The sequence below is a fragment of the Ostrinia furnacalis genome, unplaced genomic scaffold (assembly GCF_004193835.3).
Source record: "Ostrinia furnacalis isolate ACB-3 unplaced genomic scaffold, ASM419383v2 OfSCF1921, whole genome shotgun sequence".
In the NCBI taxonomy this organism is placed as follows: Eukaryota; Metazoa; Arthropoda; class Insecta; order Lepidoptera; family Crambidae; genus Ostrinia; species Ostrinia furnacalis.
This window is the reverse complement of record NW_021132160.1, coordinates 170,997-230,680: the sequence shown is the minus strand read 5'-3', so window position 1 is coordinate 230,680 and position 59,684 is coordinate 170,997. Positions and strand designations below refer to the sequence as shown.

At 37.1% G+C, this 59,684-nt stretch overlaps 1 protein-coding gene across 2 annotated transcripts; it reads left to right on the top strand.

The window, feature by feature from the left end:
- Positions 1-31,172: 31,172 nt before the first annotated feature.
- Positions 31,173-58,628, top strand: LOC114354140 (disco-related basonuclin zinc finger protein). Of its 2 annotated transcripts, none has more exons than XM_028306400.1 (2): positions 31,173-31,385; positions 54,741-58,628. In XM_028306400.1, exons 1-2 carry the CDS (start codon positions 31,377-31,379, stop codon positions 57,918-57,920), a joined length of 3,189 nt encoding a protein of 1,062 aa, XP_028162201.1. In that variant the 5' UTR covers positions 31,173-31,376; the 3' UTR covers positions 57,921-58,628. The 2 variants fall into 2 exon arrangements, with proteins under 2 accessions (XP_028162201.1, XP_028162200.1); XM_028306399.1 differs by lacking the exon at positions 31,173-31,385 and adding an exon at positions 49,219-49,512.
- The last annotated feature ends 1,056 nt before the right edge of the window (positions 58,629-59,684 follow it).

The window sequence follows — 59,684 nt, the reverse complement described above, 5'->3', positions numbered from 1 at the left end:
CCATTATTTATAATTATGGAGTCGGTGTTGGAAGATTTGAAGATTTTATAGTTTCCTTCAGCTGTCACTTGACAGCCTGGCACACTTTTACGATGGTGGATCAAAGTATTTTGGTTTGACTATAGAGCGTGAGAACACGCACACAATCATAATTATTTTAGTGTGAATAAAACTAGCATCGAAATTACCTAAACTTGACATGCCACGCTAGACGTAAACGCTCTTAAAATAGTATAGTAAAAAGCTATATGGTCGGAGCAGGTAGATTTTATGACTTTGAATAGAAACCGTTCATAATGATAAATTCACTCATTTTACTGACCCTAGACAATTTATTTGACATCAAATCCGTTGTTTTCATATGGCTATTTTTCTCGTGTTATGGATTTTAATAGAATTTTAACTGCTTGTTGTAATAACACTTCAGCTGGCTCCGGCTCGCGTGGCCGTGGAGCTGACGGCGGAGCAAAGCGTCGTTGGCGTGGCGTGGCAGAGCATCGTGGGCGTGGAGTGGCAGAGCATCGTGGGCGTGGCGTGGCAGAGCTTCGTAGGCGTGGCGTGGCAGAGCATCGTTGGCGTGGCGTGGCAGAGCTTCGTCGGCGTGGCAGTGCATCGTAGGCGTGGCGTGACAGCGTACTAGCATTTGGCATAAGGATAACACTAAAAAGGTATTTATAGCCTGCGTTTAGCTTGGCAGGGTATCTGGTCAGCTCCGCTAGCATGTTACATGCAATACGTTAACATGTCAGTGGGTTTTTAACAATTTATCGCTGTCAGTAATTTCATTCGCGTGTAGTCAAAAACTTAAGTCCGTCCTATAACCCACCCGCATTCCTCCTATTGACTACTCTCTACAGAAGCAACAGTACACTCCTCATATTCTTAGTACATTGCACATACACTCAGTGTTACTGCACGGTCGCCTCCTGCGCGCGGCTGCCATGACTCATGCGGCGCGGGAGCACTGCCCCGCCGCGCCTCGAGCAGGCGCTCTGCTCCACGTGGAGCCCTACGGCCCTAGCGGCCGCAGTCCCATGTCTGTGGCCTCAAAGGCCAGTCCGGGCTCCAGTAGTCTGGACTGTGGGGCTCCCGCCTTAGTGGATCGGGCGCTGTAGACTACACACGAACTCAATACGATCGACATACATGCATACCTTCTACCTATTGATTTATTTTACCCCACCTAGCATCCATCCCTCATTGCAAGACAGCCCTCTGTTGGGTGTTTTTGTGATTACGCTCAAAGAGGACAAGCGTCTTCTTTTTTTGTTCCCTTCCATTCCCTCTAATACTATTTTAGTCAACTTGTAATTTGATTTGCGTCTTCCGTGCTAGATATTTTTCTTTTGAACTGAAGAAATACAAAACTGTGTTTTATAAACCAAGACAAAGTACATTACATATTGTACTATGTCTTGGACTGTAAACTGGAGTTTTCTTACGTATGAGTTAGTCAAAATATATTTTTTTAAAGTAATATGTGACTACATAAATGAGATAGTTTTAGGTTTACGTTATGAAAAAGTTGTTTGCAAAAACAAGTGTCATTTTTACTTTTGAAACGGAATCATTGTGAACATTTGATACCATGATACCTCGCCAGCTATACGTTTCTTTTATTTATTATTTTTCTTAATCTCAAATCACCTAACCTGAGTTACATTTGTGACTCCCCCAACCATATTAACTACTATCTCCTTTAACCACTATATCGGGTCATCACGGACATTATTTGTGGTAACAAGATTTGTCGTGATTTCCAATTACTTATTTCGTTTCAAGACAGTCTCGTTTTGAGAANGAAATCGCTATAGATACCGTTGTATTAGTAAAGGATGATAGACTTCCTCCTGGAAAATGGCTTTTGGGGCGTGTTGTTCGGAAGCACCCAGGTGCAGACGGGGTAACTCGAGTTGTTTCTTTAAGGTATAAAGACGGTATTTTTAAAAGGCCAATTGCCAAATTGTGCCCTCTACCCCTGGATGATTCCAACTAGATTGTTAGATTGGTATCTATTCATTCCTCTATCTTGAAGGACTGTAATCGTCCTTGGGCGGCGGTATGGATGGATTATTCCCTATATGATCGGACCGTAATAAAAAAAAAAAAAAAAAAACTTCTTGTCTGTGGTGAAAAAACATGTCTGTGTAATTGTAAGAGAAAATAAAACAACAGTGAACTAAAAACAGTGTTTATTTAACTAAATAACCACNACTTCCTCCTGGAAAATGGCTTTTGGGGCGTGTTGTTCGGAAGCACCCAGGTGCAGATGGGGTAACTCGAGTTGTTTCTTTAAAGTATAAAGACGGTATTTTTAAAAGGCCAATTGCCAAATTGTGCCCTCTACCCCTGGATGATTCCAACTAGATTATTAGATTGGTGTCTATTCATTCCTCTATCTTGAAGGACTGTAATCGTCCTTGGGCGGCGGTATGGATGAATTATTCCCTATCGGACCGTAATAATAAAAAAAAAAAAAAAAACTTCTTGTCTGTGGTGAAAAACATGTCTGTGTAATTGTAAGAGAAAATAAAACAACAGTGAACTAAAAACAGTGTTTATTTAACTAAATAACCAGCCATCATTATTAGTCACAAAAAAGCTCTATGTGAAACAAAGATAGAAAATAATTGCACGATTTTCATAACCCTCACTTTTAGATTGCGTTCAGAAAACCACGATTCTCAATAAAACCGGCGAATTTCAGTGGAAACGAGTAAAAAACAAAAGCATAATGCAATCCTCGCGAAAATTACGTACAACCAATCACCTTAGGAATGTACGAGTATCACAAAGGATGCGCGAGCGCACAATAACCCCCCCATCTGTGTAGTTGGGCAAATTGACACGGGACCCTGCCTCACGACCGGCCAATTTGACACATGTAACATCCTACTAGATGATGTGCTTCGTCTTTTTCTAACCGTACGTGTCAAAACAGGGACAGACAGACGCGGCGCTGAGACAGAATTGAATTCAATTTCGAAAGCATGATACAATCGTGTACTTACACGCTACCAATATGAGAGGCGAAAATTGGCTGGAGCCATGATAGTACAATCGGAGCTATACTTAGACGCGGGACATACGGACTGCGGTGATGTGACGAGCATTTTTAATCATGGTATATCTGAACTAGCCAACAAAAAATATGTTCCAGTTGGAGTAAATGAGTGTAACACATAACAGGTGATAAGTGCACGCAGAGGATTTTCTTTATTATTTTAAGAAAATTTATCGCTATGCTAAGCGGAGAAAACCGACAAAATCACAATAAATAGTTTAATTTTATTAAATGGTCACACACTCGTTTCGTGAAATCTATAGCTACAGCCTCCGAAAACAAAGCGCAAATCAAAAAAATCATACACAAAAGTTCATCAAACCGCTCGCCATCCTCCTTACCCGTGTGTCCCGCTTGTTAATCCACACCTCGAGCATTACCCGTACCGATATTGCCATATCATCAGCACCCAGTTATTTGCTCTCCAATCGGTGAGAAAAACGCTCGCCGCCATCGAACCGACAATTTGGGGCCGCGGTATGTCAAATGTTGGGAAACACATGTCGGACGCGTGACGTGTTCTGTTTGGTCAAATCGTTAACCACTTTACCCACGATTATAGGTTGAACCTTGGCTGGTTAACGTTTGGTGGAATTGGAATATGGAGAAACTAGTGCATGGAATGTAACTTTATAAGAAACTTTAGATTGATTCTGGATGAGTTCTGCTTCTTAATCTATGAATATTATTGCTCCAACAAAGGGATAAAAGTGTGGATAGTTATAAATTGAAGATTGATAATGTTTATTTTACGTGTTCATTATTTGTTGCATTGTTAATAAATGTTTGTAATTGAAAAAATGATATAATATTTCAAACGAAAATAATACTTACTGATAAGTGTAAATAACAACAAATCTAACAGCAATTGAAGCATTAAATAAAATACTTAACTAGCTGAATGACACAATCCTCTATTCAACCTTATTGTATAGCTTATATTTACTATCACCGATGTGTATATTACAAAAACAAACTTTATAAATCGTATTCTAAACCAACAACACGAAAACGTAAACCTTCAAATTATAAAGCCTAACGCATCGGTAGGCACCTTTGAAACAGAAAAGTATTATCAGCGTGGCATTATCTTGTCATACGTTACAATACGCACTTGCTAACAAGGAGTCTCACACTTGACTGAGCTGACGTATGCTGACGCCTGATGGAACAAGCGCCTGCAGACCACCGCAGGCAGTGCAGGGGTTAACAGCGCCTGTCAAACCAAAATCAAACCTGAACTCTACGAAATAGATCCCACATTCGATGCTAGCGAAGATTGGTGGATTATTGGTGTTGTACGGAGCCGTGACGGATAGCCACTTGACGAATTCCTTTATACTATCTTATGCGTGTCATAAATAACCGAAAATATACCTTAGTTCCATAAATGTAAAGTTGATGTTGGAGTTAAAGAGTTGATGGTGCATATGACGTTTTGCAGCTGTTCTGGGCATCATGAAGACGTCAGATCTTTAGTATCGAGTGACACATGGTTAGAAATTTGAATATATCGTGCTGAGACGAAATTTTACTGCGTGACAGGTTTGACAGGACTCGCGGAGGTACGTCGCGGACAGAGACATGCTTTTTGTTAGTGTAACACTCGAGTCTGTCTGTCGCACGTCGGTTTGGTATTTATCATCTATTTGACGTGGAAGCTAGGGATTGCAATCCGGTATCATTTTCAATCCGGCCGGATTTCACCGGATTGACGCGGATCCGGACGGATCCGGCCGGATTGCAAAGTAACTTGGTCTAGTATTTAGTGATTTTTAGTTTTGATAATAGTACATAAAAAGAAAAAGGAAATACGTATTTATGCAAAATAAAGTCACTTTTATTTATATTTTTCGGTATTAATTGTAATTTTTGGTAAGTACTAATTTGTACTAATAAAATTATGAAAATTCTAAATAATAAAGTTAGTAATCAGTCTGACTCTCACTTATTGCTGTATGTAAGTATCTGAAAGTACTTAAGTAATAATACTATTAAACTCTTATTAATAATCTAGGTACACAGACTTAAATCCACAAAACAGTCTTTTAAATTTGTACTTATAAATTCAACTTCAGTTCTTTTTAAGAAACAATCTGACTCCTAAGAAACAATAAAACAAGAAGCATTTATTTTTTGCAAAGGAAAATACAATGTAGTGTCGCGGCACGTCTAGCGATCTGGCAAATGCGCGCGCGCTCGACTTTCCCAGTTCACGTTCGCGTATTTTTTGCTTTACCGGATCCGCCACCGGATCCGGCGCCGACTCACCGGATCCGGTAGGTCCAAAAACACACCGCCGGATTACCGGATCCGCCGGACCGGATTGCAATCCCTAGTGGAAGCATAGTTTTCAATATCTTGACGCCATTTTTTGTGTTCTGCCAAACAAAATGTTGATAGAAAGGTTTCAATGCAACAACGGCAACAAGCAGTAGTGCCTCAGCGACATTTTCTTTAATAAGTTATGGTAGCAAACCATGTACCTTAATTTTGAGTTTCCAATATTTCGGCACTGTTGCAAGCGCCATGGTCACGGAGTGACTGAAGAAAACTTGCGGGTGAGATTTTATGGGCAGACATATCAGTGTACCCTCTTTCGCAGTCTTTTATTAAGATTGCCTCCCGTAATTTTTTAAATTTAAGTTTGTATTAATATGTTTTTGGTTTATTGTCGACGGTTACAAAATCAAAAAATCTTAATCGCATCTTTTGGATGAAAAAGTAGACCAAAGCTAAAACTGTTAAGTTTCAGAACAACAGAAAGCTTGTAGAGCGCCTTGAAATGGACCAATTAAATGGTACAAATACTCATCAAGTATTTCTTATTCAGCTAGATTTTCAGAGTTCACTAGCGTATCGGTCTCATTGTCTTGTAATGTAGGAGGTCTCGAACAATCTTTTCTCATTCATTTTGATTGTTTACTTTATTTATTTACAATATTTTCTTTTACATCCATGACATGGGTCCAATTTTGTCACGGGTTCGCTTACAGGCCCACCGCGCGATTCACGCACGCACGTAATGCTCAGTTTGTACACGATTACTGGCAAATGTCAGGCGCCCGCGCCGCCCGCTGGAATTTAAATTGTAAATCACTGGACGCTCGTACGCAGGGTACACAAGTAAATAGTGTAGTGAGTGATAGCAATCGTAATGGGAATTGCTGGACAAAGCAATGCCTTAGCAAAGCTGGACCGGTTCTGATGTCCTGATATTTATAATAATAATAAACTTTTATTTCAGAATCTTTCCATAGTGGGTTAGTAGTTACAGAAGTACTTATAAGCTAGCGTTAGTAATTAAAACAAAGAGAATGGAAAACAATGTAACCTACTTCATATGTATAGTAGTTAGGTTTATGATAACCAATTGCCTAAATTGGTATAAAACTACTGCACTCCATTGTTGTGCTATTTAAGATGATCAGAGCTGTCATAAATGAAGATTTTTAACTACCTTCAAGACCCAGTCGAATGTGCCTCACAGCAAAAATACGAGTAACCAATTAACAGTAGGTAGGAACCTAATTATTGAAAGCTTCAAACAAAAGTCATTATCTTGCTAATAACTACTTACAGGCTACTTCTACCATCATTAGAGAAGCTATTGACAGATGACATTGAGTGTCAAAAACAATTGGAGCATGGAACCGTCCGCACCTGACCTCAGGACCTGTTCTGATGATGGATGGATGTCAGTCAGACACGATGTCACGTCACGATCGTGCAAAGGAATCTATTAATGATAATGGATTTTGATCTTAAAATTGATCTTAATTGATCTAGCCAATTCTAAATAGAGCCGAGATAGTGATGAATAACAGTAACTATTTTTCTCTATTACGAGTATTAGCAATCTTTTCCTGTAATTTTCTGAGAAATTTGCCTGTGACACTTACAAAAATTCTAATAGTGTGTTTCGTTATTGAATTTAAACGGAACTCTTAAAAATGTTAGTATTTACTATTTAGGACTAATAAGTTGTAAGTGACAGTGTTTATACATTTTTTATTTAGAATCTTGAAATCCACTTTATTTCTTACAAAATAAATACTACTTTGGTACAACTGGATTGCTTGATGTATCTGTACTTTCAAAACTCATTAAAACTCATTTATTTCTGTAAATAGGCTTAAAAAAAGCACTTTTACACGTCCCAGTATTAACCCTACCACTGCTTCAGGATAATAAATGGGCCAGTGCTGAGAAGAAGCAGCGCAAGAAACTCAGTCACTACACACTACAAAGAGAAAAAAATATGTCTATGACGTCACTATATTAAGTGTTAGATAAGAAACCATGTTCGATTAACACCACACGATCTTAACATAATAAATCGGTTATGTCCTAAATGAAATTTTGCACAACGCCTGAATGATTGACACAGACCGTCTTCTCTATAAGTGTTACCCAACATTTAATTTGAACAATAAAATCGACCATGTGTAAGTTGTTGACACTGTGATAAAGTTCCGTATAAAATTAATACATACTTCTTATGAAGCAGTGAATACGTTAATATATAAAATGCATGTTACATTTCGCCTTAAGATACTCTTGATGGTATAAATTCTACATATAAAAACCAAGCGATAGTAACTGTACATTTATTTATACCTACATAAAACGTCCACTCTTCTGTAACTCTGTAATATAAACTTCATAAAAATTACATGACATTTCCATAGAATTCTGTAACAGATGGCTATTTATTTAGAAATAGATGGCGTCTAAAATAAGGATACGGCCGTTGTGGTGCCATTTTGGTTCACATAACTTTGAATTAATTTGGATTGCCAAATAAACGATAGGTCGACAACCGACGGAATCAACGACGAATGTAGGTATTTCGTTCTGTTGCATTATAAATTGCTAGGTACCCCGTAAAAGTAGGCCTTATAATTAAATTAAATATTTTTTTACCAGCGCTAAGGGTTTGGGTAGACAGAGGCACTCTACCTGCGGAACCCCAAACATTTTCAGTTCCACGCTCGTGATATAAATCAAAACACTAGTAGTGTTACCCGCGAGTCCGTTCGTATTTTAATTAGCTTGTCAAGTTACAATGAGTAAAAGTGAACATGTTTGTTCAAATAATTTATTATAGAGTCGTGGTTTGGTCTCTGTTTGTTTAGATGGTAGATTACGAAACTTGGTATATTTTAACGTCAGTCCCAAGATGGGGTTAATTAGGTAGTCTCTAGCAAATTGCAAATCCTGCCATTTGAGTGATTGGCTGAGGATTTGAGACTGACAAGTGGAATTCCTATCGTAGAATCTCTAGTACAGCGAATTAATATTCTCTAGTAGTATTATTGTACATCATAAGATTAAGTAACTCATTATTTTAGTACCTACAATTTTATCTTATTTGTAAAGTATTAGAAGATACAGTGTATTTTAAAAATATACTAAATACTATAAGAAACGTTTATGTTATCCAAATAAAAGAACACAAGATTTCAAAGGCTTTACAGCTGTATTCTTGATGTAGCAGAGTAGAATAATGTAAATAGCAGCAGAAGTAGATTGTGAAAGAACGGTAGCAAAAACATGAAGAAATTACGTCCATTACAGGAATACACAACCTACTTCAAGGCTTGAAGTGATCAGACATCTACAAAGAAGAAGACCAGAAATATGAATAATTTTAAAAACCATTTCGTGTCTTACGAAGTGGTCATACACTATTAACTGGATGTAAAAATCTCTACATGTAAAGCTTACCTCAATAGTTTCTGATTAACTACAATATAAAACCCCCTACAGCCTATGATACTTCAAAAAAGCAATTCTGAAACTTACCCTCCCATAAAAAGGGATATCATAATATCGGCAAAAATTTATAGGCCTTTACGACCGACATAAAACAAGGACGCTGTCGGTCTTTCGTCGGGCGTTTGTCGGTCGGTACATAGTAATTACAAAGTTCAATATTGTGATAAACCGGGCCGCGTCACGGGCCGAACTGATGACATTTTGATGGGGTCCACGCATTCGCTATACATTTATTACGAACAACGCAGCGGGTATTACAAACTTGTTTGGTGCACAGATGAGAGAGGCTGGATGTGACATGTTTTGGTGAAAAACTACTAGGCTCTACGGTTCTTCTTTCAATGAAGGAAAACTTTTACTTTTGAAGTACGAATTTATGAATTATAAGCCCCAGATTTAAGTGATATATCATTGCGTTACTAGTACTTAAAGTTTCATGAGCCTGAAATCAATAGAATCGATGGCTCTACATGCTCACCGCGACGCATCATTTTTTATAAAAAAAATCAGATGAATTAAAACTCCGAGACCTTATTTTTAATGATGATCTTATGAGAAATCGAACCCAAGCCTTACCTATCTCTTTGTTTATTGCGATAAACTTGTTGAATCCATTTCATACAGAAGAAGAAGAATAAGAAGTGAAAAAAGTATGTAGAAGAAGCTTTAAAAAATCAACTTCAAACGAGCACAATATTGAAAGAACACGCAACAGCCTTTAAGGAGAAAACCCCCTTATGCTTTTTTCATATATTTCGTTCTTTAGAGCACTTCCAGTAATATTACATCTGTAGTTTCAAACTCAATATAAACAGGCAAAAAAGTCACGCGCCCATTGCGCCTCCGATCGCGCCGATAATTTTTCAACACACCATCTACTTATTACGATCATAGGCAGAGCATTAACTAACGCGAAGTCTTTTCAATCTTGTCCCTCCACTGCCAATCAAAAACCAACTTTAACGTGTTACAATTCAGTAGACTTTCAATTGGCGCTTTCGGAATAGCATCAGCAGTAAAGACACATGAAAGTATGCTCTATTACGAATAATGATAAAGTGAGTTTTTGTATGTGTCTTTAAAGAAACAGTATAAGCATTTCAGCTAGACATCGGTCAAAGAATCGTGACCGTCCCGTCCCCGGCACCTGACTTCCACCGTACTAATGTACCTACGGAGAGAAATAGTTTCGACATTTGAGACTGTTTTAAATAGGTTTTTTACTAGTCGTTCGCTTGAGGAAGCGACGGTAGGTATTTGTCTAACCTCTAAGGGTCAAGTTTGAGGTAACGTCGGTTTTACTTTATAATAAGCACCTTTGGTGTTAATCAATTGAAAATCAACAAGGTTGAAATTAGAATATTAATTTATTGGATAATTTAATAAGGAAAGTGTTAGTTCAATGGCAATTTAATTGGTAGTGTTACTAAATTTGGTAATATATTAAATTTTAATTAATATTTTAGAGTGTAAGAACTAAAATAGACTACAAACCTATTCAAAAGTTATGAATTAATTCTTTTCTTTGATATTATGAACAGCTAGCAATTCTCTATAATAGGCTGGCCACTCACTTTGTCGGGCAGTGAGCTTTTTGCTAAAGAAAGCTAAAGGCTGCCACGTACCGTGAACCTGCTGTTGGAGACAAGCTCCCACCTGTACAGATGACGCATCAGTAAACAGGCCTAAACGAGCATTGCAAACCGGATACACAAGCAATGTTGCGTTCTGCAAATGTTCTTTGCATTTCTCAAAGGCTAGTTTGAGTTCCAGTGTCCAAGGAACGGGGTTAGCGCCCTTAAGTTTGGTATTAGCTAGAACATTAATCAGAGGAGCNAAAAACACTCAAAAACTTGCAATCTGTCGCGTTGTCCAGCAAACAGGTAGGTGCTCAGCATTCACAAGGCAGGTGAACGCCTCTTCCCTCTGTGGTGAACGCGGCGTGATGTGTCAACCCGGAACACGGAGCACGGAGCAGGCAACACGGAACAAATTGTGTGTCAACTTCTAGGTGTGAGTTCGGGCACGGGGTGATGCGGTTCCAAAATGAAGTTGGAACTCGTTACTCGACCCTTGGTCGGGAGTTCAGGTCTGAGGTGTAGATAAAAGTAGTCCTTGTCCGTTGCAGCAATTAAACAGTACAGTTGTAGACAAATTGGACGAAAATCGGGGTCACCAATAAAGGGTACGTGGCTTATGGAAACTCACGTAGTCACTTTTGAATAAAATATAATATATTGTAAAATCTCCTATTTTACTACCTGACGTTCTCCTCACATCCACAACACGGTTACCATCGCAACCGCCGTAGCCTATACCCGGCGCAAAGAGTTTTGCTTACCGCTACAGATACTATTGCGTATTTTCTTTTAAAAATTAGGGTTGATGGAAAAAAATAGCAACAGCGTTCGTACATTTCGAACCTACGTAGGGGGATGTTCTAAGAATAATCTCTCGAGGACAAAAACTGTTACGACTCCATAATATATGAAAATTCAGTTATGTAACCATCGAGACCTATATCACCCATATTAAAATCTGTCCGCCCATCTCGCAATTTACGTAAGTAGCCGTGTTATTCCTGAAGAGTTTGTAAGTACAAGAAAATAAATTGTGTATCAAAAGCCGACTCGAGATTAATCCGGGGCTTGTGTCCTCCAGAACACGTATCAATTATATGTAATGTAGCTTTGTGTATCATTACTTGTAGCATGTAAGGTCTTTTAGGGGTCAACGGGCGATTTATTGTGATGGGAAAACGCTATAATATTTTTGCTTAATTTTCGTGTATGATCAGACACGGAATGTTATGTTTTTTTAAGACGGTCTGAGAATTGCGTGAAGAACATAGAACAGGAATGTTAAAAAGCTTTCAAATTTTGGTTGCGCTAAGTATGCATATCTCTTTCTCGTAATTTTGACCTAGCAAACTATAAACTATCTAAAAAAACCAGAAGTAGAAAACTTCGAAATTGTATTGTGGAACCTACAACACCAGAGGAAATCATAATGGGTATAAGTCGTTTCTGTTGAAGAAATATTTTCAATCCTGACCGGTACTGACGCGCCAAGAATTTATAGCTTGCGACATAACTAAAAAACTTTAACAAAATATAAGGAAGCATTTTGTAAAACAAACATTTTTGTTTTCCAAAAAAGTGTAGGTAACCTTTTTTAACCCAACTCCATAAACTAATTAAAAATTTTTTTTAATGCATAACAAGGCAGGTATTTGACTACAATCGCATCTGATGTTACTTAAGTGGGATGCAGTCTAGAAAGGCACATATCTGCCCTGAAGTGCCTATTCACTATCGCCTTGAAAAGGCCCGGATTATACTCGTAGTCTTCGGGTAAGACAGCAGCAGGCAATGAATTCCAGTCCCTAGCTGTACGCATATTTCATTATGTTTTGTTAAGTTAATCAAAGCAAGCCAAATTTATATTCTTAACATTAAGATTTACAAATAATAGGATAGTTTTAAAATATACGGAACCACAACCTCAAACCCAGCTCGCCCCCAACCAGTTTTTTCATAGCGCACCGGCCGCTCGTGACTGTCCTGACAGCTACTTTTTATCCGCGCCTTGCTCCTTTTGGTGCTCTTTGTCTACCCTTATTTACGTGCCGACTGGCTCCATATTCGCGAGAGACGTAATAGCTGGTGATTATGTAGGTACAGACAGGAAAAGAGGTTTGAAGTGGAAAATGAGTTTCAGTTATTCTGCCTATGATGAGGAAAAGGTTTTGTAAACTACTTATAATGATCATCAGGATCAGGTTCTTTAATCTTCACTACAAGAGGAAGATTCTATCTAACTAACTTTCTTTGAGGGTTTTAAGAGAGGGTTTGATCAACACAGGCTAGACGGGCTGAAGAGACCTTTTTATTCCAAACACCTTGTATTAAATATTTATTTTCAAAAAGAAAATAATCAATCACATTTAGCTTCGTCCGAATTGGTTACACGATAACAGCAATAATTTCTGAATTTCTGAAATGTCATTAAAATCCACACGTTTGAGGTTATATTTTTCAATAGCATAAGTCTAGTAACTTGCCTGGTGGAAAAACAATGTCAACAAATGTACGAAAAAAAGTACTGAAACACAATTACTTTTTATACAACGTTTTAACAAAAAAGTACTCTAAAATATGTACTGGAATAAAATTGCATAGGTATTACATAACTCATACTTGAATTCCAGCGTTTCTCGCTGGTTACTCTTTGCCAATAATAACGCCCTGTCCCCGGTCTCCCCGCGGAATGCATGGGAACGGGTGCTGTGCTCCTATTACCCCATTACACCGCTGTGTTTAGTGCTGGAATGCTAAACGCACGCATTATGTCGTGGAAAGAAAGCTGCCAACTCTATTTTCTAGTCACTGACTGAATGCTAACTTAAAGTCTGAGATAGGTTTGGAACAATCTACTTACTTGTACCTACTTCAAACGAATCAACTAGCCCCGAATGATACTAAAATATGGAGTAAGCAGTTCATTGAAGAAAATCAAGGACAAATTATTTGAAATAATAATTTTATTCGTTTAAAAAATCACATTTTAGGTCTTTATAAAATAAAAATATCAATCCAATTCCCATCAATTCAGGAGCTCTTGACGATCGAAATAATCGAGTAGAATTAAACTTGAAATCAATAAATATCAGAAAACAAGACATAGTTACCAGATAGAGATATTTTAGCTATGGTAATGCCATAGCTTGGCTTAAATGTGGAATACTTGTCACAAGATAGTGGTGACTGAGTTTGTTGCGGCGCTTCTTCTCAGCACTTGCCAAATGTTGGTCTCGAAGCGCTGGTTGCTCCTTAAGAGCAAAATGACGATTTGTAAGAACTATTTATTAGTCTAAACAAATAAAGAAATTTTGACTTTGACTTTAAGAACTCCTAAATCTGAAATTTAAGAATGTCAACGAATAACTTGGAAAGTTGAAAAAATCTTGAAACTTAGTCACAAAATAAACATAACTGTGCACAAGTTCGTCGGTCCCTCAAAATCCGTTACCATCTGAGGATGCATTTCACAGAAGCATGTGGAGTGAGGAAGTGCAGGCGCGGGACAGCGGCACGTGAAAGTGATTAGTGCACAGAGCGCCTTGTCGCGGACAACGGGCCTTGTGAGGAGGGGAGGCTGGGGTGATGAGGATATATGATAGGAACACATGGGATTTTGACTCTTATAATTCAATTTGTTTAGTCAAAAGTGGATATAAAATATAAATTCTGCTGAACTCGCCCTGCTAAATAACTGTTAATAGCCATTGTTCTTTTTAAATAAAAATAGTAAAAACATAAAGATACTTGTCGCGGCGTCCAGCCTGCATGGTCAATGACATAGACTAGGACTGGCTGACGACAAACGAGCCGACGAGTGATTTTCTTTGACTTGACATTTGACAAACGAGGAACAATGGACGGTAATTTTATCATGAAATTGTGAATTAATATTAATATTGGTTTTCGACAATAAACCAGTCCGACGAAGCCCTGACTTTTTCTTAAACCGTCACGACGACGACGGTTCAATACTACTTATTAGTATTTCAAATTTCTCAGCGTGGAATAATAAAATTCTATGTGCATGGCATTTTTAATTGCATTTGAATTTGAAAAAAAACGCAATCTTAAAAAAAAGGAGTTTCGAAATAAACAATGGACATCCTTAATATGCCGCTAAGGATTCTTTTTTAGATGCTTTTTAGATTGTAAATCGCTTTATTCTAGTGTTACAAGCAACCCCTCTCTCCCCCAGCGGCGATGTCGCGTGCGATTAAATTTCAACACTCACAAGGCTCCTCTGTCCCGCTGCAGCGAACAAAAAACAGCGTGTTAGCGGCACTTCGCGGCGATCTCTAATGTCAGAACGTTCTTGCTAATGTTACTTGCTAATTACGCCGCTGGTCGCTGGTGTAGCTTGGCCTGCCGAAAATTGGAGTTTTCCAGCGACTTGGCCCACTTTTAGCTTGGGCCACGGGCCAAGTCACTGGATTGAATTTTTAAATATATTTTCTTACAGCAACTGGGCCCACTCTAAGATTCTAGAGTAGATTTTTGTTGATTTGGTGTTTAAATTATTAATATGCATTTATGCATGTTTTATTGATTAATGATGGGCCCAGTTGCTGGAAGAAAAAATATTAAACGACTTGGCCCGTGGACTAATCATTTCAGCCATAGGACTTCCACTGCTGAACATAGGCCTCCCCAAATTTCCATGTTGAACGGTTGGTAACGGCCTGCTTCCAGCAGTCCAGTTTTAGGTCAAATGTCTAACATTTTTTAATTTATCAAGAATGTTACGTAGTTCAAGTAACACTGGTCGAATGGTAGTGCCAAAATTGGTGTGCCGCTGGTAATTGTACAATGCGATGCGAGTCATAAACCGCGCTGTAAAACAGTGAGGTCATTCATTTTCGGGTTCCTTGCTCTTAAGACATAGGTATTTCGACATTAAAACGGTGCCGTAACTCTACATGAAGCTTTTGTTTCAAAAAGTTTTACCGGTTAGTTTAGTTTTCGTCATCATCATTTCAGTGTTTTTCAGTTGATTGCACTCATATTGGGACTGGCAATTTTTATGGACACTTGTTTTTTTCCCAAAGTCTTCGGACTTCGGACGGCAAACGCCTAAGACTCTCCAAAGTTGTAACTCCAGTTGTTACCCAAACGATAGAAGAAGTTTACTGAGATGAGGAAGGTCAAGGAATTCCCAAAAGTACCGTTTCCCGCTTTTTATTCACGGGCATCATCGTCAGTGCATGTCCTTTAAAACCGGACGTCTACTCACTACAAAATTCACAACCGTATAACGTAATTAAATGACCACCCTTATTACGTTCCACTTAAAGTTACACAAAATTATCAAATTCCCGATAAAAACCACCGAATATTTCGTTATGAAACCCGCAAAATCGTGGCACTCAGCAATAATGGACCAATTTAATAACAAATCTAATTTGCAAAACGAAGCAGGAAGCAGAAACTCTGGGTTGTTTGTAAAAGCCCTCCACACAAGTGCAGATATCGGTAGAGATTTGAGAATTATCGAATGAACCGAAAACGGCAATTACAAACACTCGAAACGAAAAAGTAAAAAGTTTCACAAAACCCGGGGCCACTCAAACTGAGCGTGAAATATGGAAAAAAAATATGCGCAACCGAACAACGGCCTATTCAATGCTTCATAAAAATATGATTGACATGTTTCTTAATATGACATCTTTTGGGCCGGTGATATTTTTTTGTCGCCTGCCTGTACCGGGAAACTGGCCAACAATCTAAAACGTCGTAACTGACTATACACTTTACCAAATTTTACATTTTATGGAACTCAGAATAGGGATAATTTTCCTTTGTTCAAAAACGATATTAAACTCGAAATATGTCGGCAAATGCATTAGAAGAGAGATATTAAGTGCTCAGTAATCCAATTACACGTTCTTTGTTGAGTTTAGGATGTGGATTATGTTTCTGGAGCCACCATGTTTTCCCCCCAAATATGTGATTATGTACAAAGGGATATCTATTGAAGTTTTGTCCCTTTGTCCCTCTGTATGTCGTAATGACACGGTTGAAAGGCACCGATGGGTTTTTGTGCTTTTTGTGCAATATGAAAGCATGTACAATTTTGGATATGACGATAAGTAGACATTTCGTTGTACAAATATTTCTGTACAATGCGTGACAAAACGATAGGCAAGCTGCGCTGTCAGTAGTAATGTTTGCACAATTGTTGCTATTTTAAGTACATAAGCAAAGGTTGTTCGTTATGTAAGGATTTTCAAATTCTTTTTATAATTTACTTTTCCAATTCAAAAAAATTCAGATTAATTCAATTAAATCCAATTCCATGATTTAGAAATAATCGATATTAATTTACGCTAAGTGACTGTGAATTCAGTTCAGATTTAGTTCAACTGGTTCAACTAGGTATTCAGAAATATTCAATTTAGGAACTAAGACTGTAATAAAAATATTGTTATTTCTTTTCTCATTGCCAGTACCTTAAATATTAGCTTAATCTTTCATTAAAGTCTCTACAAGACTATGTTTCCTAGATATTTAGAAAATAGTTAATTTTTTACGACCTTCGCAGTGTGTAAAGTTGTGTGGTCATCATAGATTGGTTCACGACTATTTATAGTATCGGCATATTCCCTAATGAACTAGTGCCCGATAAACCGTGTCAGCACTATCAGTACACATACCTAAAGCAATTACTTTAATGGGCTTATTCTATCATTCCGATGTGCGTGACATTTAATTACTAGCAAGCGAGATAATGAAAAGGTTATGAAAATAATTAATCAACACAACACACTTGAGAACACGGAAAGTTACAAAAAAGTTTACGCGCGGTTACGACAAACAATAGGTACTGGTGAACATAACTCGTTATTTAAAAAAAAGCGTAATGAGGTACTTTCGTTCGCCACAAAATTAACATTTTTGTATCAATAAAAACAAATGCCGATCGTTTTATTCCAAGTTCACGCGTTAAAAACAAAAAACTGTCGCAAAATCAATCGAACAAACATACCGGCTATGTTCGTAGACGTGTCAAATAGTTGATTAGTGGTGTGACTGTCACTCTGCTGTCTAGGATTCGATTCCGCGAACGAGTTTATTGTTGCGATAGCGCGACCGGGATACGTCAGGAGTGACGGCGGCTGCGACTGAGACCCACCGAACGCGGGCAAGGGTTATCTCTTATCAACGTAGAAAGTTTGGTGTAACTATAACGATATTATTATTGACTCATTCAGCTCTATAATTTTCGCGAACTTCATTGCCTTTATTCGGGTTTTAAGTTTGTTCGAACATCAGGCCTCCTCAACCCGTCTGGCTAGCGTAGGGTAGTAGTTAGGCCAAAGCCAAATCATTTGCCTCTAGTTTTTTTTAAGTATAGAGCACGTGCTTCTGCAGTGACCTGATGATGATGATGATGATGAAAGATTTCTTAATACCATGTGATAGGATTGCAATGACTGTGCTAGGGGCCATCATCCTCAAAAGTTTAGTATGGAATGCCAACTTATCAGAATACTAAAGATCTGTTTAGTAATTAGCCAACTGCATGTTATTACAAATTTTAAAGTCATCATCATCTACTTATGAACATGTCGACCGAGATATTTGTTCAAGTGAAACCAAATGTTCGTTGCCCAATTGAAAATTATCTCTCATAATGTTTACTAAGAGTGAAAGAGCATATTAAGAAGAAACATGGCATGGATCTTAATCGGGAGACCCTGAAATCATTCCTCGTGTAAAGTTGAAGCTTCATCTTATAATGTTTAAGGAACTAAATCTAATAATAAAGGTTGCTACAGTCAAAATGTAGTACATAAATAAACTAAACTGACCTCAATCAAATCTTCTAGTCGCCTACCAATTATGGACCATGTTACCAATGACATTAAGTTTTGACATTTGCGTCGCAAGCCGTTGTAGTGTTGTACAGTCGACCGCACAACAAACATTTATTATTGCTGCAAAATATGACCTATTACCACTAAATAAAAGGCCACAGTATAGCTTGAAGTGCTGTACAGCAACATGAACCCTCAGGTCAGTGGAGGGTACGATTAATCCAATAGATGCGACGCCTCGATAAGTGCGCCATACGATGGGTCAGCCATACTTTTCTTGTACCGCCCAGAGCCACGATTGTAATCAAAGGTGAAGGACGGACTGTACAAATAAATAATTATAATGGGTGGAGGGACAGAGATAGACAATCGAATATAAATTACTTTAGGTTTTGTACACAAAAAATTTAAGTAATTTGCATCCATTTAAATTGTGGATGGCCGATTTGATGGCCGGTTTTTTGGCGGTGTTAAGAAAAAAACAAATGTGTGGACACATCCCAGAAGAATTCCATAAATAATTTGTAAATTACAACAAAAAATTGGCTCGAATAACGATAGTACACTGACGAGACATTTAAAAGAATATCTAAAACAGTAATCATGATGACAGAAGTTCAGAATGGATATTTTAGGTGCAAATTAGAAATATCAAAAATGACAAAATAGGTAGATACAACTTTGGTCTAATAATAGCTTATTTGACAGCCTATCCAAGATCCTCATAACTGTCTTCCATACCCGTATTCATAATTAGCCATACTTTAGCCTACGAGGCTACGAGTGCACGGCGGTCGGGCGAAACCGCAATTAACGATAAATCGGCAGCGATTGATTCTCGCCTGCGCACGAGTCGGGAGATGTCGTGTGAGAGGTACAGTCTGCCACAAAAAGAATTATTTTGGTATTTTCTATCTTAAATGATAATAAATCGATAACACTCTTTGAGAGAGTTTAAAATTACATAGAAGAGAGAAGTCGATGAAGCACAAGATGTCGTACTCTGCGTGCCCAAACAGATTGCAGGAAGATTTAATGGATGCTACTGACAACGCCACTCTTGTAGCAGAGTTTCGGGTTTGTTTGTTCCCGACACGACAAGAAGAAAAAGAAGGGATGAGAGCCTAAAATGACATGAGATCATCATCATCATTTCATTTATAGGACTAAATTTAGCTAGCTGTAAGTTAGCTGTAAGTTTTCCAAAAAATTGTAAAATAAAATAAAAATAAAATAAATAAAATGATGATGATCCCAAGTCACCAGTCACACGATATCAGAATCCTCAGTAGTACACTACTGCCAAGTAGTAATTTAGGTAGTTAGGTTTTGGCGCATTCTAGTAAAGGACCGACTATTATCTAGTATTTGGTTCTCGCTTGATATTTTGCTAAAATTCATTAAAATTACTGAAATGCATAGGTACTTGCAGTTTTATTTCATAAGTCAAATTCTTTCGTTCGTTCGTTTCAGCCAAATGACGTTCACTGCTGGACAAAGGCCTCCCCCAATTTAAGGCTACCATCAACTAAACATCAGTCGGAGGTTACGCGAGCTTGTGTGCGGGGCGGCGCGGTATAGGAACAACAGATTTATTGTTAATGGTGTCCCGAACATAATTAAAATGGTTGATGTTCCACCCGCGTGGCCCGCGTCCTTCGGACGGGTACAGAGTAGCCACGGGACAGAGAAAACTTTGGAAACGGATTCATAAAGGAAAGAAAGGGTCTCTTCTTCTATACCTGAAACTACTGAATATATCAAGTTTACTATTGATTTTTGTAAAGGGTAAGGCATCTGAAGGATGACTAGGTCTTATTATGTTACTGCATAAACATATTTTTTTGTTTCTGCAGCAAACGTATGAGTATCATCATTATCATCAGTTCTTTTATTTAGTTTCCACTGCAGGAGCACAATACTCCCGAAATTACTTGAGGCAAATGGAGCACACTTATTTGAATATAGTAAAAGTTTCGTGTGCTCCATTCGCAAATACGAAGAAGCTTTTCGAATAGCGCCATCTGCCAGGCCACTATTATGAACTTTCCTTAAGTCAGAACCTGTCTACTCTATATTGAAGCTACTCTGTGCCGTTTCATAGTTATAGATGATACCACCGATAACCGAGCGACGGCTCTCACCTCGTGCGATATGTGGCGCCATCTGCCGGGCCACTATTCTCCAATATCACCTGCCGCGGTCGTGACTGCGGTCTAATAACTATACTTGCAATGAATAAATTAATGCGTTAGGTAATTTTAAATGAATTTACGTTTAAATTTAATAAGGCACGCGTCTATTTCTTTAGCTTAATTATCCATAAGCTTTAAACTAATGCAAAGTTTTTGAAAAGGAAGATAAATAATTTTGGGAAATTGTATTTTTTTGATGAAAAGCAATAATGATGGCATTGAATCAATAGTTTTCTACATAGCAAAACGCTGCTGAACCAATTTCGTTAAATTCTGGTACAGATTACCTGCCTTGCCTTGCATAAAAAAGATATAATGTAAATTCAAATTAAATTTTATTTCCCAGCTTGGTGTTACATGGGACCCTGAAGAGAGTATAGTTTGTACAATAACCATGTTTCTTTGCATCATCATCATCATCTACCGATACTTATTGGGATCATTTCTTTCTATCCTAGCTCTATTTCACAATAAAAATAAATCTCTACAACTCGATATTTTGGTTCTTTCAAGATATAAGTAAACCAAAGCTGTCGTCTAACCTAATCACCGGGATCCACATTAATCTCAAGCCGACTTAATTATTATGGGCTTAATTTCGTCCCTTGCGTTATGGGACGTCCCGGCCTGAGCGGGACACGCCCTGCCATTACGGAGCTGCCATATATCATACGCGGAATATTACGGGCCGGACTCACCGTTTAAACAAAGGTTAACATTAACCAGAGACAGTATTAAATAACCAATTAAATGTAATGAGTTGGTCTTTTAGAGCAGCGGTTGAGCATTGTAAGGGAATGGCACGGATGGGTTAAAATATTGAAAAATGCAATAAAAGGCATGAAACTTTTGGTACCAAATAAATGTTTTTTCTTTCTTCTTTCTTTCAAATATTTTATTCTTGGTACCAAACAAAAATTTTTTATTTCCTTCATTCAAAGAGCTCTCGTGTTTCGCTTTTTTTTCCATGATGTTTTTCTAATAGGATAAGCACTAAAAAGTAAGTACAAGTTGTTTACATTATTTTGATAAAAGATGGCAGTGTAAGCTTTTGATTCGTGATAGATTTTGATAGTGATTTATAGCATAATTATCTCATTGCTCTGAGGAAAATTTGATAAAAGACTATGTAAGGTAAGTCCACACTACCTACTATACAATATTATACGTATTAACGCATTCATATTAGAGGTGACTTCATTAAGTATAAACCAATCTTGAGTTCACCATTTAAAGAATGTTAGTACTTGAAGCTTACCAAAAAGAAATGTTCTATGCCAATTTATGAGTCAACCAAATGAATAATTTTGGCATAAGCATTATTTAGCATTCTTGTTGAAGACTTTTCATCAAGCATCGTAACCGAAACAAAAGAAGGAGCACCACAAGGCACGTCACTAACACCACAGACTCAAAAATCTTTCACACAGAACTTATTTAATTTATATTCGGTCCCATACGTTATGGGACGTCCCAAATTGCCGGCGACACGCCCAACCATTACGGGACGCTATATATCAAGCTGGATGCAGGACTTATTACACGTTCAAACAAAAACGATGTTAGCGATTTGGACTGGTGGGACTGGATCGGTGGGAGCTTCCTAATTGTATTGTCAGTAATTGTATTGTTAGGTTGGGATATTGATTGGCTATTAACTACTAGAGAAGCTATCTCCAAAAAGTTTAAAGTTTGGGTCTTAGAGGGTGGAAATTCGGAGGATGGTTTTATGGTAGAACCTTAATGGCTTTACTGTCCAAAAAGTAAACAGAATAGAGTCGAATTCGACTCTACGGAGCAAGGAACAATCATGTTAATTTACCTAGATATTTTTCAGTCCTTAAATATTTCATTACATTGTTTATTGGGACCTATCATATTTATTTGAAAAGGTACACTAACTTTGTACTAATACCTCCAGAGTGACTTAAGTTCTCTTACGTTACATTAATAAATAGCTCATTTACTTCTATGGAACCATATTGGTAAGTAGAGTCAGCTAGGGCAAATGACGAACTTTGCTGTCAAAGTTAAAAAATAACATTTAATAAAAAAGACAAGCCTGAGAGTTTGACACAAAGCTTGCTAGAGCTATAAAATAATGCTGTCATGACATGCACGTATCAAAAGATCATTATTGCCAACAAAAGGACTATTTCAAGCTATAGAAATGGGCCGATCGATATTAAATTAACAATATCCCGTTGTATCGGCATAATTAAGGGACAACACATGTCCACCCCATAGAGGACGGTCTAATATTTGATGCGGATGCGCCGGTGGTGGGACCCGCAATTGTTCGATTAGATTGATGAAACTTTTTGTTTATTAAATTTAATTAAATGATAACTTGTACAACATTGATTGATAAACGTTCGTTGATAAACAAGTAACTATCGTTATACGATAGTTACTTGTTTTTTTCTCTATTTAAGTTACTCTTCAGTGGGTTCTTTTTAGTATTTGTGGAATTCATGTACCTACCTATTTTATAAACGGTAGAGTTGTAATGATTACTAAAGTTGCCATGCGCGGTAAATTAAATATGTCTGAGCTGAGGTTCTAGAAAATAAGGATTTCTAGGAAGGCAGGCCCAAAATATTTTGGAATTTATCATTATTTTTGTAACTCAAGAAAAATAAAGTTCAGGAAAAATCATACACGAATAAGACAACTTTCGCTTAGTAAAACATCGAAGTAACTGATATTGACACAATAGTACTTTGCCAACACAAATTTTCTACATCATATCAACGGGTACAACAAAATACATCTGTCAATTAAATATCCCTCCCTTCCAGCACCATCCTCACGTCACCGATCGACATTTTTCAATCGTTTTTTATCGGAGCACAATTAATAATACGTAAAATCATTAACGGTCGAGACAACAAACGTCGCGGCCTTTGTGCAGGATGTAAAGGGATGAAAAAATGAGATCGCCTCAGAACCCCGCGGGGAGGATCGGGTCGCGGTGTCGGTGTTATGAAATACGACGTTCTGTGAACTGCCCGCGTTTTGTTTGAAAGGTGATTGTAGCTTTAATTTTTTGGGGAATCAAGTGATGACATTTTTGCGCTTTGGTACTGAGTTTGCAAAAATATAATGTTCATTACTTTAAGTAAAGTTTTTGGGCAAACGTTCGCTTAGTTCTCATATCTTTTAGTGTCATTTTTGCGGGCATGATATTGTACTTATTAGTATTTTTCACCTAATTTATCCTCATGTTTACGAGTAATAAGTATGCTACTAGTATTAGTTAAGGCATTACGTTACAAATATCTTCGATATCTAGTACATAGTTGAATACTGGCCGTCTTCAATCCACCTGCATTCTGCGACCGCTTTGTAATAAGAGCACTGCGGTGTTTCGTTGCGTGCCCCACGGCTATGGGTCGCGTCGCTTGCACCGATGCGATGGGGGATCCGATTTGGCCATTTTGCATATCTCCGAAATTTACGATCTACATACAACAGCTTCGAAACACTGCGGTGTCTCTCTGCCCGCGGCAACGGTCGTGTCACACCGATGTGATTTGTTACGTGAGAGATTACTCATTATAATATCTGACAGAGATTCAGCTTGAGATTATTATGGAGATGGTTTAGATTTGCAAAGTATCGGTGTTTGGTTTAAGTGCTCATCTTGAGAGCGTATCTTTTGGTAATCTTAAATAATACGTCCTTACACGATGCCAAGTTTTGATCAAGAACCGATCGATGATAAAGTATAAATAAAATCTTCGTTTATTTGTTTAAGAGTTCCAAAAGTTTGCTCTACTACTACAGTATAATTTTGGTTGCAATCGTTGTATAATTTCTCATTTATTTTTCTTGCACCTTACAAGGCATCACAAGATACCTACTTTATAAAATACCTTAAGCTCTTAGTAAGTTATATCGTAAAAAGATAATTAAGATTGGTATTGATAGACTGTTTTTGTTGCTTATAATGTGAACGCGTTATACGCAGGAGATTTCAAAGTCCTTTTCTACGGTACTGACAATCGTAGCGTGCACCAAATTCTGTAAATCATAACAAACTAGGCTATAAGCTAACATCATTAACCGAACAATCGAAAAACAATAACGTTGACAACGCTAATGGCATTCCGCGGCGCGTCAAAGCGCGCGCGCCGCTGGAGGTGGCCCCCGCTGTCCGTGGTGACAGACTAGCGTGTGGCGCAGGCCCAGGACGATTTACACTGACTTGGCTCAAGATGCTACAAATACCGACAAAAACTGCAACAGAATCTTAGACAAGTACCTTCACCCTACAGAATACCGTACCCTACCCATAGATAGATTCTAGGATAGAGCCAAGGCATGTTAAGGGTTACACAAAGACAGACAACATACAAAGAAGAATTTTAGAATCAGTACCTGCACTCCTACAGATACTGATAATGATAGAGCCTTGTTATTTTATTGTGCAGCCCGCCATAAGATGAGATTGCCTAAACTTACTTATTATTTTGTTGAGATATGCTAAAGTTAGTTGCTGGAGTTCTGTTTTGAAAAATTAGTTACTGAAAAAAATGGCATTTAACTAAGCTTCGTATTCCATCTAAAAATAGAACCTCAAAGATTCCTATTGGGAGCAATTTCAAAGCTAACACCAAACAAAGAGAATAATTAAATATATTTTGTGTTTTCACATTAAAATATCCTCAAACTCGCCTGTAGAAAGAGAATTAACATAACATTCTACGTGACTAATAAAAGATTTATCACAATAAGGTAATGCAGCTGATAACATAAACAATTGTGCAGATGTAAAACGTAATTAAGCGGTCCCTACAGGGCGTCAATGGGAGGGAGGGGAAGGACACGACCTTCATAATGGTATAGTGGCACGTTTAATGAGATACTGTAAAATAGACGAAGAGCTCAACCATAGTTTACTAAGCTGTATACTTGATAGCAACATTGTTGTGCAGAATGTAAGTGGCGATTTACATAGGTTCTTAAATCGCTCAAGCATCGTTAGTGACAGAAAAAATCTGAAAAGACTATCATTATATCAATGACGCCTACAAATAGAGTATAGATTTTAGATAATCTTTCGATAAATCAACTCTTCATTGTATAACGTTACTCGCCTCAATACTTACTTAGGTTCATAGTCGTAACTATAATCAGACTTCAAGCATCGTAAATGACAGAAGAAGTCTAAAAATCGTCACTTATTCAATGAATCTTAAAAATACAAAATAGATTTTAGTCCAGCTTTCGATAAATCAATTCTTCACGGTACTTATAGATAGCGATTCGTCGCCTACAGACTTAGTCCTTAATCACGCTTTGCAACTTTATCCGACATAAACATCAATAGTAACCGACACCGTCATCACGAGTCGCGCGGTGTAAACGCACTGCTATATTCGCGGAGTACCACAGGGCTCTATCCTAAGCCCTGCGTGTCGCACCGCTCGTCCATAAAACTGATCCGATATTTATGCCCCGTAGTCACGACACCGGCCAATTGGATGTCTCGATAATTTACTATAACGTGACGACATCCATAAGGGCACTTTGATATAGGGCCTTTTAATAATCCCGGTGCGCACGCTGCGACAATGTCGTCTATAGATGCCCTTTTTTCTCAGCGATTTATGTAGGAGCATTAATTGAATGAATATTATATTGGAAAGCCGTTTGTTTGGAACGCATACATTAACACTCCGAATTAGTTTTACGGATTTGGGCAATTTGTTTTGTTCGATGTTGTTTGTGGTTCGTTTTGGATTTAACTTTAACAATGCGTGTAATGTTTTGAAGTATTAGGTGAATTAGCTACGGATTCGTAGGTTTTGCTTATGTTTGTTATTTCTATTGCTTATACCGATCTATGTACACTCTATCAAATTTTAAATAAGTATAATTAACCAAATGACGGACCTATCTTGCGTTAGTGTCATAATCTCCGTAAATGCAAGGGATATGCAGTTCGATTCCCGGTAGGGTCAATATAGTAAACTTGTTTTGCAAATTGTATCTCCGAGCTCCTTACTCTTTTTTTAACAAGGCAGGTACTTGACCGCAATAACACCTGGTGTTAAGTGGGATGCAGTTTAGGATGGTACATAATTATCTGCCCTGTAAGTACCTATTCACTCTCGCCTTGAAAAGGCCCGGATAGTCTTCGGGAAATTTCTAAGTGTAAGACTTGCACACGAGTAAGTATTTTCCAGAACTTTACATTTCAAACCCACCCTGTATTTTATCCAAACACACATAACAGTTAAGACATTCGACTCAGAGATAACAGTAACTGCACTAAATTGGCGGGTAGATAGCACAACAATGGAATGGTAGCGACGTCAATTGCAGCTACGGGTGTTAATTAATTTAAAAGCTTTTTAATTGCCGATAGCGTTATTGGCTGATGGATATAGTCGACCTTCAGGAGCCAGAATACCTATATATAAAAACTAATACGGTATTCTATACTTTACAGTACTTCATACAAAGCTAGATGCAAAAACGTTTAGATATTTCAAACTTTATTAACCACTTTGCATGTTCTACATATAAAACTACGCCATTTTGGAACTTTTCCCTAAGTATGTATTTTTGCGATATCTAATTTATCAAGTTTACTTATAGGTGCCCAAATACGTTTTATACAACGACAACTTTTTTGGTTTACACAAATTTTAACGATCAGCTTTATTAAGGCTTCAATAATGTGACAACAACCCAAAATTCTTTAACCATAACCACCTTTAAAAATGTCTTAAAACACAGCAATTACTTAGAATAAATAGTTAGGTACCTTAATTCGGAAGGCCTCATCAAAATCACAAAGGGGACACGGCCAGCCCATTATAACTGCACAAAGCGACGGCAAAACACAAAAAACACTAATAAAGTTCGGCCCAGGTTTTATTTCGGCCATAGTAACGTTTCACATCGTAAATTCTCGTCAGTCAAAACGATTAACAAGAAAAAACTGTCCACTAAAAAAATATTAAACATCACGCAGAAAACACCCTTAAGTTTAAGGAAATAGAGTTTCCAAAATAGTTAATGTGGACCCAGAGACAAACTGTCATAAGTTAGATTCGGTCACTTTTCGGCGTTTGTGTTTTTTTTTTTTCTAATTTCGTGTTTTCTTTGGCGGTCCCTTTTATTGGGCCAAATGACACGACAGGTGACGCACTTTTTTCTGGTGAACGAATTAAAAAACTGGCGGGAGAGAATTGTTATACATTTTATTGCGTGCACGGTCGTGCGATCGCGATAGTGAAGCTAATTTGCTGGTTTTTGATCACAGATGTTGGGATATAGACGTATTCTGTTATTGCCCTTTTTATTTAAGGTAATAATTGGCAATTGCCTTGGGAATGAGGTTAATTTAGTATTTTTTGGTTGACGGTTGAAATTGTTGCAATTGAAATGAAGCTTACGATTAACTTTTGATATAACTCTGTAGTAAGTTAATAACAAGAGTTAAAACACAAATAATAATCTAAACTACTATGACCTACCTGTGACCACTACTGTGTAGTAATTGTAGTACACAGGTAATCTATTAGGTATAATGTTACCACAAAATTACTTCTTTACAATATATTCCAAGAGGTTAAAGTTCATTATCCAGCACTAATCGAGCCCAATCCATAAGCCCGTCCCACAATTTATTTCATTCCGTTAACCTCATGTTACGCTTAAGTCAAAACAAACAACAAACGGCCGATAATCTGTAGACATTAGGGGCATCAGTCAAACTATGAAACAATAGTAATCGTCTAATAAATAACGTCCTAAACATTTTGTAAGCACTTGTCCATTCGGTGCCGGCTATTAAAAATACATTAAAGAAAACATTGTACAGTCGGATACAATAAACGCTGTAAAAGAAAAGTCGAGTAATAAGCTCGGAACTTAAACAAAAAATGCATTCGAGTCACTAGATACTTTGACTCTGAAATGCAGCAAATAGAAATCTCTATCATAGAAATACAAATTACAATATTTAAAGACCGTTTAGAAATATAAATTGAATTCACTCACCATCTAAAGCTTCATCATCAATGAAACCTATCAGTAAATGTTGAGTAGTCTGTAAATCTTAGAACTAGCATCGAATTAGATAAAACATTTTCAAAACACCAAAAATATTATGAAAGGGACCTAAGACAACACGAGCTCTACCAATAACCAGTATACAAAATCTTACGAGCACACGTAAACAAGAAATTTAACTTGTCACAAGATTGATGCAGTAACATAATGTATTATATTTGCTTGTATGGAATTATACTCGATACTTAGGACCTCCTCCTCCACGAGTGCACAAGAATGGCTGCAGTGCGGGAGAAATGGCGACGTATTGTAAGGCTTACCATCGGGCCGGGTGTGACGACCACGACCACTCTGGCAAGGGTGTAGCAACGAAGAAGAAGAAGGACCTCCTTTTCTTGCTTTCAAGCAATTTTTTGCAAGCTTTTATATTTAATTATTTTAATGACTTAATGTAATTTAAAACATAAACTATTTATACTGCAGACTGTACCACTTTACAACAGGAAACGCAGGTACTGAGGCACTACGCTTGTGTGTCCGAGGCATAATGTATGGAAATGGTACACATATTATTGCGTATCGCAATTTAATACCCCTTAAAGTGTTGCCAGAGGTTTTATTTGCGAGCGCGATTATTACGGCGTTCATTTATTGTGATAGTTTCACGCTTGTGCTTTGTTTTTCAATAATAATATTTTAATATTATAATAGTACAGCGATATTCAGAGTCAGACATGTTCAGAGAGAAACAGACTATCGTCTATCGTCAACTGTGCAACTACCAATACTGAAGTTCTTTGGTACCGTCTCTAGAAATGAGAACTCGATGGAGAGACTGGTAGTTCAGGGTCAGGTGGAAGGCAAGAGAGCACGCGGTCGATCGCTAACCCGCTGGACAGACGCCATCGCAAAGGGCACTGAGTCCACCATGGTCCAGTGTACTCGCGACGCCTCTAACCGTCAGAAATGGAAGCACATCGCCAGGACAGCTACCCTCGGAGATAACATCACCCCACCATGTACCTCGTATGCGCAACCACTACCATTCTGACAAGAGTGCCCGACTAAGAAGAAGATTTCAGAGTCAAGAATAATAATTGTTTTTCTTTCTTTTCAAAGTGCATATTGAGGTTTAAAACATTGTATCCATTTAATACTCTACTAGTCAAAAACAAACATTCAACAGTATGAAGACTGAAGGAAGACACTTTAAATATAAGTTAGTTGTTGTTTAAAAATTTCTTAGGCAGTTTAATTAACACCCAAAGTCTTACAAGAAAATTTGCTAAAGCCGAAAATTTGACTCTACATTTCTAATGGCAAACAAATATTGATAAAACGCAGGGTCTGTAAAGCTGCATTTCAGGAAACTTCGAAGTCAATTACTTAACTTTTTATCACTACTATTTTCCAGAATAAAAGTGGGTATCTAAAAATAACAAATAAGTTTTTGCACACAACATCACAGCACTCTACAACGTAGACGGAATTTAATTTTCATTTCAAACTTCGGCAATTTCGTACCAACTCCTTTATCCCAAATGTAGAGCTCACCTGTTTGCAGCTTATTTTTGCATCAGCGCTAAGACACAATACCGTATAATTGTTAAGCGGGTACCAAAATAATCCCTTTGCTGTGTGGGTGGCCAGTGACATTACTATTGCTATGTCTACACCGAAAAAAAAAACAAAAGAGATTTCCAATTTGGCCATTGTCCAAAATCGCGGTGCCCCTGTGGGCCGGACTTTGACAAACCGAATCTGTCACAATCCCATAGTCGCAGCTCACAGTCCCATTGTGACAGCTCGCAATCCCATTGTCCCTTTGTGGCGGTGGCGCTACCGCATTGTCACAAATCGCGTGCACTTGTAGCCGAAAGTCAATTTTTTGAGTACGTGCTGACAGGTGACAAAGGTAGGTGATTTACGGAATGGCCTCCATAACGAGATTAATTTTTTGGTTGGACCGAGTTTTTTGCTGGTTTTTGACAATAGTGGATTTAAATTTAAATTATACGTTTTAAAATTTGAGTTTGGTGTTAGCAAGCTAAATATTTATTTGTAGCTCAGGTTTCGTTATTGAAATATTAATGCACCTACTTAACTTAGTTTCAAGACTTTAAAATAAAATTTTATGAAGGGTAGAGTCTCAAAAAGTCAAAGATCTCTCATTATGAACCCATTTACAGTACACTTGTTTAGTAACGCAGTAAGTACGCAATGCCAACTATGAAATAAACCATACTTACGCGCATCCCAGCACATGTTGACCAAAAAGGCCACATTGCGCAAACATCCTCGCAAATCCGCGCTGATCCGGCTTAGGACCTAAAAAGCGCCACCGGTGACACCTCCCGGGCCGTCGCAGTGCCACCCGTCCTGCTCGCACGCCCGCGCCCCACGACACCGCGACAAACGACCCGCCACGCCAAAATCGCCTCTACCGCACTAGTTTTAAAACCTGCACGACTAACGCGACACATTAGACGACAATCCTACCCGCATATAACGACACAACCGACACATTCGCCACGCGATCGTCGACTCTATTGCGTTGAACCGAAAGCTAGGAATCGCGTTGTACAGCCAAAGGTGGCGTAGAGACACAGTTTTCAAATGTCACGCAGTGTAGTCGTCTCTTTTCTCCGGAGTCCTGTCGCATCTGCCCGCTCCTTTGGCATCCTTCAGCGTGCATGTGTCCCCCCGCGTATCTTTTATCCCGCTCTACGACTGAAGCGAGGCCCAGTGTCCGGCCTCGCCGACTGTTAGACGGTTGTGTTGTGACGCGCAAGAATATCTCTCGTGCGTACTATTCTACATATAGGATAAAGGATTAGGTGTGATATGTACTGTGAAGTGGACCGGTGTACTTGATGTTTGTTTGTGTGGAAGATTCTGAGAAGCATCCATGATTCAGGTCAGTGTAACTTTCATTTATTGTTTTTGAAAAAGGTCAGAAATTGTAACGATGATTTTCTTTGGGATTCGGAAGCTTTTGTTTTGAAAGGTCAACGTTATCTGGAACTTCAACTTTGGCTTTTGCACTGATAATGCTCCTTTGTACTCGAGTTATTATTTATCTAATCTTAGGATTCCTTTGAAATGTAGCGACTTTTGATGAAAACTTAACTCTACCAATAAGATTAATACACAATTTTAAAATAAAAGAAAAGCCAAATGATGTAAAACTAAAGGCTTTGACCAACTACATTGTGTCTATGCAATTTACGTATTTGTAAGCTGTTTGTTTTCTGAATAAAACAAAATAAAATAAAAAGGTTTGAGTCTCTACCTGAATAGACAGAAGAGTTCTTCAAACTGCACAACAGAAAAAACAAATAAACATCAGCAATTTAATTAAATCTTCTTAATTACCCTCACTTCATATTGGAAAACAAATCCAATACGTCATTGCCGAAAGCAGTAGGTGTGCGTGTTGAAATCTTCCAGTTCAATTGAATGGGTGTCCAGCGAGTGGGTGTCAAAGTGGTCAATTGAAAATAAATTTAATTATCAAATGTGTTCATTAACGTTGCAAAGCCTCGGCGAACGATTAAATTAATTATTGACCGTTGCACAATTAATATATAGCGTAGGTATCGCCCGAACATAGTATTATATTATCATCATCACTCACACGATGCCGTTACTAAATCCGCAATTAAAAAATATGATGTGTATTGACTGATTGATGTTAAAGCTGATGATTTAAGCTAAATGGTTATTAAATAAATTGCACAGTTGAAATTGGAGTTGCAAAATGAGCTGGACTTAAAAAATAAGCTTGTTCTTTAAAATTATGCTCTGTGGAGTTGTTTAAATGGAGCTTATTTATTACTGTCTTCAGAACTGAAACTAATTGTACATCAATAAAGCTTTTAGCACCACACGTGATTATTAAGTGTTAACAATCAAACCTATTCACTCGTTAGTAAAAGAAGAACTCTACCAAACTTTATAATTAGTCATATAGGATTACAAAAGCTCCTGAAAGTTCGTATTTTTCCGTAAAGTTTTCGTTCCTTGGGTTACTTATAAAATTAGTTATGCCTAACGTTACATTAGGTACTATCAGTTATACAGGCTGTCCTAAAAATAGTTTAATGCACATAAAACTGGACATAACCACACCTCTATGGCTTCCGGAATCTCTTCTATAAGTTCAAGGAAGTTTTTTTTATGTATCATGTTTGGGTGGTTTTGCTAAACTCCGACATTAAATACATTTTCGACTCTACACCTGAAAATTTCGTATTGATTGTAATATAAAACAAAACATGGTGTTCATAAAAGCTCTACAATGTAAACTTCAATTATTTCAAAGCAAACCCACATGTTTTACATAGTAGGTTAAAGATGAACGTAAGTACTGTCGCCTTCGAAATAAAATACGCCTACGACAGTTCAAAAAAACTGAAAATGGGTAGGTATTTCTGCCCATGAAATACACTAAGAATGAATAGATAAAAGTCTACCAGTGCTACCTTTAGTATAGTTATTTATTATATTTATAAGATTCCTTTGGAGACAATCATGAATACATATTGCCTGTCCACTTTGGAGCAGTTTTATCCGGTTACATACATGTTTCAATATGAATGGACGGTTTGTTGACATGCCACGTAAAATTGTATTTATACAATTCCTGTATTAGTAGATTTCTATGAATGTTAATGCAGTTTATATATTTTACAGCTAATGTAATTATTTCAAGCTTCCATACAGAGACATTCAATGAACTGAGAAGTGTCATTTATTAGCACATTTGAAGAAAGCACATGAAAAACTAGTTAAATATTTATGGCACTAGAATGTTATGGTGATAGTTTAATTTCTATTTAATTATTTTATGATAGGTAGTAACTTTTCCCGCGACTTTACGGTACTTGTATAGTTTGTTTTCCAATGTAGAGCCTTAATATACGCAAAAATTGTGCCTTTTCAAGTTATTGGGTTTCTTATGATTAACGCCCGTATTCATAAACATTACTATGAGGTTTCACAGTGCGCGTGGACGCACAGGGTGACACACGAACCAATCCCAGAGCTCTAATCAACGCTATGCGTTGGATATGCTGCTTCACATAAGCAAGCATCGTTTGTAAATACGGGCGTAAGAGTGTTGTGTGGGTTAGAATAATAGCGTGTCTATTCGACGACTTTTCCTAAAATAAAATGTAGAGTTCAGACTGCTTTTGTCTCATTCATTTAACAAAGTTACAATTAATATAAATTCGCGTGTTCATATTTTTTTAGCTATCAAACAAAAGACACCTCTTGTTACTGCTACATTGACAATAAAAACTGCTACGATTGCTACGAGCTCTACCTAAGTAGCTACGAGGCCAAATGTGTCAACATTGTAGTCAAGATTACTTTTATTTGTCTCTTTCTATTTTGTAACATGCCCTTTACTTTTACAATTAAAGGCTTTACTTAAAGTATTGGATTAGATTCTCGCTTAGACTCTATAAATAAATTCTAATCTAGATAACTTGAGAAAACATCAAAGAAAGGATAGGATAGTGAAAACCCAGCCAGATTAGGCCTGCTGTCAGTGAGAAAAATCGTTAAAATTGCGTTTATTGGAGCCAGTTTAAGTTGTGTATTTGAGGCATTGCCAATCTATTTTTGTATCTTCGTAAGATTACAGAGTGGATTCTCTACTAAAAGCGTCAACGTGAGCTTTTCATTGAGCTTCAAAACCAAGTCATATAAACATAGGTACAGTTATACTCTTATATCCCTATCAGGGTATAGAAACAAACATAAATCATAATACCTAAGTTATCCAGCCAGATATCCGTACGCGTGACAGCATTAGTTCGGCGGGCTGCCGCCGATCGCAGCGCCGCCGCGGGCGCAGCGCGTTCAAATTGCACGAGCAACTTATATAGTTATACACTAACTTGTGTTATTAATTGTGAGAGAGGATTGTTTGTTTATACTCCACAATTGCTGATTTAGGAAAATGAAAATTATTTCGCGGTTTAAGGTGTAAGTGATTGGATGGTCCATTTGACATGATTTTATTGGCAGAATGTAGAGACGCTGCTCAAACTGTTGATGTGGTGTCTTAAGTTGCTGTTGTAAAAACTATATGTTAAAAGTACCTAGATAGTCGATTGATTGACAATTTAGTTTCAAAACAGTGTGTTTGTTAGATTAGAGTTCAAAATATTCATTCTCAATCACACACATTCTCACACTCCATTAATTATTATTTTTTCAAAATATTCGACGATGGTCGAACCATCTTACTTTAACTTTGACAAACTTCAAAAATCTGTCAAAATCCATACAAAAAGCACCGATTATTTTCAAAGTTACGGTCAAAGTTAGATGGTGCTACCTACTCAGCCTAAGTTGCCCAATCTTTCTTTAAATTTAACAAACGTCAGAAATCTGTCAAATTCCATACAAAAACACCGGTAATTGTTATAGTACGGTTAAAGTAAGCTGGTGCAACTCAGCTTAAGAGTCGAGAGAGTTCAACTGAGGCGTTAAAACATAACTAATGAGAAAAATCTAATGCGAAAGCCGTGAAGCTAATGTCTGACTGAGTCAGTTTGCAGACCAATATTTGAACTAATGGTCGTTAGAACCTGACATTGGTTGATAACCCTCTGTGTTTCAATAACCTGAATGCGTCTTGGCTCACCGAAGGCGAAGATATTTCAAATAGCTTTCTTAAACTAACATTATACTTAGTATGGATGATTAAATAACTTAGCTTCATACAATTTCTAAGTAAGGACTAAGATAATGAATGCTCTAAGTATTTTTAAGCTTTTCTTCGAGACCAAATGGGAAATAATTACATTTTAGAAGCTCAATTTTCTGTGTTTTGAAATTAACTCGAAAGGAGAGGCTTTTCCAAAGAGAAAAAAGAAATTATCTGGGACTCTTTATTTAGTCGTCGAAAATCAAACTTTATATTTTGCGATGTAAGTAAATATATAATATCCTTGGACTTTTTACTTGACTTAGAGTTTGGGACTCCAAACTAAGCAAAGCTTGTACTATGGGTACTAGACAACGGATATCATAGGTACTTAAATATTTTTTTATGTATTCTATGTGTATGGTAGATCAACAAATAACAAGTTTTCCTAATGCTAATCAGGCTTTCCTACCTCAATTCATAACTCTAGTGGCTATGACTAAACCAGTCGTATAAATATGCAATATGCATCTTTACTAACATGCGTTTAAATTACTCGTTTACATAGGTAACCTTTCCATTTGTCTAATGTACTTGTGACTTATGATATGGTAATTCTGAGAAGGAACACATCTTGATAGCTAATGATATGATAGTTTCAACGTTTACAAGTACCTTGGTCAAAATTGAACACAAATATTTTATTTTATACTTTCATTTGTAAAAACTTGAAGGCTAAGTTGCACCATCTTACTTAAACTTTGACAAATGTAAAAAATCTATCAAATCCATACAAAAATAACCGGCTATTGTTACGGTTTAAATTAAGTGGTGTAACTCAGCTTAAGTATCACAGTTTAAATTATTGAACTTTCTAACAAACATTGATTTTGTAGTGATGAAAATAACCAAAAGCTCTTTAGGTAAAACCGTAATGACAGTTTTACTACGGTAGAGCTACTCTATATTTTATCAAGATAAAAAAAAATACTTTGTTACAGATTCTGCATGTTCCTCAAGTCCAGTTTGTTTTCGAGTTGAGATTGTTAGTCCTGTTTGTTACCTATAGTCTAACTTTGGTAAGAAAATGATTTAAAAAGAGTCTAACCACGTAGCACCTAATGCAAAATCCGTGACGGTCAGCCAGCCTGATGGCTGATGGCAGGTCAGGCTTGCTGATGAGCACCGATTTGTTTCAATAAGCCAGTGCGGCTCAACGGAATATTATATTGCATTAACGCACCCCGCGGCTTGCAACCCATAGCGCGGTGTAATTTCGGTCATGAAAATTGTTGTGTTTACTGTCTATTTGCTTTGGGTTTATTGAAAAGACTAGAAAGTTAACTATTGAACTGGAATCTGAGGATTGAGAGTTGCGTCTAACAAATTATATCTTGACTGGATTTTGTCAACATACATCTTAGGCTGAGTTGCATCACCTAACTTTAACCGTAACTATGACGATAACCGGTGTTTTCAGTACGGAGTTTGACAGTTAAAGTTAGCCTTAGAAGTCATAACGATTTGACTTTTATTTTTTCACTGACTTAGCTGAGTTGCAATCTTACGAGTACATTAACTATAACCAACTCCATAATTCAGTAAAACTCCATAAATACACCGGTTAAGGTTATTGTTACAGTTAAAGTAAGATGGTGCAACTTAGCCTTAAAATTTTCATTCACTTCAACGTGGCCATTTTATGAAAGAAATACTTTAATAAATAACTTTGTAAACGTTATGAAATACAATTGCGAGGAGCAATTTGCCATTCCGGTATGTTTATGTACAAGTATGTTTAGCGCACGAACGGATATCAATTAAACCACATCTTTAATTGTATATTTTATCCAACCTTGAGACTACGAACTTCAGACCTAATTAACAACATCTTTAAAGGACTTGATGTCGGCGGCTTTATTTTTAAAAGCATGTCGACGACTTGTATAGTTCCAAAATACATGCAATACATCCATGACATTGACAGTGGGGCGCCACCGTCAATACCGGATCGCTGGTTCCGATTTTTGCCATGTTGGAAACCATATACATAGTTGAAAGATGGTAGCGCCCCCCTGTCATTGAATTTGGTGGGACAGTTCAGCATGGGTCATCTATACTCTCTATGACTTTTTACAATATTATGTCAAAAGTCGACGACTCGAGTTGCCGGGTTTGGTGTATTAACCTAGCCGCAGGCAGACTACAGATTTTTGTCGGCCAATAGTTTGGTCGGGCTGTTATCAGTATGGACATGTACGAAAGTGTGCACATTGGTATTGGTATCGGCCGATTCTTCATACAAATTAGAATAGGTCCCAACTATCGGCCAACTAAATGGCTGCGGAGAATCTAAGATGATCTTTAAAAACATATTGAATTGAATCAAATCAAATCAAAATTATCTTTATTTGTGTAGACTAATTAAATTAGTACTTACAAATCGTCAAATGCTCTTAAGGAGCCTATACATGTCTCATTCTTTTTGCCCTACCAGCGCTTCGAGACAAACATTTGGCAAGTGCTGAGAATTGAGATCCTACTCCGTTTTTGAAGCCGGTTATAATCGCCAGAAGTTTTTATTCTTAGAACCAGTTATTTTCGTCTTCAACCCGATACTATTTGCAACTATGAAGTTTCCAATCAAGACAACTCGGAGGCAGATTCCCGAGAATTGGAGTGGCCTAATAATTAGGAATCGATAGAGTTCAAGGCCAGTCAGGCCTGTTTACGCAGTCGTTCAGTTTTGTTACTGCCCGGTTCTGTTTCAATACCGGGGTTTTGTAACTGTCCAGTTTTACAAGATTGACGCCTGTATTCGTAAACGATGCTTGCTTAAGTTAAGCAGCAAATCGAACGCACAGCGTTGAATAGAGCTCTATGATTGGTTCATGTGTCACCCTGTGCGTCCACGCGCACTGTAAGACCTCATAGTAATGTTTGTGAATACGGGCGTCATCATAGTGTTGGGACAATGACAGGAATTAGTTGCGATAGTGAACTTGCAATTCAGTTGTTTTGATTTTTTTTATTCAAATGGTTTCCTCAAGATTACAGTACCTTCTTATATTTGTAAGAAGCGGTTCTTTGTGTGCGTTTAGTGTTACAACATCGAATAATTTATAACCTATGCTGTGTGCTGTGTATTACAGAACAATAAATAATAAATCGTTCTTATTATAATCAATCCAATTACCTAGCTCTACCAAACAAGCAGAGCTTGTACTATCCAGATAACGGATAAATATATACTGGAAACACACATTTTTAAATACACACACTTTAAAAACGACCGTGGCTCCAGGTATACTTAATTCTCAGACCTTAATACGCCCTCGGCGGGATTTGAATCTGCAACCGCAGCTGGCATTGGTAACCATTTACCAATAAAAAAATTCGTTTTGCTGAATTCACAATATTATTTTACCAGGACTACTGTCAATAGTGTCAATATTACATTTTTTTTTTTTTTCTTTTTTTTTTTTTTTTTTTCATTATTGAGCAATTACATATTTGATCCAAATAGCGTCCTAAATCCTTTTTAGGTTTGTCTAGACACTATTGTTCTCTATACAAATAAAATTATCATCCCTTCAACTCTTAAAGATGTTTATTAATTAAAACGAATACCAGTATAATAGTAACTCATGAACATGAATAGCAGTTTCAGTTCACTGATTCAGATACCACTAGCGCCATCTCTAATCGGAGCGGGAAACTAAAAACGAAGCCTCCAAATGAAGCCGTACAGAGAGCGCGTCTACGTCTGCGTTTCAATAATACATCAATGAAGAAGGTGTTCTTAATTTGAATATTTAAAAGTTAGAAAATAGGTTTTATTTACAGATTCGACAAAAGTGTTCGAAATTCAAAAAGGTGTGTCCGATAGTCTTTTCTTTTACGAAATGAAATCATGTGAGAGACATTTTTTTAAATAAGTAGTTTTGAGGTTGCCATTCCTATATCATAAACTTTTTAGACGGAAATTATGTAAAATAAGATAATATTTTAATGTCAGCTTTAAAAAAAACGTGCAAATTTGAAAATAGAACTCCAACATTATTTAATAAAAACCTCTAATCTCTTAATCAAAATTTAGAATGTTATAATACAAAACTTAACACCTCAACCAAAGTGCGTCTAAAGAAATAACTATAACTCACCGCTTCGCCCACACAGCTCCAACGAATTAATATTGTAAGCGCCACTCTGATTAACTGCAACAACGGTTAACGTTAGTTTAGGCGTAATTTATCGCTGGATAAATAGATATTAACTATCTGAAATTAATTATCATTAAATCATTATTTTGCTTCAGGTGATGATAATGATATCATCAAATAAGTGACACTAACATATTGAGAAGAATTTCTCGTAAATATTGGTCGTATTTCATGTTGTTCAGTGTATCTAGAACAAGATTTTTTTAACTGTCGCGAAACTACAAATTCTCGAGTGACTCATCAATTAGTTGCTATTTATCGCATATATTTGTATTACTAAATAAACATTAATTTTGAACTAAACGAAACCACAGGCTTAACATAGCTACTAATTAATCCAAGTTAATTAATCAACACCTTTTTAAACGGAGTTCAATTAGATCAGAATGCGGAATTTGTCTTCTAACCGGGCCGTTAATATTTCACCTGGCAACTGGGACCGGCGCCTACGCAGAATACAGCTAGAGCAGTGGTTCCCAACATTTTCTGGAGGGTAGTCTACCTGTAGTAAAGTAAACCCTAGTTAAACTCCAATGTAGGCTGTTATCAATAATATTTAGTGGATTTTGTTTTTAGAAATTCAAAATCATTTCCTCTGCGAATAATCTAAATCTTAGCGGATTTTATCATGTCAGTTGCGAATTTCTTAATTTGATTTTCAAAAAAGCTCGAGCTTGTATAATTTGTAAAAACTTGGTATCCCTAGGACTTTTACTAAGTTAAGTAACACTTATCACGTGACTAGCACGTGCGAATTTGATATGGTCCGGGGACCATAATAATCATTTTGTATCCTGTTGACCACAGGTTGGGAACCACTGAGCTATTCTGGTTAGCTTGATTGATATAGACAATAGGGTGTCCCGAAATATCTTTTTTTATATTTTCGCTACACAAGACCCCTCAAAAGTTGCGTCATAAGATGTAGATTACCGTAAAAATAATTAAAAAAATATAAAATAATGTCTCAAGGGCTCTACCGGCATTTTTATGTCTCAAAATATCTCTTAATCAGCCCTTCACTGTTTGTCATCTATTATATTTTTTTCACAATTGTTTCATTTTATTTTGTAATAACAGTGGCAGTTGAACCCTAAGATATGATTTGCAGGCAATGACAGACTGTTTCCAGTGAGGAATAGGTTTGGTTCGAACTAGCAGAATTCATATTTTGACTTGTTTTTCTCAAATTTTCTACTCCTTCGGCAAGGCTGTTGGTATTATTTCTGTTGAGGTTTTATTGCTATAAGGTATTGCACCGCACTTTTTTGTTATAATATTACATACTTTTAGCATAAATTTAACAAAAATTTAGCAATATATGGTAGTAATATACTTTTTGTTTTTTTTTCAGGTAAAAACTACCTAGCCAAAAATCTTTATAATATTATATTTAAACAGAATACTAATTGACATGTTTAATAGTTTTAGCATACTATTAAATATAAATAACATTTATCTACGTTACATACACTTTCTAGCTAAAGTTTTTGTTGTCTACGCAGTTTTTTATCAATGGTGAACTTCAACGGAAGTAAAAATATATTTTTAGTTATGAAACGCATACATGTTATATATCAAATTAAAGACAATTTAATACACTTTTTGTTTCGTGTAAAACTTTTAGTAGAGTATAAGACATTTTGTAAAAAAAACGATTTAAAAAGTAGTATCACAACAATGTAAAAAAAAACAATTTTCCTTCAATTACTAACTAAAGGTTGATTTTATCGATACAATTCATACCACAAAATATTAAGCGCACACGTAGAGCTATCATTTAAATAAAAAAGTAATGAAATCGGACAAATGGTTTTCAAGTTATGGTTGATTTTCTAAAATTGACTGCTATTTTTGTTAGCTTCCACTTAGAGATGCCAATCATTGTTTCATAATAGCGTAATACAATTATTAACCTGCTGTGAGAAGGGAATTGAGTATCCTCAAATTAAATCGATATCTTGGCTGACCCATGGATTAATTAGGAATACATTAAAATCGCGCGCGTAAATGCCTAATTCTGGTCAAAAAGCCAATTCTGTTTTGAAAGTATTTATGGATTTATTGGTTTTTAAACTATTTTAAAACTTGCTGTGACTCATTGTGTACCCTCAAATTTCATAAAAACGCTATTTTTGTAATATTAATAGTTTATGTCAGGAACCCCTAAAATAGCAATTTAAATTTTTTTTAAGGACAGGTAGAGGCCTCAAGATGACTGATATCTCATTAAATTTAATGCTAATCGTAATCTATATGTCAAAACGCAACTTTTGATACCTCTTGCGTAACCGTAACTCAAAAAAAAAATTTTCCCATACAACGACGGGACACCCTAATAGACAACCTTTCGGCTTAATGTTACTTGTTCCATTGCCTCAAGTTTTCATTTGCTGTGGGAATATGATTATTCATTTAGCAAATAGGTTGCTGTTTGTGAAAGAAATTGATACTGTATTTTGTTGCATGCCCTTGAATAGTATTGGAGATGTTTTACCATCGGGCTCCACTTTTGTTCTTTATTAACTTTAATATTATATTATTTTATGCATATTGCGCATTTATTATCAATTACGAAAAGTTATGTAAAAGAAGAAACCAACGTAAAGCAAACCTATTTCTGCTTATTCTTTCATAGTCAAACTAATGAAGCTGATAATAGCCATCAGATGACTATACACTGTTGGTACGTGTACGTACTAAGTAGGTACATGACGAGGGACGACATATCAAAAACACTCACATCAAACCAAATATTGTGGCATCTTATTTATGCTGTAATAGGTGCGATTTTAAAACGTATATTCTTCTGTGCTTGATATATGATATAAACAACCTACAAACTAGGAAACTTCAAACCCACAAAAACGAATTTGATAAATGATTGACAATGTATCCAAAATTACACACTCAACGTTTGACTCACTGTTGGTTAACGATATCCGCGGACGACTCTATCTTGCCGTCAAATCTGATGTCTACCTACTTGGCAATCCATAATCCAAATTTGTATTATAAATGCGAAAGTAATTCTGTCTGTCTGAGACTAGCTTTTGACGCTCAAACCACTGAACCGATTTTCATGAAATTTAGTATAGGTAGAGTTTAGATATGCAGGGAAAAGTAAATCTTGTCTGTCAGTTACCTATTTTTCACGCTTACTTAAACCACTGAAACAATTTGCATGAAATTGGGTGAGATAGTTTAAGGAGGTGAAGCGCATCCATTTTGAGGCGCACCTAATGAAGCGAACCAAAACTATTCCTCGAAGCGTACTTATATGTTTACCACTATAAAGATTTTGAACTTTATATCTACTAAGATGAATAAAAAGTACCAGGCCAACATAACGGGTGTGCTCTGAGGAATATTTTATGTAGGTATACTTCATTATTCGGGACTATTCCCACCTCTCGTTCCCACCACTGCAACTCCTGTGTAGCCAGGATCTACAGCTTGACCGCCACAAAAACCCAACCAATGAAGGTCAAGTTTGTCCCGGTATACTTCATTAGCTGCGCCTCAAAATGGGTGCGCTTCGAGGAATACCTCAGTTTAAGACCCAGTAAAAACATAGAAAACGAAGGCGTTGGACGCAGGCCGCTACCAACCGGGCAACATGGAAAGCATTGGAAGTAGACATGCCACGAATATTCGGCTACTATTCGGTATTCGGCCTATTCGGCCACTTTGTTTGGTATTCGGTATTCGGCCGAATAATAGGTACTATTCGGCCGAATACCGAATACCAAATCATTGAAAAAAAAAGACACATCATATTAATCAAGATTTGTCTTTATTATCAAATTACAATACTTTAATAAGTAAAATTAATCAGCGGTAAGTTGTGATGGATAAAAACAAGCTTTTCAGCATTTGACGGTAGCAATTCATTATTTTCAAGAAACGATTACGCTTTTCATCATAAATGATACCAGCTTCAGAAAACAACCTCTCACTATACACGCTACTCCCGGGAGAAAAAAGATAAACTTTAGCAAATTTCGAGAGGTTTGGGTATTGTTTTTCATTAGCTGACCACCACTTGTGAGGATCAGCTTTTAATGAACAAACAATTGAAAAAGAACTAACGAACAAACTTTTCAGCAAAATCGTAACGTTTTATTAAATTTGTAATTTATATTAATCTGACAATGCGTGCCGTGATGTGATTTACTCGCAATTGAATGAAACAATCAAATAGCCTCACACCGCCCGCACCCTGTCGTATTATTATTTACGCGCTCGACTAGCATGTAATTTGTGCCGAATATTCGGCGCTTCGGCCGACAGCGTTGCCGAATATTCGGTATTCGGTATTCGGCCAAATCACTATTCGTGGCAACTCTAATTGGAAGAAGCCTATGTTCAGCCGTGGGCGTTCTATGGCTGAGATGATGATGATTATGATTATGAAAAACATAGGTCAGTTTTTATTCCAGTTTTTGGAAGTGGAACGCACGCGATAATGTCTTTCTGTGGTAGGCCGAAATACACTCGAGGAAAGCCGGGGGCAAAACCCAGTTATTTATTTGTAAATATTTATAAATTACGTCGACTATTGCAACTGCCCACGTTAGGTTTGACTGAATGCGAAGGTAACTCCCCTCGTCGTGAGCTACGAGATGCTATCGTCCCATACTTCGGACATAAATTTTCGCTTGTCAATGAAATTATAGGTTTTATTAATTAAAGACACAAATAGATCCGTTGGGCAACCGACATAAAAGTCTACATGTTTTGGTTATCTGAGTTTTCTATCAGTTACTATGCAGTTACAAAAATAGTAGGTAACGTATAATTGAATTAATCGTGATGATGAAACCGTGCTTTTGACTGTTTTGGTACTAAATTAAATCAGTAATTATAGTTGAGCTTGTTATGTTTTCACGCCTATTTGAGAGATTTCGGCTTTGTCCATTAAGTGGATTTTTATGTAGAAATTGGATCTAGAGGATAGTAATTGTCGCTAAGCAGCTAAGTAAATAGACGGAGTGGAAAATTAGCGTATATCTCAGAAACTCATCACCAACATTTGTAAAGTTTTTACATGAAAACCCAGATACAAAATTTGATAACAAAAGAGTATGATCATATTTTTTTTTTTTATCTACAACGAGGAAGCTCTTGGCCTGTATCTCACCTGATGGTAAGTGACGATCAGGCCGAAGGTGGAAGCGAGCTTCACCCGGAATCCTCAACCACGGAGGAACTGGCTATCTTACCTCTAACTGCCGGAACACAATAATGCTGTGAACATTGTTGTTATGGCGACAGACTTAGGTAAGATGGTGGTAGCTAGCCAGGCGGACTTAGAACAAGCCCTACCACCAACCAAGGGTTATACCAATTAAGGGTTATACTACCATTCCATGAATGCTCTACGTATAATAATATTCGATCATTGCAATGAATCGTGTATCACGGATTGAAAGTTCGTTTGTTCTATTCACTTACAGAATGATCGATTTGATATCACAGTGAATAATAGAAGTATTCTAAGGTACGATTGCTTCGACAACAGCACTCGTGTGACCATGGTATCAGTAAAACTAAAAAACTCAGGAAAACTCATTTATTTCTGTAAGTAGGCTTTAAAAAAGCACTTTTACACGTCCCAGTATTAACCCTACCACTGCTTCAGGACAATAAATGGACCAGTGCTGGGGACTTTAGGCGTTTTGCATCAAGAGTGATTCGGACCGTGGTGCGAGTCGCCCAAGAATTAATTTATCGAATGGGGCTTTACGCTCTGTAGACTTAGAGCGGTGCAAATTTCACAAAGGTATAATTTGAAACTCATTGAAAAACTCAAAAAAGCTCATAAAACTCATTTATTTTCTTTAATGATAAGGCTGAAATAGTAGTGAAATGAGTAGATTTTGGACCGTTTCTCTATGGAAATGTAGTACGCCTTCAAATCAAGGAAATCAGAACTGTTTTGTTATCTGTCATAGTCCTAATTGACAATACCTCCCAAAAAAGAAAATCCCTTTCAAAAATCCACTGTCTGATTCACACCGCGGTCCGAGTCGCTCGTGGTGCGAACACCTAAAGACTCCTATCAGTGGGCGTGCGCTGTCCTGTAGCCCTCGCATTGTTCGATCAATCAGCCAGTTCGCGTAGGCAATGCCCGATTGCCTTTTAATTTTACTCCTTTTGTTGCTGAGAAAGCCAATCAACACACCGTGTCTTTTTAGTATAACTGGCCAGTATTTAGAACACGAAATATTAGCGCATCAAATGGTAGAAACTTCACTGGTGTTTTTCTTTAAGGATATTTATTGGGCTTTCAAATAACACCAATATTGTTGGGGTACCATGATTGTGGCAGTAGAAACGAGTTTTCCTGAAAAACGTAGGTGGGCCGATTTTTGTGACGACCAGTGTATTTGGTTGGGGTGTGTTTATATTTTTTATTACATCTGGCCAGTATTTAGAAAATGAAATGTGAGTGCATCAAATGTCATTAATTTTAGAAGAGCAAACTTTTAACGCACTTTTTGATCGAATCGAAAATCGAATCCGTCAAAACTCCATACAAAAAAGGGGCTTTTCGACCACTTTTCGACTGGTTTGCGATTATAATTTGCACTTTGTCTAGACCCACTGTTTATTTTTTATTTGTTTTAAATGTAGGCAAAGATCATGAATCATGATGCCTAGTTGTTTTCCACTCAAAGGAATTCGGCAAGTCGCGATGCGAACGAGAGCTCGATCTTGTTTTTTAAATATCGAATATTTTTTCTTTTTATTTTGACATAACTTTTTAAAACTAGACCGCGATAAGTGTCACCAAATTGGTGACGAAAAAGGTTACACATCCACAAACCTCAAATGAATTCACGCGTGTATTCTTCATAAACACATGCGTTACAGATGTATATTATTATTTTATTCTCAATAATCTTCACATTTTATGGTTCAACTACACGTTCCGTTTCATGTAATGTTCTTACTAAATGACCAACATCACGTGTTATGCTTACATCCAAAGTTATTACCGTATTCAAGGCATGTTCAGGAAGGGGACTATAATTTATAATGACACAATTTTAATTAATACCTGACAGCCTATTGACACAATGATAAATAAAGTTTAAAAACGTAAAGTTATTCCAATAAAATTTTAAACAGCAATCTCATAACCATTTTCCGTAGTAACAATTGACTGTGTTTTTACTGATGTTGCATAAATAAAAGTATCTTAGTAATTATAATCTTCGTAGCTATCTTAATGAATTTATTCATATAATTTCATATGCTAAACAATATCGTCTAATTTAAGCAACTTTTGACAACCGTCCACTTAATAATTACTAACGGAGAAAACAACTGACCGCCACCGAAACACGTGGATTCTGTGGGTCCATATTCTGTAAATAAAACGTTTTCATCATATTCAGCTCTACCTGCCTCTCTCTCTCGTACTAAGAGAGACAGAGACAGTCAGCTCTGATATATCATGACCGTTTAACAGGGTAGACCCAAGCACCCAAGAAAGTCGAAACCCGAGGCGAGTCGCATGTAAAATTATAACCGCGAAGTAAATTATAATTGCATTGCAAAATTATTAGGTGCAAACATTATATTATTGGTGGACCGCCGCTGGCCTATCAGATGCGCCTGACAGGCTAAATGATGACTTGCTTGATAGAAATGCACTGCGGGTTAGCTCATTGAATTTATGCTAGTGACTGTACTTTGGGGAGATGGATAGATAGGATGGTTTGGGCTCCGATGATGTTATTAAATACAAAATTTCGCTTCGAAGGGAAGCGCTATTTGGGGCGCGTTAAACGGCCGTCAGGCAAGCGGGAAGCGTTTTGAGAAGTTGATTTTGAATATTTTGCGCTAAGTACCCATCTTGAATATCTATGACGTCATCGTCATATTTCAGCCATAGGACGTCCACTGCTGAACATAGGCCTCCCCCAATGATTTCCATAATGACCGGTTGGTAGCGGCCAGTATCCAGCGCCTTCCTGTTACCTTTATGAGGTCGTCGGTTCACCTAGTGGGGGGCCGGCCCAAATACATTTATGAATATATTATCTAAAGTACGGATGACGACACATTAAACACTGAAGCAACAAAAATACAGTCAGCAATAAAAAAAATGTGCCTCCTTATACTGCCTTATTGAGTTACATTCACACGTCCCTATTTAAAAAAGAGCCAGACTAGTTAATAGTTGTCTGGCGTCAAAACTAATAAAGAACAACTTTTTCCTCAAAGGTCATGAAACCTTATTATGTCCCTAACTTTTAAAGTTCCCAAGTTGTAATATTCCTTTGATCTTCGCCGCTTCAAAACACACGTGCATTGGGGTCAACTTCTCCCACACAATAGAAATCCAATTCTTAGAAAAAGGGTGACCTTTGTTGTGTTTTTACCCCAAATATTTGCAATAAAGGCACAATTCGCAAACAAAGTCCTTATCAGTAGGGTCCGCCATTGTTATCAGACCAATTATCGCCATCTCACATACGATGACTTCAAAGGAGCCGCTTTCTTTGAATGTTATTGTTTTGCGTGTATTGTTTAAAAAACTGTAACATATTTTTGCTATTCCAAATTTTTTGTCTAGTCCATTGTGGTATGGCTAAATTTTTTACGCGACTATAACGTATTCATATAGGTTTGTGTGTTAACCTATTCACATTTTCTATGAACTGATACTGAAACTGATAGTGATATAGGTAAAAATATACCACACATGAGATTCTGTAAAATATTCTAAAGACAAAATAATCTAAACTAATAAATCTTCCGTCCGTACTCTCTCGTTTCGCGTATGCCTCTTCTAAAATATTACCGTAGCGTTATTTCTAGTAATATGCTATAATATCCATAATAAGTACTAATACCTTGTACTTTAAAACGGAGGTTTATTCAAAAGCTTTTAGTGAGCTTAATACGGAAACCTCGGAAACACGACTTGCATACAAATCTGTGTAAATGAGTAGGGAAAAGACCTCCTCTGAGATAGTGTCAATTTCCAATTCCAATGATAGTAAACTATGTGTTTAAGTAGATAAATACGGTGTGCTTTCTATACTTTATACGGTCAATAGCTCTATCATACCTTTTCACAATGATAGGCAAATGAAATCGAATTTGCAACTGCGGACCACCCACATATTTCGAGATTTCCTCTCTATGTGTGGTAATTTTGGTGGAAGCTGTCATTCAAAATCAAAATTATCTTTATTTGTGTAGACTAATTAAATTAGTACTACAAATCGTCAAATGCTCTGGAGCCTATACATGTCTCATTATTTTTTTGCCCTACCAGCAGCGCTTCGAGACAAACATTTGGCAAGTGCTGAGAAGAAGCGCCGCAACAAATTCAGTCACCACTGTCTGCCGGTTTATTCATGTTACCTAAGCATTTGGTTGCATAAGTTTGATTTAATATATTTTTATTATTTGCCCTAAATGTCCGAAATATTGAAATTTAATTTAAAATAGGTACGTGAAAGCTTCTCTCAATCACTATACCGGTTCAAACTCCAAATACGCTTAAAAGATTTCCATAAACAAATAAAACTCAATAAAATTAACCGCCAAAAACACTCATACGAAAATCATAAATATTCAACAGCCAACGGTAGCTGTTAAATCAATAAAATGCTTCACCGTTAATGATAATAAATGTCGTCCAGCCAGCATTGTGGGTATGAACTTCGATAATAATTTTATGACCGCAGTACTGGGTCTTTAGACCCAGGTACTTTCTATTGTTTTTCGGGCAGGTAGTGTCAAGGGTTAGGTCCATTCAGACCCACCCCCACCACTCGGCGGCGCCTTTGAGGGCTTAACGCTTGTGTCACAGGATTAGTCTTGTCCTAGACATTTGAAGTCGCCGACGTTTGACAAGTGCAGTGAGTCTCCAGGTTAATCCGTGCATAATAATATTATCTGTGGTTTATAAGTCTCCAGTGCTAGCATTGTAGCTAATCTGTGGTTTACAAGTATCCAATTTTAGCAGTGCAAATAATCTGTGGTTTTAAGTTTTCAAAAATGGAACGGTTTTCGTGCTTCTAGATTAAGTTGTAGTGCTAGTGTTTGGACCAATCATGGACCATAGTGATAGTGATAGCCTAAACAAATTAAGTTTGTTCGTGAGGCGATGGTGGGAAGATAATTATGAGGTTAGTTTCTTTTCCTTCGTACCGCGTTATGGTTCGTTACCAATGTGTATGTGTTTCAAAATTTTTCATCTTATACACGTAACTATTATGATTAACTAGAGTGTAGTTAGATATGAATTCCCAAGTTTTTCAAGTTTCAATCAAGATTATCTATGTTCATGAGCTCATGTATTTATTTTTAATATTAGAATAATGAAACTTTTCAGCGGGTTAAATTCTTTTTGCGCCTGTTCCTACAATTTATAGTATAGTTAAACGATAGAAACTTCAGTAGTGATTTACTGAATAGAGCCTTTTATTCTCAAATCTCCACGACATTTTCGGCCACATAATCCGGATCAATACTTGACCCACGTTATCCAATTATTATTTAATACCCATAACGACGCCATGAGGTGCCTTAAGCCCAGATTAAGATAAGCCAAGACCGGCGTACTGTCCACACTGTATCATTACCAGTATTAAACTTAAGCGGCCGCTTGAGGATAATTTCGTGAATCTAAATTGTATCAGGTTAATGCTATAGGTGGACAGATTACGGTGTCTTTGTAACTATATGTGATGGGCTTTAATCGCATATCATTTATAATGAGAACAGTCAGGAACACGTCATTATAGTGTTATCATGTCATTATGGTGTTTAACTAATCACGATTCATGTCCGAAACTTTGATGAGAACGATTTGGGGAAACATAACTTTAAGGCGCTTTGTTGAAATTGTGACTACAAAGAAAAGTCTTCTGATTTGGCCCACTTTTAGCGTGGCTCACGGGCCAAGTCCCTGTATTTTAAATATTTTTTCTTCCAGCAACTGGGCCCACTCTTAGGCTGGGTTGCACCATCTTACTTTAACTTTAACAAACGTCAAAAATCTGTCAAACTCCATACAAAAACCATACATACACCGGTTATCGTCAAAGTGACGGTCAAAGTTAGGTGATGCAAATCAGCCTAAGGTTCTAGAGTAGATTTTTGTTGATTTGGTGTTTAAATTATAAATAAAACATTGAAGGCGCCCAGTTTCTGGAAGAAAAAATATTTAAAAAATCAAACCGGTGACTTGGCCCGTGGACCAAGCTAAAAGTGGGTCAAGTCGCTGGAAGACTCGTCATCAGATTTTAAGGAAACCATCATTTATCGGTTCGTAACTCTGAATGAAACATGCCATAATGAGCCTTAGAATGTTTGATAAGCATACGTTAATGAGCACACATTTGTATAGCAAGTAACGAGGCCTCACCTTCCGAATCCATTGTGCTTTCTTTTCTGATTCATTCCTCACACGGCGTAATGATAATTGAATTAATGGGCACAACCAACGTTGGCCACCCACGGCCAATGACAAATATTGGCGCGCTCCGTTTGATGTCATGACCGTGTATGAGTTACACGAACACGCGAAAACGTGTTTGTTTATGTTATTAATAGGTGTTATTGAATAGTAAGTTACTAACGATTTGATTAAATGCTACTTTGAGCGTTCATTTTTAAACAAAGAAAAGTAACTAAACTTTTTAGGCCACTTCTAGGTAACTTAGCAATTAATTTAGCATTAGGAGACACTTATGTCCAGCTGTGAGCTTAATTGGTTTGATAGTCATGGATCACATCACATTGTCTTAATCTAAGCACCTGAACGGGCTTTTTCTAAGTTATGTCTGTCATGTCCTTAAGAAAAACTTAAACTCTACTTTCTTGGTCGAATTCTGAAAAATACGATGTTTCATCCGTAGAGGTCCTATTTTTTTGATTTTCAAAATAAATGAAATCTTTCCGTATAAAATTACTTTACGTACGTACATTATTTTCATAGTTTTGTGAATGTTAAGTTTTTTGTTTAAATATGTGCAATGTAGAGTATATGAGTAATCTACGTAACTTACTTTCGTCTTTACGATTTCTCATCGATCTATCGATTCTATAAATATCTTTGATAAATCTAGTCATGAAAACCCCGTAAAACCTTTTTGACTCCATGTGCAACCTTTAAGACATCTGAAAATTTTCCAGAACACTTGAACCTTTTTGACTCCAACTTTGAAGGCATCTGAAAAATTTCCCAGAACACATTCTGCATGAGTATTTGCACCAGCCCTGTATAATCAAATGAACGTGTGCGCCCGCGCCACTCTGGCCGCTCTGGGCCACTTAGGTGCCTTCGCTATGCAAGTCTAATTATTAGGTAGACCGACTTAACTTTGAGACTTCATATGGTACATGCAAGTAGAAAAGTATTATGTTATACATTTTTTACTGTATAGGGATTTAGTAAGAGATTTTTGCTACGGTAAAGGACACAAATATCAACCCTCAAATGCTATATGGACCTAAAATTCCCGGGACATCTAATGTGCTTAACTTTATAAGACCTTTTTGATGTTTTTAAATACTAAAATCTTGTTAATCTTATTCAATAAATTCTCATCGATAGCATTTTTACCTGTGCAGCTGCGTTTATAAATGAAATGGTGAATAAAAAATAATTACCTGCGAAGAGGAAGGCAAATTAAATAATGATAGTGACACCGTTCCTCATTACGCTTAGTTGTCGTTTCCCACATTTCATGCGGCTGCGCATATTTAAGCGGTCATTACGCAAAACGGAACGCGCTCTGCGCTTCACAGTACCAAACCTGTTTACTTACTTCATGTATCATGCCCCGAACAATATGGCATGTCACGACGCACACCCAACGAAAAACGATCATCGAGAAATGCACAGTTTTTAAAAAAAATCCAAAGAAAAGCGCACTCGCAACCGAAATAACACCATACATCAAGGTAATAAGGTACACATTGTAATGTGGCCACCTCAAAAAAAATCCGTGAAATATGTCCGCTTGTCCAGTAGGCGTGGGTCAGATACATCGGCAAGTTTATTCTCTTCATTAAAACCAGTGCAAAATAAACTCTTTGCGGAGGTAATAAGATTGTTTAGGTGTTACTAAAAGCGTGCAGGTCACTCACCTCGGCTTAACATCGCGACTTTGAACGACTTTTTTATGTTTTTTGCTGTTGACTGTTGACAATTACTTGTAACATTCCCACAGTTAAGTAGAGAGCCGATTGCCTTATAGGAACCGTTTGGGAACGCAAAAAGTCGAGAGGCCCGCGCTTACGCATTCACTTTATTTTTAGCTGCTGGTCTAAAGATAGCCAATGTTTTACTGAAGAACATATTTTTCAGGAAAATCATGCCTGCACACTACATCTTTCACTTTGCCGGATCTCATTTAAATGAAAGCTTAAGTTTTTTTCTTACAAAATGAGCAACAATTTGTGAAACAACCCGTTTACACGTCAATTTTATCATTTTAATTTCCACGCCACGTCCTTTTTGATTGAAAACAAAAATATTTTCAATTAATTTAATCATAAACATTTACACCGTCGCTATCAAACGTTTCGCTCCAAAACTTCTCCGCGTAATATTCGTTACTTGCCACTTTAAAAATCGATTGCTCCGAGATGTGTAATTTAATTAAAGTATATGAATTTACGTCGAGTAATGATGTGATTGGTTAATGGCGGGTATGGGCCTTAAACGCCGCATCGCTCTCCGATAATGAGAAACCCAGCTTTGCTAAAATTAAATTCAGTCACAATGTAAAGGGTTATTCAAGCTTTAAACAAAAGTCTTAACCCTAAATCGATTTATTGGCTAATTTAAAACCAAATTAAAAATTACTACCCCCGCTCATAATCGGCATGTGTGGCTCATAAATTCCGGGAACATTGTAAGCGTCTTTAAAAGTTTAAAATCCCACAAATTGTCGACAATTATAAAAATGATATCCCCAGAACGGTTCCAAACAAAAAACGTCACAGGTCGAGATAAATCTACTTGCACTTACGAGAAGGAAATTACTTTCGGTGAGGGCTATAATTTGGTACCGTCAACTCGGTTTGTGGCGTGTGTTTTTGGTAAACGACACTTTATTATCCTGCGTTTATCCGTTTTGTTGCATTAGAAACGGCATCGTTTTTTTGTAATTGCCGTGTTTTGTGTGAAATTGCCCCCGTGGCGACGATTTAATCCGTCCGTCGGTAATGACACGGCGGGTTGTCGCCGCACGCCATTTTAATGGCGACAAACGTTTGTGAACAAGTGACAAATGTTGGAGCGACACGAGGGGACTATTAGACCGCGGACTACGACAGTGAAAGGGTTGCACGGTTGCACCTAATATACGTTCTCTTGTAACAGAAGTACATAGAAATGAAACCTAAACTGAAAGGGTATTTGTTTAAGGCATTTGTTTTGTATCTGATAATACTTAAATAATATGAATAATAACAAAAGTGCCACCATACTAACTACTTAGAGAAAATGTATTTTGGAGCTAGTAGAGCGTGAATATAGGTATTAGAATCAGCTTTATTAATTTGTAATTTTACGTGCAAATAAGTTTATTTATTGTTTCCGGTTTTTCATCAAGATGTTAGGTTCCTAATTGTTAATTGGATCTTGGATCTCATTATCAATATTTATTTTTCAGTGTAAATTAAAATCCTTAAAAACAAAAAGCTTCACGTCTTCAAACTATTTTACCATAAACAGAAAACATTTGAACTAAAATAGTTAAACTATTTTAAACGCCCAAAAACTCAAAACTATCCCTTCAAATGTCTTTGTAAAAAACACTTAACAGCTGAACGTTACGTTAATGTCAATCATAAACGGCTCCATTTCGGATTTTGTACGCTAACATTAAAATAAATTCCGAGGAGTGCCCAAATTAAGGCGAACTTAACATTGACAACGCGGCCAGCCCGAATGCTTACTAAATGAATAGTAATTTTGTTTTCGGATTAAATCGTTCCAAACACGCGACACAAACCACTTTTCTATTCCTGAGTGGATTCGAAGCCGTCATTTTACACAATTTTACCCAATTGCTCTCCGTTCTTGGAATTAATTTGATATTAGCCTTTGAAACGCAAGGTGTGGTTTTGTGCTCTGATAGTTATTTTGAAGAGTTTAAACAACCCGTGTTTAGGGTTTACTCTAGACTCGATAATCTTTCGGAATTAGCCTCACTCATTCATTGTCGTTTTTTCGATTGAATGAAATGTTTACGATAACGTGTAATTTGTCGACTCACTTTTGTTTTTATGGTCCCGCCGAGTAATAATTTGGTAACTGCTACAAAAAGTCTAGCCCCGATTGATTGTAGCAATCGTAACAGCTTGCATTAAACTAATGTAAAATGTTTTCTTGTTACAGGAATCTCAATCTAGCAGCGCAGAGCGATGGGGAGGGCGCGGTCCAGAGCACAACATGGCGTTACAGCAAATTCTGAAGCTGCAAGAAGCCCGAGCTCTCCACAAAACCTCTCTGCTGCCAATCTACAAGAAGAACGGCCTACCCTCACCCTCCGAGGATAGTGAAGAGTACGAGCAAAGCAGGAGTGACAAGAAAAGTGAACCGTACAGTGATCCGCGAGCTCTTGAACAGCTGAAGTTAGAAGCCGAGTTCAGAAAACTGATGGAACAGTCAGCTAAAGATGTACGTAACGAAGAATCATTCAAATATTTTCAACACATGATGGAAGCAAAACACCACTTTGAATACCTCAAAAGCATTCAAGAAAAAGAAAGAAAAAGCCCTTCAAGTGAAAACAAGGTATTAGTGAAAAGGGAAATGCAGTCACCAGTGCATAATAGGTCGTCTCCCGTTCCGAGCCATTCGCCACGCAGGCCATCATCGGCAGAACTCTCGCCAAATCATAGTGTCCGTTTATCTACCTCATCAAGTCCTCTTTCTACTACTAGTCCCGTAAACTCATCTCCTTTAAGTCACTTACAAAATATGCAACCTTTTGATTTTCGAAAACACAAAATCAATGAAAATGACAAGGATGAACCTCGAAAGTATGATATGACAGCTGCTGAGAAAGCCACCATGGATTTGATGAGAAGTCAATTCTTCAATTTTCCATTATCAGGTAACTTGCCTATCCCACCTATGTCAATGCCTTCAACCTTCAGTCATCCAGCTGCAATGGTAGCTGCTCTAAGTCAAAATCCGATGGGACTGGCATCATTACAAGCTCTCTTACCTCGGATGTCTTCAAAACCAGTGGAGTCCGCAGAAAATAAGCCCAGTAACATGTCTGGAAAAGGAAGGTTAGACGATTATAGACAAGAAGACGAAAACGTACTGAACTTGAGCAAAGACTCGTATGACGCAGTACAAAATTCCAGAAATATGTTGTTGGGTAAATGTATCACGCCACCAAAGCGGCAATGGGGTGCGTCGCCGATGCCTCTAAATTTGGGAACGCATTTTATCAATCCTGCAACTGGCAAGAAGAGAGTACAATGTAACGTATGTTTGAAAACATTCTGTGATAAAGGTGCTCTTAAAATTCACTTCTCAGCTGTTCATCTCAGAGAAATGCACAAATGTACAGTGGAGGGTTGCAGTATGATGTTCAGCTCACGAAGATCTAGAAATAGGCATAGTGCTAATCCTAATCCAAAGTTACATTCACCTCATTTAAGACGAAAGATTTCACCGCATGATGGAAGAAGCGCGCAAGCTCATTCGGTGCTAATTCCTCCACATGCTGCTGGACTGAGTATACCTCCTGTGATAAATCCAATGCATCCATTTGGTTCGTACCCTCTTCTAAACCCACCCCACAATATGAGGCAGTTTTCTTCAAACTCACCTCTAGATTACAAAAACAATATGCACTATTCTTCATCCTCCGATCAGTCTCCAATGATGAGAAGGGAGTCAGACTCTGTAGAAAATAAAGATCAAGATGGTCAGGGTGAATCAGATGAAGACGATGGAATCGTAGTTGTTGCAGGCGACGACGACGATGAAGACGTAGATCATATGGATACCAGCGACTACTATTCAACGCTTAACAAATCAAATGGTTCTGTAGAAGACTCTGAAACAGACTATGACCAACGGAGTGTTAGTGATCACAACGAAAATAATGAAAACAAAAAAGATGAACCCACCAGTCCTGAAGTAAAACGAAAAAGAAAGAATCTCAATCCTACGCGTTTGCAAAATAGTCAAGAGCCTGATCATAATGTAAAGGACAATGATGACATAAGAAATAATGATGAAAACCATGCTCTAGATCTCAAAAGAGTTAAAACTGAAGAAAGTTGTGAAAAAGAAACTAATCACACAGTGAAAGAAACAAAAAGCCTTATCAAAGTTAAAGAAGAGTTTACTCCAGTCAAAGAAGAACCCATGGATGTAAATTATGGAATACAAGATTTGCGTGTTAAAGATGAACCGGCTGATAAGCCTGAAAAATATAAAACAAATGATAGTCTACCAACCAGTGAAGAGCAATTTTCGTCTGAAAATGCTTTGAAGCGCCTTGAAAGCTTATCTAAGTGCGACTTTCCTAGCTTAAGAAAATCTGAACTGCACAGTGCTATTGGACCTTACAACTTATCTTTAAATGAGTCAGTAGATTATTCTGACAGGTCACCTTCATCATCCGTGTCTAGTTTTGACTATACGTCAGAAGATACACAAGGCCAAATCTATGGTCACTTCGACAGTGGCTTCTTCATTAGTACCTCAGATGTACCTCTAGATCCTGAGAACCCCCGCCGATGTTCAGTTTGCGGGAAGATATCACAGAATGTATACCTTCTAAAAACACATTACCAAAACGCACATTTAAAAATAATGTATAAATGCAGTGTCGAAGGTTGCAGAGCCGCTTTTCCATCGAGACAAGGTAGAGACCGTCATAGCGCAAACGAAAATCTTCACAGGAAAATTCTCTCCTCTGAAGATCTACGGGTTTGTGATGAGTCTGGAGCCAGAATTATGGAAAAAGCGAGAGAACAAATGGAACTGATAGCGAGGTTCAACGAGGAAGAACGTGCGGTGCCCTACATTGAATCGCACAAATACTATCGAGCAAAAGAGTCTGATAAGATGAGAAACCATTTCAGTCACATGCCGTTCAGTCCGTCATACCCACCGTTGCAGCTGTCTGATGCTTATTTGGGTAACCGGGACATGTTTGCTCAACACCCGTTTCTCTTCGGCCCTTTCGGCATGTTGCCTAATTTCCCGCCCTTGCCATTGGGGTTTCTGCCTCCCAGTTTGAGTGCTTTCGGTTGCCAGAACCAAAATTATTCCCCTCCCTTGTCCCGAAAACTTAATTACTGCGTAGAGGATGAGGCTCCCCGACCGAATAAGGATGGTAGCTTCCCCTGTCGAGGGTGCAGAGAGAGTTTCAAGGACCTGATGACCCTGAAAATCCATTGTGAGAATGCACATGCTCAGTCACTTCACAGGTGCACCGTCAGTGGATGCACCTCTGCTTTCTTCTCCAGAACGAAAAGGAATATACACTACGAAGCTCACGTCGCTAGAAGACCTAACGGGCGTATCCCTGTCAATTCTTCGTGACCTACATAGACCAAAACTGTACTCGGCGGCGGAAATATCCAGTGCATTTGTGATGTTTTTTTAAATTACCAAATAGTAATAGCCTAGATCCTATCGTAGCATGCCAGTACCTTTAATTCTCATAGATCTTCTCAATGATTAAGCGGGGTGTGTAATTTATAATTGTGTCTGTAAATAATAATGTATGAATGCTTACGTAATGCGATTTCTTGGTGATATCTATTTACAATATTTAATGTAAGAAACGTATGTGTAAAGTAACAGAGAGTAGTCTAAGTTTTAGTGTTTTAATAAAAATTAAAGTTTTTGTATTAGTGTATAGAATCTTGACATTCCATAGTAATAATTTGTGCAATAAAATGTATATAGTTAAGTATTAAATGAGTGTACAAAATGATAGAGAACGGTTCAAAGGCTGGATACAAAATATGATTTTATTAAAAGGTTGCAGTCTAGTACCTTTTCAATAGTCTAAAATTGACGTTAACTTCATATATGTAAATCTTTCTCTTTATATTGCTTTATGTATCAAAAATACTAGCGTTTAAATTATTATCTAAGTATATCATTGGTGATTACATTCACAAAATATTTATTATTGAATCCATATCTCTTGCTATTTTGGTGCTAATTACAAAATCTTCATAGTAATTGTATGTTAGTATATCTCCTGAAACTCCATAACAATTGCAATGTTTATATTAAAATTGTGTAAGAACCAAAAAGTATTAAAGTGTAAGTTAAGGTCTTAACTGTAATATAACGAAGCATGTTATCTTCTTTTTGCCAAACGACATTAATAAAATGTTTTGAAAATTATGTTGATTTTCAATTTATTTACCTTACTACCCCTTACATAGTAAAAACTAAAAGATAGTTGAAAATATTATTTTATTAGTAGTTACCTAGTTTATAGGTAATGCGGCCGCAGTTACACTTGACGATTAATTCATCCAGTGTCTAAGAAGCTCTGATGGCAGAGCATTTCCCCGGCAAGCGAAAGGTCGTGGGTTCGATTCCCTTAGGTAGTTCGATGTTCTCAAGTTTAGTTGAATTGGATAGTAGACATTATTGTCAAAATTTAATAATTCCATGACGCAAATGCTCTAAAACATTTAGATTAATCCCTAAAATCCTAATTAGTTTGCAATTAAGTAAAATTAGATGTTCTGTTGTTTCACGTCTACATAATTACTCAATTATTACTAACTTAGGTACTAATTACGTAATAACATAATATTTATAGTGTCCTTGTGTAGTATTTGAAATGTAAATACGACGAAAATTCATACACATTAAAAATAATTATACACATTACTACTTGACTCTAGATTTATTACCACAATTGAATTACTTAACCCCAACGGGATTCAAACCCCCAACCACAGTAACTATAGTGCTAGGTGAGCAAACCACCAAGTGGAAAATTTATCTTACATGCCTAGTAAGTGACAAGTGAGAACATTTAACACGATAGAGCCTTGTCTACCAGTCAACCTTGCCAACATTTTACTCATTAATCTGATGTTTTATGGATTTTAATCAAATACCTATTGCTTTATAAAAAGGTTACCTATAATTTTTATAATGCAAAATATTTTTTCCTCTAACATTCTATTGCTTAACTCTACAAAAGATTGGCCTGAGGCAACCATTAGCTAAGTATTCGCTACAAACACCCAGGGGCTGTCTTAATATTCCAGGAGCCAAAATACGCTATGGTGATTTATGAATTTGAAATAGGAACGTTTTGAATAATAAATA

Bases quoted from the DNA above. Each gene is read 5' to 3' on its own strand.
- LOC114354140 (XM_028306399.1), top strand. From the start codon at position 49,438: ATGGACCATAGTGATAGTGATAGCCTAAACAAATTAAGTTTGTTCGTG. The intron at 49,513-54,740 runs GTTAGTTTCTTT...TTCTTGTTACAG, and splicing joins GGTGGGAAGATAATTATGAG to GAATCTCAATCTAGCAGCGC.